Source organism: Haemaphysalis longicornis, unplaced genomic scaffold (assembly GCF_048455015.1).
Source record: "Haemaphysalis longicornis isolate Haplotype H1 unplaced genomic scaffold, Haemaphysalis longicornis Haplotype H1 scaffold_12, whole genome shotgun sequence".
Classification (NCBI taxonomy): Eukaryota; Metazoa; Arthropoda; class Arachnida; order Ixodida; family Ixodidae; genus Haemaphysalis; species Haemaphysalis longicornis.
Genome location: NW_027526225.1, coordinates 96829041 through 96901129, shown reverse-complemented (window position 1 = coordinate 96901129; position 72089 = coordinate 96829041). Strand labels below are relative to the sequence as shown.

The 72089-nt window shown below is 48.6% G+C and overlaps 1 protein-coding gene and 1 long non-coding RNA gene across 2 annotated transcripts; both read left to right on the top strand.

The window, feature by feature from the left end:
- The first annotated feature begins 270 nt into the window (after nt 1-270).
- On the top strand, nt 271-1679 carry LOC144163041 (uncharacterized). Its single transcript, XR_013320820.1, has 3 exons — nt 271-401; nt 489-611; nt 1101-1679. It is a non-coding gene; the product is annotated as an uncharacterized LOC144163041 (long non-coding RNA).
- A 29262-nt stretch (nt 1680-30941) lies between these two features.
- On the top strand, nt 30942-41511 carry LOC144163038 (uncharacterized). Its single transcript, XM_077693824.1, has 8 exons — nt 30942-31277; nt 32238-32375; nt 33353-33547; nt 34089-34386; nt 36300-36460; nt 38102-38362; nt 38702-39404; nt 41143-41511. Exons 1-8 carry the CDS (start codon nt 30957-30959, stop codon nt 41424-41426), a joined length of 2361 nt encoding a protein of 786 aa, XP_077549950.1. The 5' UTR covers nt 30942-30956; the 3' UTR covers nt 41427-41511.
- Nucleotides 41512-72089: the final 30578 nt, after the last annotated feature.

The following is a 72089-nucleotide window of genomic DNA, read 5'->3' as shown; positions in this document are numbered from 1 at the left end:
TAAAGCCACGAAAGTGTGTCTCTTGAGTGTTGCGTATTATACAGACGGTCACCCCTCCGCATGGAGCAATGACAGGTGAGCGTAAAAATGTTCAAATATTTTTATATTTAAAATTGTTTCGCCTGAAAACGTTACCAGGGCTCGTGCTGCAAAATAAATTTTAGCACAACTAATCAGGCATTGTACGAGATCTTGTAGTAATCCCTTCTTAAAGGGAAGCGTAAATTTATGCTTCGATATTTTTATACTGTTTTTATTTTCTATGAAATAGGGCGGACCGGGACTTAAAACAATGGAACAAGGAATGCATACTGCCATTTTCCTGGTTCTTGAAGGCGTGTGTTCACAAAAAGGAAACACATGAAAGCCGTTGTACGGGATGAAATCATTGCATTCTACATGTAAGTACGCACTCCCAGTTCTGGAACTTTGATGGTCCCTTTTTAGGTAGTTGCATTATACGTAATGGCTTCGGAACACCATTTCAGTGACAACTCGACCTGTAGGTGAAAACGACAGTAAGAACTTTTGGGAACACGTTGGCAAAACGTTCCTGGAAATGCACTCCGAGGAGGCCCTGCGAGGAACGCCTGCATCTTAATTTTAGTTGGGTGAGTTGGCATTTTATTTTTGTGGGACTCAATTTATGGTAGTGTTTATTGAAGCTGGCATTTTATTTTTGCGGGACTGAATTTGTGGTAGTTTTCTTTGTAGCAAAATCTTACTGTTAAAAATAAATCGTGAACTCCAATATTGGAAATACCTTCACATTCAGCCTGTTTCGGATGCTGCAACATGTGGACAAAAAAAACTGTTATTTTGCATTCAAGTTTTGCAAACATTTTGCTTTCACATTGAGAGTTGCTGCTGTGATAATACGGCACCACGGCCACGCCCAGCGCGGTTGCTTTCCAGAATTAGAGAACGGCCATTGACAGTCTGTGCTAATATTTTTTGTACATTGTTAGCATCATTCCCAGAAAAGAAACCAAGAAATCGCTGATATTTCAATCAATTACTGTGCTATAAAAGGGGTATCCTAAGCAACTCACTAATTTAACGCCATCGTCTAACAAAATTTTATTGTTCCTTCCTTAAAGGTACATGACGTGGTCCAGTTATTCTCGAGGTCCAGTTATTTTGAGAGAAGAAAATGGCAGCGTAAATATTGTCTGCAAGAAACAAGTCATGGATTTTCCGCCTGCGTTGTCACATCGAGATGTCATCCTCCTCGCCGTATATTTCATCTTAATCTCCTGAAACTTATGCGACTTTGGAGAGTTCTTGGGACTTTTGCAGAGAGTTCTTGGCCATTTAACAGTGGCCTGGTGTCATTTAAGTTGAAAGCTGTGTTGAAAGACTTGATGTGGTCACTCTACTTGGGGTTTTAAATTATTGTTAGACGTTGAAGCCTATTCGGAAAGATATGTCATGGTTAAAATGATTGGTAGATGCAAGCGGCATGTCAATTGCAAAAGTGAAGTCGCGCTTTCCTTTGCAATTTTTCATTATTTGCACAAAGCGCAGGCTGCCTTTGCAGCTACTCTGTTACTCTGTTAATGTAGTTAATGGCACTGCACTGTGACGTTTTTATTATTCAAGTGCAGCTCGAAATTTTTTTCCATGGCAGTGCTGCTGTTGATGGATGCAAACGTGAGAGTAATTATTTACACAGACGGTTTGGGGCTTAAAGGGACACTGAAGTGAATTTGTCAAGCTCCCGTTTTTGCTTGCACTGCGTAGACTGCCTCAAATTAGCACACTTTTCATCGTTTATCCAGTTGACAAATCGGTAATTATTTTACAAAGCGCGAAAGAAGAAAAACTACCATGCGCGGTTTGCGGTGGCCGCACCAACTAAGGCTGTGACGTTGAGAGGAGGGGCGCCGTGATTGGACGATGCCCAAGGTTAGCAATCACACAAGTTTCGGTTTCGGTTCTGTAAAACATAACCAATGGCTTTGTTGGATGGGCATTCTCAATATCTCAGTAATCATCGTACCGCGCTTCTGCCATGTTGTCGGCTGTAAAATGCACAAGATAAGCCTCCCAGGACGGCTTGTAGTCGTAGCATTCACTAGCCGAGACCTACGCAGTGCATGAACGCCCTCTGCCTACCCGCAGACGCCCAAATGTCATGCGCTTTTCCCCCATATTTGGAGCTTGCCTCCCTCATGCCTGTATCGTAAAAAGCGTGTTCGCACCAGGCCAAGGGTCTGTTCATTCTGGCCTGTGCCCACTGCCTGCAAGCAGTCGGTGCTTATGGCAACAGCACGCCAACGAGAACTCGCTAGCGCGCCAGTGCCAGCCTGCGCGCGTTTTGTGAACTAGTTCGTGTAGCCATGAACGTTGCGGCCCCAAAAAAGGTGAACTCAATATAGAAAACATCGGCGGAAAACAAAAAAGTTAACTTACAAAAAAAAAAAAGCACGTACCCGCGGGGATTCGAACTCGTGACTCGCAAAACATTTGCGATGAATTCCTATCGCCCCAGACCGCAAGGCCACGGAGCGGGACGCAAATGCCTTGCTAATATAGGGTATATATTGTACAACCTGTTTACACTTTTATTTAGTTTTCGCATTTCAAGCCGCTTAGGTGACTATTTGTTGTACTGCGATCGTGCAGTAAGCGTCGCCCGAGTTTCCACAGTAGCTCACGTCTAGCAATTGCATTTCGTAGACGGAAAAGCGTTCGCAGATGCGTAGTCGAGCTGCTGACCGCTGTGCTTGTTCGCCCACCGCAAAAAAGTGCTTCCCGCGCCCTAGTTTTACGCTGTACGGTAAAAATATCAGTTGATTTTATTTCCTTAGTACCTATATTGACTTCGCTGACTCTTCTCCCGCCTTCAAGAGGCCTTATATTTTCCTACTGGCGTACCAGTCAGCGAAGCGTCGCATGTGCAGCGCTTGTGTGAAGCGACCTTGACTTGGAGCTAGATACAGTGTACAAACAAACCAAGTAAAGAAAGGCACATTCTTCCATTCACAAACGTGTCCTGGCTTCGTTTCAACTAAGCGAACGAATTGCGACCAAGCAATTTTTTTTTAACCTCCTTGATTGCGACGACCCGCCGGCGGCCGGCGGACGAAACGCTGGGCCGACTGACTCTGTCAGCCGGGGAGCCGTGCAGCAGCGCAGCCGTGGCGCAGCCAATTGCCAGCTCATCCCCTCCTGACGTCACACGAAAACGCCACAGAAAATGGGCGAGCGTAAAGAGAGGAGGACAGCGTTTTCGAATTAGTTTTTCTACTAAATAAAATCGCGTAAACGCGCCTAGAGTGGTCGAAACATGGCCTGGGGACTCTGGACTACAATTTGCGCTAGTAATCCCGCAATGTTTACATATCACTTCAGTGTCCCTTTAATTAATCAATTTTTGTACTGTATCTTAGTTGACACCTAAGCCCTAAAAGAATGCGAAATATACATATTTGGCTTGAAAAAGTTGTTTACTTTGGACTAAGTTGCATTTCTTGCTTGTTAGAGGCAGTGCTTTGTTCACAAGCATACTGTCGTCATGATAGTAGGGTTTGTATAGCACGCAACTGTGAATTTTACCTCAGATAAATGTTCCGGCTGGAAAAATGCTTCCAAGTTCGCTTGGTAAAATTGGTCACCTGTATGTTTCAACGCTACCTGGCTTGGTTATTTGGGATGTCTGAATTGTTCTTGAGGGAAATAATAACGTCTTTAGAGTTAGGCTGCTTGTTAAATTTTGAAATGCGTAACATGCTCCGAGCTATCTGGTTTGTAAAATTTTGTAAGGTTCACACTGGGTGCTATGAGCTTTTTTTGGATAAGTTATTTTAAATAGCTAAAAACTGTCGGGGAAGCAACGCGGCTTCAGTGAAAGGCTTTTTCAGGGCGCGTATATAGTCGGTTTTGGCTACAGTTAGCTTGATATTACAGTTAGCTTGATATTGATATATGGTGTATGTTTTAGTTGTGCAATAGTGACACATGCTTCCGGTAAGTTTTTCTGTGCAAATGTTATATTGTTAGTATTAGCTGGGGTGTTCTTTTCCTACACTCTTGCAAGTCTTGTGATAATCCAACCGTGTATGGCTTGTATTTTTGGCTTTTCCCTGCAATTTAATAGCAAACTGCATATTTTGGAACCGGGATGCGTAAACATGGTATGGCAAGCGCTGTGGGTACTTCCGCATTTGCGGTACCTGATTTCATGTGATAACACAGCATATTTTATGCTCACTGTTGTGTAATGCTTTTTGAGTTAGTGCGAGGGTAGATGTACAAGTCTGTTTGCGACGCGGTTGCGCTTAAAGCCATCTTTATTACCCATGTTTTTTTAGCAAAAAAAGAATGGTAAATATTAGCGAAAATAGGAAAATGCCTCTTAGATCGTTTTGGCCACTTGATATCGTTGTGGTATTTGATCATGTACGCTGGTCATTTTCTGCCCAAGTGGAAACAGATGTCTCCGTATCTCAAACGTACGCAATAATACGAGCGAATAAAATTTGCTTAGTGTTTTGAAAAGCATTGTATCAGTGCTAATAGTTGGTTTGGTATGTATTTTAATGCGAGTCTTGTTTCTTTTACATGCAGCCAAAACCCAGAACAGGATGCGGCGGATGAAGCCAAAGTCTTTGTGTGCCGCTCCAGGTATCTCAGACCAACTTTTATTTAGAACTGTGCTCCGATAGGCAACTGTTGGGAACTGTCAGGGACCACACTGCTGCGGCGGTTTCTGTTTTCCAATTGTTGGTATCACTGTGGGCCATATGTCAAGGCTGCGTTAGAATGGTGCTTGCGGTTTCCTTCTGATACCAATGCATCTGCGAGCCTGGCAAATGACCTCAGTTTATACCAACAGAAAAGCAGATATATTGGAAAAGTGGAGTCCCATGGACAGCTTCTCAACGTCTATCGGAACACGTTTTATATAAACAGCTGGTCTGAAGGTACCTGGAACGGCGCACCGGATAAATCCATAATCATTTTACGTGGATCAGTGTTCCAGTAAATTACACTACCCGTTTATTTGGAACAGTGATCCGTATACTTTTATTTGGAACGCCGATCCAGATAATTTAGCTGCAAAAATATGTGGTGCACTGTTCCACTTAGATTTTCAGGGTATGTGGAACACGGTTCCAAATATATAAGTGGAACTTTTTTGCAAAAAAGTTCCAGTTACTAAGTGGATCTTATGTGGATCCAGATTAAGAGTGTGGTAAGGGGAGTATGGAAATTGGTAATGTTACCAGGAGAACTTTAGGAAATTAAGTTCTGCGTGTGAAACCAGAGACTTAAGCGGACGAGGAGGTAAATCAGAGGGCGGTAGTCAGACGGGCCCTAGGGGCCCACAGCGAAACTACGAACGAAGTGGTACAGGTGGAAATCGGCTGGTCGTCCCTTGAGGCAAGGGAGGCACAGAGCAAGATAAAGTTTGAGGAGCGACTTCGTGACATGGAGGATGAAAAATGGGCCGGGAAAGTGTTTGTGTACTTCTATCTGAGGAGTACGGACACGCGGTGGAGACGGAGTACCAGACACCTAACCAACAGGTACGGAAAGTTGGTCGGGAAAATTGGGGCATACACAATAGTTAATAAGCAGTTAATAAGGCAGCAGAGGCGCCGAAGTGGGCACGTAGAAAGGACGCGAAGAAAAACCTGGAGGCTTACAGGACAGAGAAACTATAAATCAGGAAAGAAGGTTTCTATGGCAATACGAGAGGCAGTGCTCTTCAAAGCACGGGAGGGGTGCCTGAGAACCCGGGCATACACGGGTATCTACAGGAAGCAGGACGAATCATGTGCATGCTGCGGCAGTGATCGGTAAACTATAGCTCTTATTGCTAGGGGCTTCACAGAAGTACGACCGCCGTGGGCCAGGGGGAGAGGACGTTGGCGGAGGATTTGGGATTTGGGGTAACGGGGAGCCTCAACTTCAGAGCCATATAGGTGGCGAAGAGGCGGCTAGAATGGTGGTGGAAGAAAAGTATAAGGTGTGGGTACGCAGGCGGAGTAATCATACGGAGGAAAATTAAACACAGCGGGGGGGGGAGGAAAAAAGGGGAGGGACCAATGGAAGTTTAGAACAGGCGGGAGGGGTTGAAGGGGGAGGCAAATCTATTGGCTTAGCTAGGAGTAAGGCAAGTAAGTGAAATAAGACAGGAAAGTCGGTGGCTCACAACCGACGCCCCGATTTAAAGGAAGAGTCACTAATCCTCATCATCACCATCATTGTCGCCCTCTGTTCAAAGCCCGGTGCCTATACGCGGCATGCGTAAACAAGAAACGGCTGCAGGTGAAATGACTGCGAAAAGTGAAGTTTGCCCAAAACGGGAAGAGCATCTGGCATTAGGCACACGTCGCGTAATCAAGGCAGTACTGAGCGTGAGAAAAACAGCCTGGACACAGACTGCAGTTGCTGCTGAAACACAAGTATACAGTTTCCGTCCCATCAAGCGGCCAATAAAGAGGCGAACTAGCGGATCACTCACGTCGCAGGTTTCGGTACGCTGCAGCCCACCAAAGGCATAGAAACTCAAGGAGCACACCTACATTTTAATGCGCGCAAAAACCGCCATTCATCAGGTATACACAGGGACAATGACGTAAAAGGTGCATCTTTTGGATGCGGTGTGTTTTTTGCCGTTTCGTAGATTTCAGCGCCATTAGCTTCTCACAAACAATCAACTTCGGTTCAACTTGGACGCACCACACACGTCAATCGCATTTTGACGGATTTTGGTGCACACGGCAATTGGCAAGAACTCAGATTCCATTCATCGAACGAAAACGACAGCACGGCGTGCACTCTTGATAGCAAAACACTGCACTTTACACAAGCGCTGACCGGCACTGCGGGTTGCTTCGACTCAAAGTGAGCATAATTTGAAAGCTGTTATCATCCCCGGAAGATCCAAGCGCGGCGTTGATAGCTCGGAGCCCATTAAGGAATTAAGGAGCGCACGAGAGCTAGGCCACGGTGCTTCGGATTGTGTGGTCTTCTCGCGTTAGCGACCATGTCGTGTTATATATATATATATATATATATATATATATATATATATATATATATATATATATATATATATATATATATTGATAAGCACGACAAGTGTAAATCCAAACTCTTGATAGAAAACGATAACACAGCCCACCACACTGCAGACGCCGGTGCTTTTCTTGCCCGTCCCGGCTCCACAAAAGGCTAGAACATTTGTAACAGACCAACGATAACGGCGAATTACACCGACTCACGACAGGCATGGTCTGTCGTAACTTCAGCAAGCGCTTGTCGTTTTGACAACACAATGAACTTGATTGATTATAGGGTTTAACGCGCCAACGCAACGGAGGCGATGAGGCGCGCCGTAGTGGAGGGCTCCGGATTAATTTTGACCACCTGGGGATCTTTATCGTGCGCCGAAATCTCGAACACACGGGCGTTTTTGCTTTTCGCCTCCATCAGAAAAGCGGCCGCCGCGGCCGGGAATCGAACCCGCGACCTCGTGCTCAGCAGCGCAACGCCTTAGCCACTGAGCCACCGCGGCGGGTAACACAATGAACTTGTGCGACGTACAGCGGCCTCGCAGCTCGCCGCCGTCATGTTGCCCCAATGTCGATGGGCGGAGCCAAGTCGTGTCGGATGCCCATGTCGGATGACTCCGTCGGTTGGCATCCAACATAGCGCGACACGCCTTTCGGGTGCGCCACCCGAGAGGGCCCGGCCGGGTGGTGTCGGACGATGTTGTGCGCTATCGGACGAAGACGAAAACAGGCTTCAGACTCCCCTATATGTGGGGGACGCTCGCAACAAGAGGCGCTAGAGCATCTACTCTGCTTCTGCACACACTGCGCGGCGCCAATAGCAAAGCTTCACCGTGCACTCCAGCGTTAAGTACTTCCCTGCGCCGGCTTGGAAGACCTTCTCTTCCCAAAGGGGCCTCCGGCCAACCAACAGGATGTCTTCGCCAATGATATCCATTACCTGACAACGACCGGCGTCATGCAGCGGCTGTAACCAGACCGCCTGAGTGACTGATGTACCCGGACTGACTTAGCCTTTTTAGATGCGAAGCCTCTCTTGCTCGGGGGGATATCCCGCGTCCGTGCCCCGTCCGCAGCGCCTCTGATGATGATTGTGGCAGGATGCTCCTAGGGATTGGCCAACCAAAGAATCCATCACGAGATAGCTTCGCGTTAAACCAGCGTCGTCATCTTCCCGTAGGGGAACCGCTGAAGAAGAAGAAGGAGAAGAAAACGAAGCTGCGAAGAGGAGGGCGTGTACGTTGCTCTCGCCCCGTCCGCAGCGCCTTTGATGATGATTGCGGCAGGATGCCCCTAGGGATTGGCGAACCAAAGAATCCATCACGAGATAGCTTCGCGTTCAACCACCGTCGTCATCTTCCCTTAGGGGAACCGCCGAATAAGAAGAAGAACAAAGACAAAGCTGCGTTGTTGTTGTTGATCCTGATTAATTATCAGGATCAACAACAACAACAACAACAAGCTGCGAAGAGGAGGGCGTATACATTGCTCTCAGCCGGTGCACCAATGTCAACAACCTTTACCTCACCAAAGCAGACGGAGACTACCGATTCTACCACAGAGACAACATCGACAAGAACATGATGGACGAGTTTCGGCGCCTCGAGAACCACCGCCTACTCACCGTAACACAACAGCACTTGCGTGCCTTTGCCACCGGTGTGGACCCGGACGCGGAATTCCCTCTGGCGCTAGTAAAAACCAGATCACTCAACGTAACGGCAACACAATGGAACCACACGGAACCGCCACGATGCTTCGCATCCTCATCAGGGTTCCCCACGGGAAGATGGTGTAATTTTCCGTTCAATCTGTTCCATTCATTTCCATTCATTCAATTTTTCAGTAGTGGGCTGTGCGGCACACTTAAGCAGGCGTACAAGGGATAGCAGCTATTTTGGCCTCAAAATGTCTCCTAGGTATGGGGAGGCAGAGCAAGTTTTCTTTCAAGCATGCTATGATGGCTACCATTATTACGCTACCATGCCCTAATGGCAGAAAAATTGATTTGTTTTGAGCACGACAAAGCAATAACTTAAAGCAGCCAGACACTAATTTATACCAGAGGCTTCTAGGGCAGTGCGTTGACCAATGCAGTGTGCAAAATGAAACCTTTATAGTAGCACTGTACAGAATACAGTATGGTGCCAAACGCACTTGAAAGAATCATGATAAATGTGCATGCCATACAAGTAGGCAAGTTGGAATTTAATGCCTGTTGAAGGCCGATGGCTGGCTCTCGTATCGGTATACAGATCTACGGAAAGACATCCGCTTCGGCGGCCCGCCAAAGCTACTCGATGGCGGATTCTCGACGTCGCCGTTCAAGCCCTCCACCTCGGGGTCAAAGTTCCTCAAAGTCGGCGTGGAGACGCCGCTGTTCGCCAGCAAAACGCCGCCAAAGTTCCTCGAAACGGGCCTCGAACCGCCGTTGTACGCCACCATCTCGCCAGCAAAATTTCTCGTGCGGTTCCTCTCTTCGACCCCGTACGTCGGAAGCGCCTCGGCAGCGTTCCTCGTTGGCGATCTCTGAAGGCCTTCCTGTGCACGCGGCCGCATACCCAGCATATTCAGGAAGGGGCAGCCGTTGCCACCCCGCCAGGAGCTGAGGGATTCCACCACCGCCTCGCAATCTTTATGAATGTTTTCCAGTTCGTTCTGCGCTTCGGATGATATCTGCCTAGTGACGCTTCCTTTGAACTCTACACATTTGCCTTTCTTCTTCCCAAGTCGACAGTCCGAAGAAGAACTGGAGGAAGATGAGGACTTTTTCTGCGCGGATTTGCCCTTGGCACGTCTTCGGTCGCGTGAAGGCGAACAGTTCGACGATGAAGACGACCTTTTAGTCTTAGATTTAAACCGTCGCTTCGACCGAGACTTATAGCTTTTGGAAGAATCAATCTTGCGTCGCCGAGGGGTGCGTGAACGTCGCGATTTGCCGTCCGAGGAAGAGCAACTCGAAGAGGACGACTCCTTCCGCCTCCTCGAGGGTTGTCTCCGTGGATCGTCCTTGCGTCGCCGAGGGGTGCGGGAACGTCCCGATTCGCATCCGGAGGATGAGGAAGACAAAGAGGAAGACTCCTTCCGCCTCCTCGAGGGATGTCTTTCTGGCGACGAGCTTCCCTTCGGGACGTCGTAGTCGTCCCGGAAGCGCCGAGTTGGCGAGCTTGTGCGCCAAGCTCTTCTGGATACACCGTCGTCCTCGCGGAAGTTTCGCAGGGACGTTGTCCTGCTCTCCTGTAGACTGCCGCCCCTGACCCGGCGTTCCTCTTCTTGATCAGTTTCATAGCCTGCGACTTCCCGGCGTACTTGCGGAAAGATTATGTCGGCGCAATGCTCATCTATGTCCTCCCGTATCTTGCGTAACAAGTCCGCCGCCCTTTTCTGAGACGGCTGCATTGACGCGGCCCTCCTCGGCTGCTCGTAGTGTCCTATGCCATATTCCGAATTCTCACCAGTAAAACCACGTCCTCCGTAATATCTCGCATTTGGCGCTGGACCATCGTAGCGAGCAGGCGAACGGTCGTAGCGATCAGCTGAACGGTCGTAGCGATCCGGTGAACGGTCATAGCGATCAGTCGGGCCATCGTAATCGGGAAGCAGTCGCACCGGCTTGTCGTCGAAGCCCCCTGGTGCGTTCATTGCCCTCTCAAAACTCCCACGCCTCCTCATGGCCGGCCCTGCGTAGCCACTGCCAAGCGGGAAAATTAATGCCTCGTAATTTCGGGGAACGTTGATGATCTCTTCTAAACGGTCTCTCATGTCCATCAGCCTTTTCACTTGAGGCCACATTTCGGCGAGCGCCGCAAACTTCAGCGCCCTGTCGTTGCCCGCGAACTCTTTAAACCTCTCCTGGCTAAGCTGCGCGGCCAAACTCATGCCTCTGGAGAGTTGTTCCGAGGCAATGCGGCTGTTGCGGCTGCTCATTGGCCTACCCGCGTCTTCGTAGCCTCCGTCCATCGGCCTACCCACTTCGTAGCCGCTAGACATGGGCGTGCCCCTGCCGTATCCGCAGGGTTGACCCGGCCCCACGCCCATTGCTATGTTGTACCCGCACCCCGGTCCGGGGACCATACCCGGTGCCATTTCCGGCGCAACGTTCTGCGTAGAGAACCTCTGCTCAGGCGGCACAGCGTACGCAGGCAGGCTCTCGATGTACATCTTGCCTCGTACAATGTTTGGCCCAACCTGTTGCTCGTACGCCTTGACCGCTGACACGTACTCCTTGGCAGACTCGGATGGCTCATCTCGAACAGTGGCTCTGGTGCCGGCCCCGTCCTGTTGCTGTTGCTGCTGTTCCTGCTGGCCACTCCCTGTCATCGTTGGCGCGGCTGGCGCAGCGTTGTCTTTTGGTGGCTGGACACGAAGGGCTTCAATAGGCGTCGGGGCCGACGCGGCAGGAGGAGGACCGCGAGGTTGCTGAGTTGGGGTTGCCGAAGACGGAGGTAGAAAACTGGGGTGCTGCAGATTTGGCGCGGCCGAGGCCGGGGGAAGCAGACCGGGGGGTGTCCGAGATGGCGTGAAAGAACCGGGGGGAGGAGCACCTGGTACACCTTCGGTAGGTGGGAACGCAGGCGGCGGGAGACCCAATCCTGGGGATTGCCCAGGTGGTGTGATGGGAACTGCCCTTGGCGAACCGTCGAAACGTGGGCCTGGAGGGCCTCCGGCCATCTTGGGCGGGCACGAGGCTCTCGACTTTGATTTTGAACGCTTCTAGGGGAAGATGCCTCGACACAGCTCGATCCGTTGCTGTTCAGCGAAATGGACCCGCAGCATGGATTGACCTGGAAGCGAAATGCAAGGCTTGTACATGTTCGAGCAAAGTTGTTTACTTATTACCATTGTTCGCTCTTTTCATATTTCTTTCAAAATCGGGCCGCTGTAATAGCAAGCATCACGAGCGCTCGCAATGTTGGCGTTTTTTTATTGCGCCTTTTTTACATGGCCCCAAAGAAATGGAAGCTACCTGCTTCATTTGACATATAGGTCTATACAAGATAGGAAACAGAAGTGACTTCATGCAGGCGGCCTCATGAACTACCGACTGCTGTCTAGGCAAGCCTCGGGAGAATGTCACAAGGTTGCTTGTAGAAAGGACCATGCATCGCTTGGTTGTGAGGACGAACGCCAATAGGGTAAAGGGGAAGCAGGTTGCCGAGCTCAATAATAAAACTGTAATCCTTATAATTAAATACACAATAAAATACCGGGTCGCGACTTTTGTGTAGGCATTAGAATCGCCAATTTTCGAAATCATTAAAAGGACGTTGTATTTATAATAATAAATGGCAATCTATGTGCCTGTCCCATTGTGGCTATTTCCGAAAGACGATATGCTTCTGCATGTCTCATTTATAACCAAGTCCTCTCTGTTATAAACCCTCGTTATAACCAAGTCATCGCGATAGCAAGTAAGCTTCGCGAAAAGCGATGTTCATTAAAAGCGGAGGTGATTTGCTGTGTAGCCAATGCAGCAGGGACCATTAAACACTTCGAACAGGGCGAGGTTTCGAATACAGCGGCTTCGTTATGCCGAGACTTTGCAGTACGTTCCTAATAGCATCGCCGTCGTCAGCACCATGGCCCGTGGCACACTACAGTTTTTTTTTTCATTTTTATTTATTTATTTATTTATTTATTTATTTATTTATTTATTTATTTATTTTTGTTTATTTATTTTTGTTTATTCAGAAATACTGCAGGACAATTCTCTGCCGCAGCCAGTAGGGGTATTACGGAATGTAATAAAATAATGAACAGCATTTTTTTACAAACAACTGAATGGTCAAAAGAGACTACGCTAGCACAACATTGTAAAAAATGCAAAGAATAGAAACAGCATGACAACGGGATAACATGATAACGACGGAAAAACTTAGACCAAAAGGGACAAAAAACACGACATGATAGAAGCACGCAAGGAAAAACAAAACACAGTATGCAACGCAATAGCATACTGATACTAGAAAAAATGCAAACACTAGCAATTGCAGTTTATACTTCCCACAAACAAGCATTCCACTTCTTTCGAAAAATTTTCGGCATTCACAAAGTTTGGTGGCGAATCAATCCTTTCGCTCAGTTTTCTAGTACAGAAACTGCATTTGTATGAATTAGTTTTGCCAACCCAACTCCTCATACGGGGTAACGGAACCTCACCATTTTCCCGCCTTCGAGGCGAACGAGAGAGCGTTGATACGGCGAGGAATGAGCTGGCACCTGTTCCCAAGACAGTCAGTGATTCAGGAGGAGGTGTTGGAGTGTGCGTGACACACCCGTCCCCGGTCTTCACATCTATGTTCCTCTAATTCCTTTAATGTGTCTCACGCCCCCATTTGAGTCGTCATGGTGACGTCATCGCTACCAACAAGACAAGGCCCTCATAACTGAATTTAAAGGGGCCATGCGGACCAAACACAAGTTCCGTTCACTCGAACGGTTGCCTCGTTAGAATCATACTGACACCAATTTCAACGCACACTTCGCTCAAATAAGCTATATAATTGGGAAAAAATGGAATGGCCATGCGATCCACTACCTCATTTCCCGCAACAGAACCTATGATATCATAAGTGCCCAGCTGTGCAATTGGCTGAGGCTGGCAAAAGCAAACGCAAATTAGGCAAGGCTTATAGGCTTACAAAACGAGCTTTTTGCGCCTAAATGTAATGCATATTCACTTTACAACAGTGAGAATGGCGCAGAAAACAATGAAAGTTACCAAAATACACGTAAACGTGGAAGTACCGATGCCCGCTGCCGTTGGTACGGGGCGCACTATGCTTGTTTTAGCTGAACTACAGTCCGTAGCTTTGGAAATCTCTTACACTGCACTGGCCGGTTGGCGTAATAGCGACGTTGTCTTCCGTGACCCTCTTTGTCGAGCATGCCTTACGTTTAACAAAACGATTGCTTTCTACCGTAACAAAAATAAGCCATGTGTAAATACGGCCAAAAACAAAGCGACGGCGGCCAACGGTCCATGGCTGACTCTAATGGCGCCATCTGGGAGGACAGACGGCAAGCAAGGCTGAAGAGCAGAATGACACAGTGGAGTTCGTTTTAATAGGTGCCGTTATGACTTTCTGCAGACGTATCGGAAACCCATGGTTTAGCGAGAGAATCAAAATTTTAACTTAAATTGATCAATTTCTCGGTGATTACACCATCATCTTCTGCCGGACAAGAGCTAGGGGCACTATAAAACACGGACAGTTTCAAACACGAAATCTTTCGAATAAAACAAACTTGTATTTTGCTTGCATGGCACCTTTAAGGCAGGTTGCTACAGCAGAAAAGCAGCCGCGTAGTTTTGCGCGCCACTACCACCGTTAGGGACCACGAAAAGAAAAACGAACAGTTAAACGGCGCTGGTATGTTACATAAAATATGGCTACAGTCGGAACACGGCACGTTCATATGGTACACAAAAGGATCCTGACACACGGCACACTTGACTCTGACGTGTGTGGATGCGATGTTTTATGGAAACGCAAGCAACCATTTCTTATAAGCTTGCACGCATTCACAACTTTGTCGAAGGTGTAAGCGCTAACCAAGAATGGTTCGCGTGTTATGCGCAGTCACGCACGTAAAAGGCTTCCTTATCTGACCAGAAGGCAATAGTCGATAGTGCAACCTCTTCCTTCATCTACATCGAAAGGCTTCCGAGCTTATTAATGCCGTTACAAACGAGAAGCAAGGAAATTCAATATATTACAATACATACAATCATACCTCGGCAAAGTTGGCGCGGCTCACTCAAACGCACTCACAATTTTTTTTTTCGAATCACCACTCACTCAAACTCAGACTCAATGCTGAGCAGCACATCTGCGCTCACTCAAACTCAAACTCACATTGAGCTCAAAACTCAGAACTCACTCGGACTCAAAACTCAAAATGTACTCAGAACTCAAACTGTACTCAAACTCAAAATGTAATCAAAACTCAAAATGTACTCAAACTCAAAATGTACTCACACTCAATTTGGACTCAAAACTCAAAATGTACTCAAAACTCAAAATGTACTCAAACTGAAAGTGTACTCAAAACTCAAAATGGACTCAAAACTCAAAATGTACTCAAACTCAAAATGAACTCAAAACTCAAAATGGACTCAAAACTCAAAATGTACTCAAACTCAAAGTGAACTGAAACTCAAAATGGACTCAAAACTCAAAATGTACTCAAACTCAAAATGTACTCAAAACTCAAAATGGACTCAAAACTCAAAATGTACTCAAACCTCAAAATGTACTCAAACTCAAAATGTACTCAAAACTCAAAATGTACCCAAAACTCAAAATGTACTCAAACTCAAAATGGACTCAAAACTCAAAATGTACTCAAAACTCAAAATGAACTCAGAACTCAAAATGGGCTGAGAACTCGAAATGAATTCAGAACTCACATGGCCTCACAGAGATTGAGCCAGTCAGAGAATGAGAGTGAGAGTTTGAGAGTGTGAGAGTGAGAGTGTGAGTGTGAGTGTGAGTGAGAGTGTGAGTGAGAGTGTGAGTGAGAGTGAGAGTGTGAGTGTGAGTGTGACTGAGTGAGAGTGAGAGTGAGAGTGTGAGTGTGAGTGAGTGAGAGTGAGAGTGAGAGCGGGAGTGGGAGTGAGAGTGAGAGTGAGAGTGGGAGTGAGAGTAGGAGTGGGAGTGAGAGTGAGAGTGAGAGTGAGAGTGGGAGTGGGAGTGGGAGTGAGTGTGAGTGAGAATGAGAGTGAGAGTGAGAGTGTGAGTGTGAGCGAGAGCGAGAGTGTGAGTGTGAGTGTGAGTGTGAGTGAGAGTGAGAGTGTGAGTGCGAGTGAGAGTGAGAGTGAGAGTGGTGAGAGTGAGAGTGAGAGTGAGAGTGAGAGTTTGAGTGTGAGTGAGAGTGAGAGTGTGAGTGTGAGTGAGAGTGAGAGTGAGAGTGAGAGTGTGAGTGTGAGTGAGAGTGAGAGTGAGAGTGAGAGTGTGAGTGAGAGTGAGAGTGAGAGTGAGAGTGAGAGTGTGAGTGTGAGTGAGAGTGAGAGTGTGAGTGTGAGTGTGAGTGTGAGAGTGAGAGTGTGAGTGTGAGAGTGAGAGTGTGAGTGTGAGTGTGAGTGTGAGTGAGTGTGAGAGTGTGAGTGTGAGTGAGAGTGTATAACTTTTGCGATATCCTCATAATTATAACCAGAAAGCATTTTCATATTTGTCCCACGTGACCCCCTCGACGAGACCTTTAATTTGATACCCCACACACCCTAGCAGGGTCATATGGAATTCATACCAGTCAAACTAACCATGACTCATGACTGTAACCAGGACGCATTATTTAGGTGTCCGACATGATTCCCCTAACTGGAACCTTCAATTTGACGCCCCACATGCTTCAGCGGCCTCACCTTGAATTTAACCCCATCTATGACTCATAATGACCATCTCATGATTCGAACTACGATGCCTTTTTTTTATTTGTACCACGTGATTCCCCTCTTCAAGACCGTAAATTTGATACCCTACACTCCCTAGCGGGGTCACTTCGAATTTTACCCCAATATAAGACTCGCCATGACAATCTAATGGTTATAACCAGGAAGCATTTTTGTATTTCTCCCACGTGATTCGGCTCATCAAGACCATTGATTTGATACCCATCACATCCTAGCGGAATCAATTTGAACGTTAAAGGGGTCCTGAAATGCCTTCCGCCGATGCATGGATGTACATGTAACCAAATAAAGCAATGTATTAGCAATCTCCTCCTGCAAGAATTTTGTTAAAGCGATGAGTATTAGCTGAGAAATCGTAAATCAAAAACCGCGAATTATCGTCGCGCCGTATTTCCTCCTCCTTTCAACTGTTTCTTCGCTGTTGGCCTCCCATCCCATGATGCTCCGCTCCTCAGCGGTGACGTACTTCCGCTATTGCGCTCCCACAGACTGCCGTCTGCTACGGGCCAGCTCTTTTGGCTTTTTCATCTCTGTAGACACCATGGACACAGGCTGGAAAAGCGAACGAATGACCTGGCCGCATGTGTGCGGCCTGGCCTTGCCCTTTCGCGGTGTGCGTAGCTGCAGGGCTGCAGTTGGTATCGGCGGCGAACTCGCAGCCGCGTGGGGAGAATCGTGCGCTCGTTCCCTTTGGTGCACCGCGCACTGTTTATCCAAAAAGCGCGGTCTCAGATGTGGCCCCGCTGGTGCCGGGTGTTATTTTGCGGTGGTTGTAATTCCTACTACCGGCGGCATGTGAAAAAAGACATTTTCAACCGACACAGAACCCGTGCAAAAAACGCGCCGGATCGGATCGCTTTATCAGCGGCGATGAACGTGAAGGCGAAGAGCAAACCAACGCTGCACTCGATCAGCGAGAACCCGTGTTCTGACAAGCTGCACCCATGTGTTGCATTCAACACTGACGGGAAAGCGTTTGTTTGCACTTGTTTGGATAGTCGTAAAATGTCCAAACACTCCGGCACTCCGCTAGCAGATGAGCCGGCGAGACATTTCGGAAAACATTTCACAGATGGCGCCGTATGCATTAGTGTGTCGCTACGCAAAACTGATGAGACGCTCTACTAAAACTCCCATCACAGTGTCACGTAGCGGGACGCAAAAATTTAGCGTTTAGCGTATGCAAAGGCCACAAACGCTGTACTGAAACTCTATTAGCAGCAAAATAGCGTGCGTATGTGAAACCGCTTGCGTTTACAAAGCTGCACGCCGAGCGCGTACGTTTCAAACCTAGTGACATCATTTAAATACACTGGCAAGCACAGTGTAATGTAGTCAGATATCAACCATATGCTCAGGCGACAAGCAAGAGCTTGTTTTATGTGGGGCGGAGATTGCGCATAAAGGCCAGTTCGCACTTGCGACGAAAGCGAGTGAGAGCGGCAGGAATTCCGTCGCTTTGTCGCGCGACGATCGTTTTTGTCGAATGGTCGGGACAAATTTTGGTTGCGCGACAGAATTCCCGTCGCTTTCGCTCGCTTTCGTCGCAAGCGGGAATGGAAAGTTCTGCCGCTGCCGTCTGCTACGCAGCTCGGAGGTAACCGCGCGATCTGCTCGGGCCGGATGAACGCGCACACTCCCGCACGGCAGCGCCCCAAGCGGCAGACGGCCGCGTACATCGCTCCCGGCACCCGCCTGGAGCCCGCCCTTGGCACACTAGCCAGTATATTTCAGGCACTATAATGGAGGAAAGATTTTTTGCTTCCGATGAACCTAGTTCTTTGCCCCTGTGTTTTTAAATACGTGAAGTGGTTAGCACGTCGTCCTCACGCAGCTTTGTATCGTCGTAGCATCGCTGATTGTCCGAACGAAGCTTGCAGCTAAGCCAATGCAGCGACCGAAGCTGTGTGTGTGTGTGTGTGCATCGCCTCCTGTGTGTTGTGGACGCGTTCGTTTCGCGATGAAATGCGACATTGTACTTCTGCGGGTGGATAGTGCTTCCCATGGTCTGGATTATCTTTCTCGAACGACGTACCACTCAACCTCGCATGGGGTATGTGCAGTGTGCCTGGCTAAAAGCCTTCTCGCTTGCGCGCCAGACTTGTGACTTGCTGCTCGTCCCCGCAAACCGGGTGTGAGGTGAGTGCCGAATTTACGACGGGCAGGAGGAGGCAACTCATCGTCTGTCAATCGCGGTTGAGACTTGCAACGCATGTTGTGACGTTGCGTTCGTTCGAAACGCATCTCTGGATTGTTTTGAAGTTGAATAAAATGTAGGCGTCAAACCCGGGCATTCGGCTCAGGGCGTTCTCTGCGTTTGCACCAAAGAAGTGCCACGGGACTTTCTTTATGGTACGTACTCACGTAAGATAAAATCCACGTCGTGTTATGGCCGTTTTGCATTCAATACAAACGGTTAAGCGTTTGTTTACACTTGTTTCGTTTGTCGTAAAATGTCCAAGCACTCCGGCACTCCGCTGGCAGATCAGCCGGCGAGCCGACGCTGAGCAGACGACTCATCTCTTTGCCGGAAGTGCGTGAAAAAGCCGCCCAATAGCAGGATGTCTAGCTCATGACGAACATCTGGGAATCGATGATGTAGACATGTGAAGATGGCGGCGTCCAAAAACACGAAGGAAAGGGTGAGAAAAAAGCGACAAACTTTGCAACAAAAGTGTGAGCTTTCCGCTGCGCGTAAAAGAGTAATACTTGGCACAGGTGACGTTGGCGACCCAATCTAGCGATTGCGCTAGTTCATTTAGTGTGCTCAAAATGCCTTTCAAGGCCCCTTTAAACCAATCAATGACTAACCATGACTATCTCATGATATAGCCCTACCACATTTTTGTCCCACGTGATTTTCCTTATCGGAACCTTCAATTTGATACCCCGGACACCCAGTGGCATCATTGTGAATTTTAACCTAATTTATGACGCATTTTGACTATGTCATGATAATAATCAGGAAGCCCGTGATTACCCTCATCGAGACCTTTACTTTGATACGCCCTAGCGTCATGAACCTGAATTTTAACCGAATCTTTGATTTACCATGACTACGTCATGATATATCCATATCTCATGTTTGTCCCGAATGATTCCCCACATCGAGACCTTGAATTTGATTCCCCACATGCCCTCGCAGCGTCATTTTGAATTTTAACCCAATCTATGACTCATTATGACTGCCTGATGACTACAATCAGGAAGCATTTTTTTTTATTTCCCCCGCGTGATTCCGTTAATCCGGACCTTTCATTTGATACCTTACACGCCTTAGCCTCATCAGTTTCACTTTTCACCCAATCTAATGCGGTCATTATTCTGTCTTAAGGGGCGCTGCCCAGTCAATTCAGGTAATTCATTTGAAACAGTAGAAAGGACAGCCCCCGCCCCCATTTCCCCCCGGCTCTCACCTCTTCCTTTGTGACCCCTAGTATATCAAGCCGTTAACAGTAGCAGGCGAACAACCAGCACGCCAGCGCCGCCGTGTGCTTTCCCACCACCCTTTCCCACGCTCTTAGTGGATCCGTCAGGAGGAAAAGTTAAGACAACCCTTTTTTATGACCTCACCAGTCAATTATCACTCACGCGCCCAGCCGCGAAAATTAGGTATACAGCAAGTGCTTATGGCCATAAAAATTCAACAAGAAACTAACAAAAATCAGACACCACCTCCCTCCCAACCGATCATGCAGATCGCGATTGGTGCCATACCCGCAGGTAACTTGAATTCCGAGCCCACAGTGACGCATGAAACTTAACAGCCAACCATAGCTGCCTGCTAGGCTACTCATATGTACTCAAACTCTAAATGGACTTAAAACTCCTATTTACTCAGAACTAAAAATGTACTCAAAACTCAATATGTAATCAAACTCAAAATGTGCTCAAACTCAAAATGTACTCAGAACTCAAAATGGACTCAAACTCAAAATGAACTCAAAATGGACTCAAACTCAAAATGTACTCAGAACTCAAAATGGACTCAAACTCAAAATGGACTCAAACTCAAAATGTACTCAGAACTCAAAATGAGCTCAAACTCAGAACTCAAAATGAGCTCAAACTCAAAATGGACTCAAACTCAAAATGTACTCAGAACTCAAAATGGACTCAAACTCAAAGGGTACTCAGAACTCAAAATGGACTCAAACTCAAAATGTACTCAGAACTCAAAATGGACTCAAACTCAAATTGTACTCGGAACTCAAAATGGACTCAAACTCAAAATGTACTCAGAACTCAAAATGAACTCAAACTCAAAATGTACTCAGAACTCAAAATGGACTCAAACTCAAAATGTACTCAGAACTCAAAATGGACTCAAACTCAAAATGTACTCAGAACTCAAAATGGACTCAAACTCAATCGGACTCAAACTCAGTCGTGATCACTCGGCTCAAACTCACTCAAGCTCAAACTCACCATGCCACGCTATCCTCGCGCTCACTCAAACTCAAACTCACGCGTGAGTTTGAGTTTGAGTCCAAATGAGTCTGAGTGAGTGGACTCATGAGTGAGTTTGCCGACCTCTGCATACAATACAATAGGGCTGCTGCCATCGACCACGGAACTCCGAAGTGGGCGTCAAATTTCCCCGTCAAACATGCCTAACAGCACAGACCCTGCTCCAAGCACTGCCTATTTCTTCCTTCTCTGTAGCGATAAAGGCGACTGAGACGTTCATGCATTTCTCGAAGACCACGTATGAACGCGACGCAGCCGGGCAGGGACATTCACTATGGAAGCGGTGCGACCGAATACGCTGGCCACGAACTCGCCTTGTCTCCCATGAAGCTGACAAGCTGAAAGTGCGAGATCAGTGGGGCGAACAGAAGACTCTTTGGGACTCCGACCAGCCCGTTTCCACCCACACGCACAGTGGATGTATGCCGCCTCGGAAATAAAACAACAACAACAAAAAACAGACGGGAGCTGTTGGGCTATTGGATGCAGTTACCTGGCGAGGGCATTACTAAATAATGATGCTCTCTAGCACCCCGTTCAAAATTGACAAGAGAAAAACGCCGGGTAAGAGACTCACCCTTGCAGTCGGGCAATTTTGCAGCGTCGCGATCCCGGAGGGGGACTAGGGGAGGCGGGGACTCATTGGACGGCCCGCGACTTCCGCTCCTGCGTCCTCGGGATCGATGTCGTGCCGATGAAAACGAGGAACCTCCCAGTCGCCGCCGCCGAGGAACGAGGTGGCACGCGCTTAACCCGCGCGACCCTCGCTTCGGCCTCGTCTTCTGTGCTCGAGGCCCATCCGCGAGCCAGTCGGATAGTCAACGCTGCCGTTAAAACGTCGTGTCTCTGCACCTTGTTAAGGACGTCATGTATACAAAACACAACTTCGTTGCCCTGGGAACATAGAACTAACCCCCTGACAACTCACTCAGCTCATATCGAGTCACACAAGACGCTTTCTAAAGCGGGAAAACGCTATAAATAATAAAAATGGAGGAAGCTCACACTAACACGTAAGACGTGAAGGTACCGAAGCTGTACGCAACCTTCACGACCATCTCGACGGCTTAAAGGGACACTGAAGTGAATTTGTCAAGCTTCCGGTTTTGCTTGCACTGCGTAGACTGGCTCAAATTACCACACCTTTGATCGTTTATCCCGTTGATAAGTCGGTAATTATTTTATAAAGCGGGAAAGAAGAAAAGCTACCACGCGTGGTCTGTGGCGGTCGCACCAACTAAAGGCTGTGACGTCGGGAGGAGGTGGCACCGCGATTGGACGATGTCCACGGTTAGCATTCAAACAAGTTTCGGTTTCGGTTCTGTAGAACAACATGCTTGACATCCGACGGCAACGTTGGATGGGCATTCTCGATATCTCAGTAATCGTCGCACCGCGCTTCTGCCATGTTCTTGGCTGTAATATGCCTAAGATAAGCCTCCCAGGTCGGCTTGGCATCGTAGAAATCACTAGTCGAGGCCTTCGAAGTGGATGAACGCCCTCCGTGTCACCGCAGACGTTCAAATTCCATGCGCTTTTCCCGCAGATTTGGAGCTTGCCTCACTCATGCCTGTATCGTAAAAAGCGTGTTCCCACCAGGCCAAGGGTGTGCTGATTCTGGTCTGTGCCCACTGCCCGCAAGCAGTCGGTGCTTGTTGCAACAGCACGCCAACGAGAACTGGCTAGCGCGTCAGTGTCAGTCTGCGCGCGTTGCGCGAACTCGCTCGTGGAGCAGAGAACGTTATGGGACAAAAACGGTGAACTCAGGTTAGAAAACATCGGCCGCAAACGAAAAAATGAACTTACAAAAAAAAAAGCATGCAACCTCGGGGATTGGAACTTGCGACTTGCAAAACAAAAGCCCTAGTGCTTCAGACCACTCGGCCACGAGCCGGCCCTGACCAAATCGGATAAGTGACGTATATAATGTACAACCAGTTTACACTTTTATTTAGTTTTAGCATTTCAAGTACTTTAGGTAAGGTGGCTAAAATGGGCTAGAATTCTAGCCAGAATTCTGGCTAGACTTCTAGCTAGAATTCTGGCTATAATTCTAGCCACCCTACTTTAGGTGACTATTTGTTGTATAGCGCTCGTGCAGTAAACGTCCCCCAAATTTCCAGAATATCTCATGTCTAGCAATTTCCTTTCTTAGATGGAAAAGCGTTCGCAGATGTGTGGTCGTGCTGCTGACCGCTGTGCTTGTTCACCCAGCGCAAAAAAGTGCTTCCAGCTCTCTAGTTTTGCGCTGTACGGTAAAAGTTTCAGTTGATTTTATTTCCTTAGTACAAACTAACAAAGTACAGAAACGTATATTCTTCTATTCACAAACGTGTTGTGGCTTAGTTTCAACTGAGCGAGCGAATTGAGACGACCCGTCGGCGGCCGGCGGACTAAACGCTGGGCCGACTGACTCGGTCGGAAGGTCGGCGAGCCGTGCAGTAGCGCAGCCAATTGCCAACTCATTTCCTCTTGACGTCACATGAAATCGCCACAGAAAATGGATGAGGGTGCAGATAGGAGGAGAGAATTTTCGAATTGATTTTTCTACTAAATAAATTCGTGTAAACGCGCTCAGAGTGGTCGAAACATGGCCTATGGACTCTGGACTACAAGTAACCGCAGCCTGGTTATAAATAGCATGTAACAACAATAAAAGCTCTCTTTTCCGTGGGTACGAGGTGGCGTCTGCATCTCTCTGCCACGTATGGTGACTCGGTGGGCTTGAGATACAACATAATGGCGACGAGGTAACCCTTTTCGGCTGCGGGCGGAACGCCCCGTCAGCACTCAAGTACGGCATACTGCAATCTTCTTCAATGGCACTGACGCCGCCACCGCTGCCGTTTCTACCGACACCGGGTAAGCCCGCCATACCATGGACGCAATGGCGTCGATTTGATTTGGAGGTGAGAGCAGGCTCTTTGATTTGGAGGTGAGTGTCCTCAGTGGACAAGAGGGGGCGAAAGCAAAAAGCCGACTTGTAAAAGAATTAGACGACAATGGGTGCGAACGCTGCTGAAGGAGACCACCGACGACGATCAGGCCACGGACGCCAAGCGAAAGTGCAGGGTCCGTCCGGACGCTGAACACCGCGTTTCGGAAAAAGCGAGACGTACACGTGGCTGCAATCCCGCTGAGGGCTTCCCCGTCGCGAAGGCGAGGTTTGAGCGGGAGGAGTCTGTGGCCAACCAACAACCCAAAACATGCACCCCTCTGTCAAACGACGACGATGGTTGAACTCGAATCTTTCTAGTTACGAATTCTTTGGTTGTCGTCTCAATTTTCCAAGCGGCTTCGACCATGTCGATATAAAGCCCAATAAAGATAAAATAAATGTCAATATGGAGCCAGCGGATAGACACCAACTTCATAACGCGAGGGACCATGGTTCGATTCCGGCCACGGTGAAGCGTTTTTAAAGACGATATTCTTTCTTGAGTTAATTGAACACAGCAATTTTGGTCTGTCGGCATGTCTATGTGTGACTCGATTCAGCCACCCGGCCAAAGTGAAACAAAATCAGTGCAATAGTCTTACATACTCACAGCCAAATCCTAACGTCTAAGTCCGGTGTCTATGTTCATACTTGTCAACATCGTTGAACAAGATCAAGACATTACGCAAATGTAAGGCAGAGTATCAACCCATAAGTGATATTTGCAGTGTTCCTTTATTAAAGCATTCTGGATGCTTGGTTTTCAAATGATATTCTACGTCTCCTGCAGAAAACCGTCGCCTGATGTTTCCCGGGCTCCTTGCGGCATTTGAGGCAACAGCAACGGCAACAGCAACGAAAGGTTCCACTAGATGGATTCCACGTTCCGCTTGGAACGAACGTGGAGTACGGCAACGTAGTTCTATAAAGGTGGAAGTAGGGAGCATCGATTCACGCGCGTCTCCGCCGTACTGTAGCGCTAGCATCGAAACCCGACCTCTAGCAGTGGAACGTGGTAAATTTAAACCGACTTGAGCAAACCTTTAGAGTGTTTACCTTGGGAGGAGCGCAATGAAAAAAGGAACGGCATTATAGGTGAGCCGGAAAACATAGGCATTTACATGCCAAATGTCGACAAAGAACGTCTTTTGTCGACACTTACAAAGAAAGCAGCGGTCGAAAGTTACTCTTACATTTATCTTGGTAGTCTCATAATTCAATAGTCTGTTTTTGTTTTTGTTTATGTCTGGCACGTGCAGTACGCAGTGAACTTCTAAAAACCACGTTTTGCGCTTCGTTTTTTTTTTTTGTTGTTGTTGATGTTGTTGATTAAATTTTTTTTCTTGTATTGTCAACATGTTTTTGCTCGAAAATTACGGTACCTATCTTCTTGACATCCTTACCTTTTTGCTCAAAGTTTTAGCCATTTTTATTACGCATCCTGTATCATTTGTAAACTGCATTCTACTTTGTTTTTGATGCGATATGCTGACTTATGTATTCTGTTTTGCTACATTGTTTCTTTGTGCATTCTACTTTGTTTTTGAAGCGATAAGCTGGTTTATGTATTTTATTTTGCTGCACTGTTTCCTTGTTGTTACTAATTTTTACGCATTACTCCCGTATCTTCGAGACAAACGTGTACTTTTCCTTTTTCTGCCCCCCTTACTCAATGCCCTACACAGTGGACCTGTAAGCTACTCGTAAATAAATGAATAAGTGGCCAATTTTTTCTTTCACTTCGCCGTTTTCTCGTCACAGACGCCATTAGTGGGAACACTAACACTTCGCTTTAAAAAGATCCGCTGCTCATTAACCTTCACAGAATGAAGTGGCCCTGAATGTCTTTCTCACGTTTTCAGGGCCAATCCCCCTTAGTGGGCGTGAGCGTGTGTCATGTGATTACCCCCACGTGCTCACTCCTCGTGCCCAGGCCTGGACAGAACCAAGCAGCCCTCCGCTGCTCGGCAAGGGTCAGAAAAAATTTCCCGGTGGACCAGCGTGCGACGTCTCATGACCGTGGGCAGACCCTCCGTCAGCCGGGGTTGAAGAGCCACTCCATTGCGTAGTCCGGGGTGGGTCGCTAGATTTAAAAGAGGTGAGTTCCTTTCACGGCATCCTTACCATTGGCTGGGAGGTGGTAGTGCCTAAGCCACACTGCCAGCAGACGCTCGCAGCCCGCTGTACAGGGCGCCATCCATGCGGTTTGCTGGATCTATCGCTACAGAGTGGATGAGGCGGCCTGTAAAAATTAGGGCAAATCGTCGTTCGATACGGGGGAAGAGCAACCTGCGCGGCCCCGAATCGTCACTGCCGAGTTCGCCGTAACGCACACCAACAGTGCGCCTCATAATCTGACCATAGTAGAAATTCAGCTCAATGAACAAGACACAAAGGAGGACAACCAGGACGGGTGCTGACCCTCAGCTACAAATTTATTCATTAAGACTATTTATGCATTCAGCGAACTCGCACTCTGCGCATGAGTACAGCGTACTAGAAGAGAGAGGTGTATCGTTCGGGGCCGATTAGGGGGGTCCATTTTGCGATGGAAATTTCTGCTGAGGAACTCTTGTTGTACGCAGCGCCCCTGGCGGCCGCTGCTTACCACTTCGTTACAGAAGCCTTTTCGTTAAATTAATCCTTTATTATTACCCTTAATAGTATTTTCTGTATTTCATGACATAATTGTCTGTAACACTTGTCAAACAATTGTTTAGTTTGATTTAAAAACTTAGATGGCGCTGGCTGCAGCAGGAGTTATTTGGGGAACGCCTGCGCTCCATACAATTTTTTTCATCGCAAAAAAGACCCGCGCTCTCCATTGGTTTTTCTCCCGCACGACACATCTGTACCTTTTAGTAGCATGAGCTAGACTATAGGGAAAACAAAAACATCGAAGGTAATTTTTAACAGATAAGAGCATGATCTTACGGGCAGCTCATGGGGGTTTCTATGGCCGTAAGGACTTTTGCAAGAAACCAATTTCTGCTGCTCTAAGGGCAAAGAAGGGCTTACTGACACACACACATCCTTCATTCTGGTGGTATGAAAGGCCTCTACGACTTCTCAGTATCTTTGTGATCCATGGCGTCACAGCACCTTCGTGTCATGAAGTAGAGGCTGGCAGCCACACTCCTGGTAGTGCGAAATCAGACGGGAGCGCTCCGACTTGCCTAACATCATTTTCTTTCCAATTAATGTTCGTCTGTTTGTCAGCCTTTGTTTCATGTCCATTGGGCCGAATTTATACCATGAATATGTACCAACTTGCTCAGCTAGACACCTTTTTGACCATCTTTCGTTTAGCTTGTACCATGATACCCGGATCCCACATCCTTCTCTTATTGCACGAGTATAGAACATAAGCTTGCGAACCGCTGTAGCAAGCGTTGACAAACCACATTTTTTGCGGAGTGTGCTGCACGTTGGAATCTTGCGACCAATATTAATGCCACTACTGGGCCACATTTCTGATGTAGCAAGGACATGGTATTTGTTGTATCCGCCGCGCAACATACGTGGCAGAGAGATGCAGACGCTACCATCGTACCCACGGAAGAGAGAGCTTTTATTCTTGTTTCACGATATTTTTAACCGGGCTTGCGGTTACTGATGATGATGCTGAAAATTGGCCACCTTAGCATTGTGCGCCACCTGGTGGCATGAAAATAACTACATCACACAACACAACATCTCCTCCTCCCAAAAAGGGGCAGCCCACCGTCGCACAACACAACATCCCCTCCTCCCAAAACGGGGCTTGCACAGTCACTGCATTGTCTCATAAGTCATATTCAGCCAGCCACGCAGGCTTGCGTCGATCTCTGGTGGATCGCCGTGGAACCGCACTTTCAGCACTTGTCTCAGTCCCTCCCGACACGTTCCTTGGTACACTCATGTCCGTTACATCAACACTCGGCACAGCAGTACTTGCAGTTGAAGTTGGAACTGCCGTTCTGTCGGTGCTGGCCGGGGTAGTAAGTGGCTGGAACATCTGGGCACTCGGGGGCTGTGCTGCGGTGGAGCCGGGAGTCCCAGGGGAAACGCAGGTTGCCTCTGTCGCAGGATTCCAGGCTGCAGCGCAGCACAGCCCCCGAGTGCCCAGATGTTCCAGCCACTTACTACCCCGGCCAGCACCGACAGAACGGCAGTTCCAACTTCAACTGCAAGTACTGCTGTGCCGAGTGTTGATGTAACGGACATGAGTGTACCAAGGAACGTGTCGGGAGGGACTGAGACAAGTGCTGAAAGTGCGGTTCCACGGTATGGCGGGCTTTCCCGGTGTCGGTAGAAACGGCGGCGGCGGCGTCAATGCCATTGAAGAAGATTGCAGTATACCGTACTTGAGTAGTGACGTGGCGTTCCGCCCGCAGCCGAAAAGGGTTACCCCGTCTTGGCGACGAGTTGGTCGCGTATGAACTCGGGCTTGCGGTTGCTGATGATGATGCTGAAAATTGGCCACCTTAGCATTGTGCGCCACCTGGTGGCATGAAAAGAACTACATCACACAACACAACAGTATTAGTACCATGTTTTGTGGGGGAGGGGCGAAGAGTTAAGTGCGTGTCTAAGGTGTTTCGTCTAGTATCTTGGTGCCTTCCCCCGAAAGAAAAATGTGACGTTTTAAGTGCGAATGCACTTTATAAGCGACCCCAAACCATCCACCGCCGGCGGCGGCGTCCGCAGTGCTCCTCTATAGTTAAAAAAGAAACAGCATCCGGCGCCAGGTTTCGATCCGAGGACTTTGCGGCCGCAGCGCGACGCTCTACCGACCAAGCCACGGACGCGACGCTGATATCAGAGTTAGTGACGCGCCTTATATCTTTAACGCATTCAAACTACGTCGTCAGCGGCGTGCGTTGGCGACTCAGCGGCGTTATAGCGGCTTGATAACTGCGTGGTGTACACGTGATACTACAAACCCGATGGAAGAGATGGAAGAGAAGGCGGCGAGGCGGTGGGCTGCGGGGGCCGAGCGCAAGCGCCGCAAGCGGGCCGACAACCGTGCATTCGCACTTTCACATTCTCCCCCTCGGGGAAATGCGGGAGAATTTTTGAACAGCCCAATTACGTGTTCGATAAATTATTTTCCTATTCTTCGCTTGGAAATTACATTGTTTCTGAAATTTGTATGAAAATTAAGAGTTGTTGCCAAGCTAGCTACTTTGATCGGAAACAATTTGATCGGACGCTGAACACCGCGATTCGGAAAAAGCGAGACGTACGCGTGGCTACAATCCCGCTGAGGGCTTCCCCGTCGCGAGGTTTGAGCGGGAGGAGTCTGTGGCCAACCAAGAACCCAAAACATGCACCCCTCTGTCAAACGACGACGATGGTTGAACGCGAATCTTTCTATACTCAGTGACAACTTAAGAACGGCACCGAAAGTTGCCGCTGTGCCTTATCACCGTAGCCGGATGTTTCTCCGCGCGGCGCAAGTAGGGCGTTACTGGGAATATTTTGAATATGGCGTGAGCCGTTCTCGTGATTTTTTGGACTTAATATGCTTATAAACGACTCCAGTGACGACAAACAAACTGCGTGAGACAAGGCAGACGATATCACGCATTCATAGAAAACCCTTTTCAAAACGCGCGCGCACTGACGTCACGGGTCCGGCGCTTTGGCGGAGTGATACACTACATGAGGTGGAGCCGTTCTTGAGTTGTAACCGACTATAGTTACGAAATTCCATATAGCGAAATTCCATTGTAGCCGCGAGTTGCAGTTTCATTTAGGGAATAATCAAGGTGCTACTCACGGCTCGAATCGGGCGACGTTCGGGGCGCAAATCGGATGTCGCTCGGGGTGCAACTTGGATGTCATTTCGAGTCCCTGTACTCCACACCCTCGCCACCATCCACGGAGATGAGATGCTGCCATTTTTATTCACCGGAGCCAAACAGCAGTTAGTTTTAGTTTTTCCCTGCTGGGATGACCTTGTCTTGATATCCGGGGCAGCCGTCTCTTTGATTTCTCAGCAAGGAATCAACAAGAACGCCCACTTAAAAGCGAACTTCACTCGTCTAACTTGCGCAACCAACTACTAAACGTGTGGAATAGCATTCAGGTGACAGTCGTAACATTTTGTGGCCCACAAGTAGCTTAAAACTTACGTCAGATATTCTTCGAATTGCTAAAACATTTGCTTCAAACGTCTTCGACAGAGTGGCATGCACTGACGTGCTATCACAGCAGATTTCGTGGAAGAGTGGGGGCAGTGCGCAATGTTTCTTCTTTTTTGCGTTTCGCGAGTCAAATGGTTGCTGTGCATTCGTTTATCACTGCTTCTGGGGGTAGAAGCACGACGAAGCTAGCTCCGTATGAATTCCACGTGCGCAGAAAGGCTTGTGTTCCCATCATGAGCAACATGTTGGCCTTCCGTCGCGTCAGCATCAGGAAATCTGATCGACAAGCATTGGCGTGCGCCGAAATACCTTACACACGGCATTGAGACCGTCTTCCACGCTTCCATGCTAAGGCAGGCATCCTTCTGACCTCTCTCCTTCTTTTACGCGCACACTACTCCTATACACCGGCATTGAACTAGCGTAGTAATCCGACCCCTCCACCAAAACCCGAACCGTACTTTGGAACTACATACGAACGAAATTGAAGTACAACGGGACCGTCCTTCCCGAGGGTTTACCTCTCAGAAGAATTCCCTGGTACTATTCACTAATGGCGCTAAAAATGCCTTGGGAAGGTTTTCGCTGCAGCCAAGCATGTATGCTATTCTGTGACAATACATTTAAATAGGTCCCAATAGCCCGTCCAAATAATTGCGGGTGAATATGAAGGATGAGAACGAAACCATACCACACCATCTCGAACGACCGCTCCCAGCGAAACACTTCCCATAAATTATTGCTTCATAATTTCGACAAACGACCCTGGAACCGTTCACAAAGGTGCCGCTACTCTAAACACTGCGGTAGACGGCACATTAATCCTGGAGCAATCCTAAAGAAAAACACTCTCAGTGCACCGCTCCGACTTACTTTCGGTATTCCTTTTACTAACCGCTCTCTTAACCGTGCCTGTTCGGGCGGTGCCTGTAGAGTGAACAAGAATAAGTATTATAGTTCACTATAGTGCCTGTATGAAAGCCGAGATTTTGCATCACTGTTGCCATGCTTGTAAAACGTTTCCGCTGTCCTTGACTCGGTGCTTGTTTTTTCTAACCACTCAAAGGAAGGAGGTCACCGAGGAGGTGGAGGAGCTCGTCCCCGAGTACGTCCCCGAGTACCTTTACGAGTCCTTCAACGGCACCCTGGTCAAGCACTTCCTCAACGTCACCTTCAAGGCCAAGGACGCCGGAAGCGTGAAGAAATTCGCCAAGGTCGACCTCGCCTACTTCCACACCCTCAACCAGACCGTGTACAAGTACTTCCTGGATGTCAAGACTGAGACTAAGCCCGTGGTAAGTCGACAGGCGCGGCTACACTCTTGCTTTTTGTGTGTCGCTACGACAAAACAATCCGGAGCCATTCCGCTCCGTGAAGGCGGTGACCACCGAAGCTTTCTGCCTCACAACATAGACGCGACACAGAATGTGCGCGAAAGGCATTAGCAAATTTTATTACTCTGGAGAGGGGGTCGCGGTTGTCTCTAAGAAAGAGTTTTGCGTCTCGGGCACGATACATACCCAAAAATATTGCCGTGGTTGAACGCGGTTAAACCAAGTTTGTCGAATAAAAGGTCGATTTTCGTGCTAGAGCGCGCAGCGACGCACAACTGCACGGCAATAAAAACACACGCTGCTCGGCGCAGTGACGCTGCGGGACGAACTTGTGGTAAAGTCTGATGTAGCCAGCGCCTTGTATCATTTTCTGATTTTACGCGCTATTACTGTTCATCTATGCCTCTCTTCGCGACCCTGCCGCTGGAACTAACGAGTGATGAAACGCTTTCACTGAGGAAGCCGCAGCTGTCGCCACGAATTGGTTCTGGCGGTGGCCGAAGCGTGGCCGGTGGCGCATCCGTCAGCGCGGAGAACGAGGCGCTTGCTTGAAGGTCAGACGGACGCTACCAGGCGCTTCATAAGCTTCGCATAAAAGCGTTGCTTCGCCCTCGTAAAACAACTTTTTCTTGGCGCTCTTTGCCCTAAGTCGGCCTTGCGCCATAAGAACCCAATCATCATCATCAGTTTCTATGGCTCTGCAGCCTGGTCGCGCATTGTGGTAAACTTGAGACTGCGCATAAAGCAAGCTTTCGACCCCAATAATACTGTGCGAAAATATTATGCCTTCCGTTGAATAACTAGAGCAGTCACCACTGAAAGAACTGCGATGCGCCACAAAGCTGCACGCGGTCCGAATGGTTGAAAGAGAGTATCGTTGTACAGATTAAGCGCTGATGAAGTGCACTTTTCTTGTTACAGGTGTCTGCTTACCTTAACGTGAGCTACCCCGTGCGCCCGAGCCCCTTCTGGTACATCCCCTCTTACCTGGGCAACGACCTGATGAATGCCACCCTCTACGTTACCTACGGACAGGAGCAGGTTCCTTTCGTCGTCTACGTAAGTACATCCTTGCGGTCTCGCCCCATCATTCTTTCCGGCTTATTCGCGCGTTTTCGCCAATCTGCATCCTATGGTACATTACGGATATGAAAAGCAGCATACCATATTTTCGCGCGTGTAACCGCCCCTGCATATAACCCGCGCCCCCACTTTCCGCCGGCTAATAAAAAAATATATCCCGGTGTTTTGCCTGCCTATTTTATACATAAAACAATGGACCAAAGCTACAACTCAAGCAACATTACTCATTAATTTATGCAAAAAAAACTTACCTAGCTGACTACGTAACTAGAGAACTTACCGCATACATTTTTTATATTGGTATATTGTTGAGCTGTGTGTGCAAAATAAGCACTGTCAACGGGATAACAGTGGCTCAGTTGCTATAACTGCTTTAGGGGCATCACAGCCCATCGCGCATTGCGGTGAAGCTGCACCAAAGGAAATACCTCGCATATAATCCGCACCTCGATTTCACCCCTAAAATTTTCGCATTTTTGGTACGGGTTATATGCGCGACAATACGGTAACTCAAAACTCTGGATTAGGGAGCTATCCGATTAACTATACAAGATTATACAAGAGCGATTATACAACATATTCGATCATACGAGAGAGATTTTTCGAGTGTCGACGTTTTTTTAATTCATCCCTCACAAAAGGCAGTGTGGTTAAGAAGCTTGGTTTAAAATTCCACTTCCCATTAGTTGCACCATTGTCGTCCAACCTTTTCCGCTGTCGCTGACTCACTATGATCCCTCTCCTCCGGATGGGAGAGCAGTTCCTCCGTTGTCTTCTTTTCTCCCATCTTCAATTATCGTCAACAACCTAGCCAGGTCCCTCTTGTGCCCAGAGTAACTCTGCTTGTGCTTGCTGGGCAACTAAGTCTGCCTTTTCGGCCCTTGGGTAAATATTGATGGCTAGCGACGAAATTGATGGCTTTGAGCGACGGCTTACGCGTATTCTCTTCGCAGTACAACGCCACCAAGACCGAGGAACAGCTCCTGGGCCTGCACGCGTACGACGAGACCCCTCTGCTGCACTGGTTCGTTCCTCAGTGTCTTGCCGACCAGCACGCCGGCAACACCGTCAGCTTCGCCTGCTACCTGGCGACCATCTACGACGCCCACCTCAACCGCCAGGTTCTCTCCTTCAAGCTGCCCCAGCAGGTACGACGAGCCCTACCCCTACTCTCCCCCTTTTCCTCGTTCAAACACGTACGGTCACAATCCCAATTCAAAAAGAATGCACCAGAAGTCGGCCTTTCGCGCCGTGGAAGAGCGCTATGTCACTAACAAAGGAAATAAGCATACACGAATATTATTTGGGCTATTCACCGCGGGTCTATCTCGTCATACGTGGCACGAGATAAAAGGGACAAACAGCCGAACCGCACATTAGCCGAACCAGTGAGGAGAACAGTTAACTAAAAGGCCGCAGCTGCGTTACGCCAGCTGTATGCGCACAACGCTGAAGCTCCCGTTCACTCCACGACATCGCGGAGCGAGAGGTCAGCCCGCATTAATTCCATTCCGTGCAGAGCAGTCAACCTGCGTCCTTATGAACACCACGGAGGCTACAGACCTGATTACTTAATTTACCGTCCGCCCTTTATCTCAGCCGACCGGCTCATTTATAAACCGGTTATTCCATTGTAGAGGTGCAACCCGCAACGAGCAGTTCACAAACCATTCCTTCTCTCCCCTTCAGCTGAGCCCCAAGGTCAAGAGCTTCGCCCTCAAGGCCCTGTCCCTGCTCAAGTTCAAGCTGTACCCGTACGTGTCCTTCTACGCCCTGCCTTTGAGCGAGACCGAGGACTACGAGGTGGTGGTCAGGCTGAACAAGACTGAGGTCAACCCCTACACCACCCTGGCCTTCGGCGAGCTCGTCCTCCCCGGTGAGAAGGTCGTCGTCGACAAGCTCGAGGTGTCCAAGTACGTCGTGCCCAACCTTCTTCTCTCCGCCTTCGACCGCCTCAAGCACTCGCTCCTCGACGACTACCCGTACCGTGAGTGCACTTACGCTTTTACCACCTCCCTGTGCCGTCCACATCACCCACGGCTCGTGCTTATATGCGAGGTTATGCGCACGCCTGCGGTTTGCTTACCGTCCCCTAACCCACTATCCTCCGCCACCAGAGCTTGATTTCGCGCAACAGCACAATGCGCGGAGCAGGAGTTGACTCCTCTACACGTACTCTACCTTCTACTCTACGTTTAGTCTGTGTTTACTCTACCTTCTCCTCTACGTTTACTCTAAGTTTACTCTATGTTCTACTCTACGTCTACTCTACGTTTAATCTACCTTCTACTCTACTCTAGTCATCTACCTTCGCCCTATCCTACAACACATTGTCCACAGACTGCCACTCTGTGATTCTGTCATTGTCGTGAATGACATTTCATTTAGACTGAATTTGAGAGCTCCACAGATCAGCTTGATTTCGCGCAACAGCACAATACGCTCAGCTTGATTTCGCGCAACAGCGCAATACGCGGAGCAGGAGTTGGTGGTGTCGGGGCACCTTGAAAGCGAGAGTATGAAGCTTACTCCTCAACGGTTACTCTACCTTCTACTCTACATTTACTCTAGGTTTATTCTACCTTCTACCCTACTCTACTCATCAACCTTCGCCCTATCATACAACACATTGTCCACAGACTGCCACTTTGTGATTCTCTCATGCTCATGAATGACATTTCATTTAGATTGAATTTGAGAGCTCCACAGGTCAGCCGACCGTACTCCCCACACCTGCTAGGGTTACACCTTCCGGGTACTTCCTCGGCTACGTCGTAGCTCACCTGTCAAGTAAAATTTAAAAAAAAATGTGTGTACTCGGCCTTCGCCAAAAACGCGGGGCTTGACCAAGTAACTAAACAGAAAACCTAGATAAGCTAAGAACGGCCATATAATAATGTGAAAAGCTTCACACTAAGTGATGGGAAGTGAGCAGCATCGATTAGAAAATGGTCTAGTGAGGACGAGGTTCTGGCTCAGGCTATAAGGAAGAATTTCATTGCGACCAAAAACAGAATGCAGGAAGATAGCGCCATCAATCGCGTAATTTTCGGACTGAAATCATTCTAAGAAGTAGGAGCCGATGTTTGCTCCTTCGTACTAGTCGGCGCCCCCTGGCGGCCGCTCAGCTAAATTTCGCTTACACGAGACACTTTCGACTCAATATTGAACAGGCCATTTTCCCCCCTTGTACACTATTTGACATGCGCGAGGACATCAAGCGCGTCATATGGGAATGTGCGCAGTATTCTGCATTTAGAACGCTCCTCTTAATGTCCTTGGGCCATTCGATCTCTGAAATGTTGAAACTAAGTGACGCGTTAGGTCCCTGGTCAGATTCTAAACGGGCACCCCACGCGAAAAAAGCTCTATTGACTTTTCAGCGAAGTATAGGACTTAATCAGTGTTTCTAAACAAATTTACGCAAGCATGCACATCATTGCCATCATAGTCATCACGATCATATATCAGTCATTTTTTATACCTCTGGGGTAGCATGCTGGGCGCCTTTGCCAGGATAACCTTGGTGGTGGTAAGTTAACAGGGAAGAGAAAAGAACAGGGGGTATTGTTGAACTCAACGGGGAGTTCACCCTCCTACAACCCAATCCAGGGAAGGGAAGGGGGGTTAAAAGGATAGGAAGAGAGAGAGAGGGAAGAAGGCGGTGAGTGGGGGACAGTTTATATCGTGTTCGTCTCGTCCAAGGCTCGACGGCTACAAACGCTGCACTAGTCCTGTCACAACCAGGAAGTTGAGGAGGTGCTGGAAGACCTCCCGTCGGAAGGCGTCCGGACCCTTTTGGAACAGGAAGACTTCCAGCTTGTGGCTTGGTGCACCGAGTCGCTGGAGGGCTGCCCGGAGTTCCTTGCCAGTGCCATTAAAGACGACTCTCTCTCGCAGAGCCCTGCAGCGTTGGCAAGTACTACGTGCGCACCTACGACAACGTGAGCTTCCCCCTGGCCGTGAAGCCCAACTGCGAGTACCTGGCCACCAGCGACTGTAGCAACAAGCACGACTTCGCCGTCGTCGTCAAGCCTCTGGACCTCACTGTCGGAACCAAGGTATGGAACCGCATGTCCACAAGTTCCAGCAGAGGAGTTGGCCTGGGGCGACATCCTCCGTTTGCCCGCTTAAAAATGTCCATTTAGCGCCCGTTTCAGTCGTGACGTAAGTGAACTTGCGAGGCTTCTAGCCAATGACGTACGCAGAAACAGACGCCGCGCCTTGCTTGTGCTGCGTCACCCCCGACTGTCTGCTTTTAGCCATTGAGGGCTCGCTGGGAACGAACACTTTGAAACGGGCGTGACATGGATTAAAAGTGAGAATTCCGCCCGTGGTCTGAGTTGTTACCATAGAAAAAACAGGGATTACGGCTCTGTGCTTCGTCGTACCTTACGGTGATTCCAACGGTGTCTGTGCTACGCCCTAGGTGCCGCAGCACTGCTTCAGGTGTGATGGGGAGGCGTAGAGTTTATATGCACAAGGTGCATTGACTGAACGGAAATGAATAGCAGATGGCGCTGGCTCTCTATTAATTTTGCATTATATGCAAGGTCCCTTATGCCGCGAATGAGCAGGGCTTAAAGGAGCCATGAAGAGAAAATACAACTTGGTTTAATTTGAGAGAACTAGGATTCAGTATCTCACTCAGCTCCATTACAGCCCCGAAAGATGTTTTTTAACGAAAAAAAAGCAAGAAGTATTGAAAAACTTTCAAATTGTGCGCCACAGTGACGTGTTATGAGCAAGAATGACGTCATACGGGCCAACAATAAAACGTAATTTTCAGTGCGTTAACTGCACGTTAGCATTCAACTGATGCGGTCAAATGAAACTAGAGGCCCCATTACAGACGTTCAGTCATGTGTCGTCACGACAGGTCAGTTAGGCGGCCGCCAGTCGCACAAACAAGGTTCCGTGACGTCATAGAAAAGTTGCGGGAAATTGGCTAGGGGGTCGCTACTGCTTCACACGTTTTCTTTATTATCTCCGTTATTTGTTCGAAGATTGCGATGATATTGATATCATTGTTATCGGGACTAAGCAGTCTTTCTAATAAACCCAACTTGTATTTTGTCTTCATGGGTCCTATAAGGGGGGGGGGGATACTAACGTGTGCACGGAACATGTGGACAAAACTTGGTAAAACAATGGAAATGACCATCAAAAACATAGTGACCTTCAGTGTTGTAAGGGCATTTTTTGTTAGCACAATCGAATACATTATTGCAGCTAACAGATATTAAATGCGTCATTGTTTGCCCCCGTACGTTGATCATGATGTTCGTAAAAAATAGAAGCATGTTACGACCTTAGATGTTTGCCGAAAACGAAGTGCTTTTGTCCGCGCCCTATTCAGGCCATCTAGAACGGTTTTTCTGTAGGAAGATATGGTTGAAGCTATAGCATTTCAAGCTCCTTGTGAGGGAAAATAACTCAAACAACAACTAAGGTTGATAAGCAATCGATTAACCCCATATTTAAAGCACCCAGCGACAACAAGTTCCTCTAGTGACAAGTGCAGTTAGAAATACTACCTCACTGTTTAGGTCTCTGCTCTACTTAGGTGTCATTCTGACAGGATGGCTTAGACTGAGGCGCGGTATTCATGATACAAGAAAGCAGGCCTCACTTACGGCACTTGGTCATGGGTCAACAGGAGCGTTTCTGACGTCCTATGTGCATCGTGCTGCCCTCTGCAGAGTCTCCGCGTCCAGCTTGGTGAAACCGTGGTGGAGCTGCCGCCTCCCGACCTTTACAAGGCCGAGGTTATGGTCACCGTGAACGGCACCCTGTTCGTGGCCAATGCCACCCAGGACCTCGTCCTGACCTACAAGTGGGACCGCAAACTCCTCCTTACGGTGTACCCCACCAGCGGACCCCACGACCCGCCAGTTGTCGAGCTCACCAACACGCTCAAGACCTTCAAGCTCCTGTTCGACGGTGTCAACTTCTTCGTCTGGGTCAGTTTCTTCATCCACGCCCCCGGCTATTGTTCTTTACTAAAACGTAACCCTTGTTAGTGCGGTTCGACAGCAGGCAGGAGATGCTATTAATGATTCGAACTCTCTTATGCTGGCAATCTCAATTTCCCTTTCAGTAAAAGAAAGAAAAGAAGAAAGAACCAAATACGAAGTGTCGATTTTCAATATGTAAGGCGAGGCTGGACGCCTACCGGTGGTATCGGTTTCTGTATTGAATACTTAAGTAGCATATTGCTACTATTACCTCAGTCGTGGCGGCTACGTATTCGCGTTCTGCGACAGACCGGCAATACAATTTTTTCAACCTTTCTCCCACAGGTGAACCCCCTGTACCAGGGCAAGACCTGCGGTCTCTGCAGCAACTTTGACAACGAGCCTTACTACGAGTTTGTGACTCCTGCCAACAAGGTTGTGCACAACTTCACCGAGTTCGTGGCCAGCTACGGCTTTGGCCTTCCCGAGTGCAGGGTTCCCCTTGTCACGCTGCCTTACCCTCTCCGCTACCTCGAGGAGCTGAGGTACCCCGCGCCGGGCTACAAGGCTGAGGGATATTACCCTAAGGAGCGCAAGCACTCAACAGTGTACCCTAGCGAGGAGGAGTACCCGAGCGAGCCCAAGTATACGCGCGAGTACCCCAGCCAGCACCACTACCCCAGCCACCACCAGTACCCCAGCCACCACCAGTACCCTAGCCACCACCAGTACCCCAGCCAGCACCAATACCCCAGCCACCACCAGTACCCTAGCCACCACCAATACCCCAGCCACCACCAGTACCCCAGCCACCACCAATACCCCAGCCACCACCAGTACCCCAGCCAGCACCAGTACCCCAGCCACCACCAGTACCCTAGCCACCACCAGTACCCCAGCCACCACCAGTACCCCAGCCACCACCAGTACCCCAGCCACCACCAGTACCCTAGCCACCACCAGTACCCCAGCCAGCACCAGTACCCCAGCCACCACCAGTATCCCAGCGAGCATCGCTACCCGTACGAGTCCTTCCTCCACTTTGAAGGTAAACCATCATTTTTTACCGAGACACTGAGATCGCGGCGCCTTCACTGCTGGGCACTGCCTATACTAAATACAAATTCCTTCCAATTACTGTCTCACTTCTGGCAAGTGTTTGCCTACCCAGTGTATGAGTAAACCCGAACGCCTACCTTAACGCCTTTTAAAGCAATTCAAGGTCAAGTTATAATTCACTGAGGCTTACAACCGTAAACATACTGTTCAGGGTTATACGCCGGGGATCAGGAGATAAACAAGGCAATACAGCTAATGTTTCGTCAACAAATTAAGCTAAGGTTTTGTCCACAAATGCAGCTTATGGAATGAAACAGTGGCTTGTTACATATCATGTGGTCATTAGCTGAGAATTAATTGAATGGTAGCTACGATAAATTTTACAATTCAAAACAGCGAAGAAAATTACGGATGTTCATTATTTTATGTAAAACAACATCTATTTCTTCTCGGGTACTAAAATCTCGCAGCATGAAGCATGTTAGGCTCACAGACACCAAACAATTTATTTAGCAACAAATGAAGCTTGTGCTTTTACACAAGCGTTTTATTTCGAATCTAGGTAGTAGCTTCTGACACCACGTGCCAAGAAATGCAGGGACTTGACCCCGACAATTAGACGAAGCACTACGCTATCCTGACTTTCTACCAAAGTAGGTTGCCTTAGCGTAAGCGGACGCCATTAAACTATCTTTACAACCGCAACACTACTACACCCAAACTGTCAAGCCTTGCTATCTTTCAGTTGAAAACATTCTCACATCTTTACTGAATATTTGCTGTATCTCTGCCTAGATATCACTATATTTACCAAACCTTACATAAAGATCAGGACAAAATAGCCATTCGGTAAACCGAATTGCTTCTTTGGTCAAATCTTACTGTGGCATACATCGCTTGGAAGATGGCGTAACAAAATAAGCAATGCAAGAAAGTGCTCGCAAAGGTAGAACAACAAGGTTTGCTCTAGGCTTCTACTGATCCGACAAATTATTAAATTCGATTTGAACCGGAGAAAACCAAAACTAAAGATTCTGTGGAAGCACTTTTATCCCAGACCTCTCACATTGGGTAATATATAGTAGGTGGAGCTGTCTTGCACTTGTATTACCGAGACTCGTGCAGCCGTATTTTCGCCCTCCGGAATAAAAAAGTTGTTCTCAACCTTCACGCAGTTAGTTCTTCCAAGTCCTGATCATGCGAAGGAAAGTTTGACATCCACCTCAATGCAGCCATACGGCTACAGAGGAAAGCTATACAGCTTTCTGAGAAACTTCGCAGTTGAAAAATTCACCCTGGTCCAGGATTCTAACCTGGGACCACCGTTTAACCGAAGCAGTCGCTCTACCAACTGAGCTAACCAGGAGGCTAGTCCTTTGTAGCGCGAGAGCAAATTGATCAACAACTCGAAGTGATGGGCAGGTGTTAATCGACCAGACGTAGGGGAAATCCCCAAGGTGGAGTAAGTTTCTGCGTAGGACAAGGACAATTTTTTCTTCAACCGCAAAGTTTATCAGAACGCTCTATAGCGTTCCTTTGTAGCCGTATTGCTGCATTGACGTGGATGTCAAACTTTCCTTCGCAGAAACTTACTCTACCTTGGGGATTTCCCCTAAATCTGGTCGATTAAGTCCTGTTCATGTTGAAATGCACTACTGCCTTCAGAAATGTCTGTCTTGGTAACGAGAGTGAAGCGGTGACGTGTCGTCGTGCCGTTGTGTGCGCAGAGAGCAAGTGCTTCCAGAACCGCACCATCCTGCGCGACCGCAAGGGCGAGGTCTGCTTCAGCGTCTTCCCCGTGCCCACGTGCAAGAGCGAGTGCCGCAAGACCCAGGGCAGCTCCCAGCTGACCGTGGGCTTCACCTGCCTGAACCGCAAGCACCCCGAGCTCAAGGAATGGACCCGCAAGGTCCGCGAGCTCGGCACCCTCGGCGTCCTTCCGTCCACTTACCCGGTCACGCTTGAGGAGAAGGTGCGCGTGCCCGAGAAGTGCGAGCCCGTCGAAATCTGAGCCCCCAACCCTCTGCTAGAATAAGAAACGAGGCCCCAGAAGGCCTCACGCCCTCTTGTTGAATAAACACCTTACAACAATTTTACCTGCTGTGTTGTTTTGCTGAAAAAGACTCTGATTCCACTGTCGTAGGAAACGGTGAAACACGAAAGTGAAATGTGCCGCATAATCTGCAGCTGACCATGATTTGCGGGTCGGCGCCTGTCTTGTGAATGTGCTTGCAGAGTGACGTCCTGCTGGCGGGTCGCTTCGGCAAAGGTGTACTGGCGTCATTTCCATGACGGATATTACGTCAGGGAAACCTTGGTGTATCCCGGTGTAAAACACTTTCGTGTTAAAATATAAAACCCGAAAACGAACAACCCTAAGTATAACATACTCTTTAGTACTAAGGGTTGCTTCCCCGCAAGAAGACGCTGTGTGCAGGGGTGCACCCTCTACAGGCCGCTTGCTTCATTGTACTGGCGTCCTTTCCGAGACGGATATGACGTTTGTCAAATCCTGGTGTATCCAGGAATAACACACTTTCATGTTAAAAACTTACTAATTTGAGCTAAATGATCTGGCAGTGGTCCCTGATTCCAGGAGAGCATGTGACAACTGTGCTGTCTTAGCCCTGGAAACCAGAGATATCTGGGCATCCAAGCTAGATCCATTACTTTACAACGACCGGCGTCATACAGCGGCTGTAACCGGACCACCTGAGTGACTGATGTACCCGGACTGTCTTTGCCTTTTTTTTTATTCTTGACCAGTTCTCTATATTACTCTGCTCTATAATTTCAGTCCCCTCTACTTCCCCTTCCCCGCATTAGGTTGTATAGACGGCTATAACACTGCGCTGTACGAACCCGCTTTCTCCACAATTTTTAATCATGTCATCCCTCCGCCAAGTTCCTGGGTCTTCTACAGAACTCAATCCTAAAACCACAAGTTCTTGCCCCTGTTCCGCAGCCCCGCATCTCAGTTTCCATCCGCTTAGCCTGGTGGTCTGCAGATTTTTCATTAATTCCCAGCAATGCGCATAAAGTTTTCCGTAGTGGGCTGTACGGCCCAATTAAACAGGTGTACATGGAAAGGCAGCTATTTTGGCCACAAAATGCCTGCTTGTTATGGGGATACAGAACAAGTTTCCTTGCAAGGATGCTATGGTAGCTACCGTTGTTACACTAGCATGCCCGAATGGCAGAAAAATTGACTGGGTTTACGTGGCACAATACAATGATTTAAAGCAGCCAGACACTAATTGGTACCAGAGTTTTCTAGGGCAGTGCATTGACCAATGCAAGAGGCGAAATGAACTCACCGTGAAGTGAAGTACAGTTAAGCCTGTATATAATGAAGTTGACAAAACTTTGCATTTTTTTTCGTTGCATTCAGGTCTTCGTTACACGCAGGTTTCGATTTAAGGCTCGCGGGAATGAAGCGGAAACGAAACGACTATGCTAGGCATCAGTGATGCTGAACTCACCCTCGTTCAAGGATATATTTCACACTGAAAAACGGCGTCCTACACAGTCCCTGAATTCACTAACGTAACTAAGCATCACTTTTGCTTTTTGATACTATTCTCGGTCCCTTAAAAGCGTTTCGAGAACCAAACGGATGCTGAACGGGTGCCTTTCAATGGATGCTAACTAGGACACTGTACCGGGCGGTAACGTTCTTCTTTCTCGCAGGCGGAGACGGCATTTCAAATTGCGAGCTTGTCTTGAAAAAGCAAATATATTTATGTTCAGGCAGCAGAATCATCCACGAACCCATAGCACATATATGAAGGGACAAACGCGACTACACGCCGACAGGCAGGCATAGCACCTGACCGACACCGCAATCACACGTGGAAACGCACGAGAGATTGCGGTGAGGGCAAAATTCCCTAAATTAGTCCATTTCGCCAGTTGATATTTATAAAAAGGGCAACAAACCTTGAGTCATCAGCGTAGCGAATTCGTTGTATCCAGGGTAACCATCGCAAATCCTCCTTAACATACAGCTCGCAAACACATAGGCTTCAATGAAGGTGGAAATTGGCAATTGAAAAACTCCGTTAAATCCAGGACTTCGTTACATAGAGGTTCGTTCCATCCAGGTTTACGTGTAGCAGCATTGTACAGAATACAGCATGGTACCAAACGCACTTGAAAGAGGTTACGATAAATATGCAAGCAATTCAAGTAGGCAAGTTGGAATTTTTTAATCCTTGTTGAATGCCTCTGGCTGGCTTTTGTATCTGTACACACATCCACGGAAAGACATCCGCTGCGCCGGCCTGCCAAAGCTTCTCGATGGCGGAGTGTGGACGACGTCGTCGAAGCCTTCCCCCTCGGGGCTAAAGTTCCTCAATGTCGGCGTGGAGACGCCGCTGTTCGCCACCAACCCACCGCCTAAGTTCCTCGACGCCGACCTCGAGAGGCCGTTGTACGCCCCCATCTCGCCGTTCAAATTTCGCGCGCGGCGCCTCTCTTCGACCCCGTACGTCGGAAGCGCCTCGGTGGCATTCCTCGTTGGCGGTCTCTGAAGGCCTTCCAATTCACGCGGCCGTATACCCAGCATGTTGAGGAAAGGGCAGCCATTTCCACCCCGTCTGGAGCTGAGGGATTCCACCACCACCTCGACGCGTTTACGAATGTTTTCCAGTTCGTTCTGTGCTTCGGATGACATCCGCCCGGTGACGCTTCGTTTGAACTCAACCCCTTTGCCTTTTTTCTTCCCTCGTCGACCGTCCGAAGAAGAACTGGAGGAAGATGAGGCCTTTTTCTTCGCGGATTTGTCCTTGCCACGTCTTCTGCCGCGTGACGAGGAAGAGTTCGAAGACGAAGACGACCTTTTAGTCTTAGATTTAGACCGTCTCTTCGACCGAGACTTAAAGCTTTTGGTAGAATCATCCTTGCGTCGCCGAGGGGTGCGCGAACGTCGCGATTTGCCGTCCGAGGATGAAGACGAAGAAGATGACTCCTTCCGCCTCCTCGAGGGATCTCGCTGTGGCGACGAGCTTCCCTTCGGGTCGTCGTAGTCATCCCGGAAGCGCCGATTTGGCGAGCGTGTGAGCCAAGCTTTTCTGGATACACCCTCATCCTCGCGGAAGTTTTGCAGGGACGTTGTCCAACTCTCCGGTAGATTGCCGCCCGTGACCGTACGTTCCTTTTTTTCACCAGTTTCATAGCCGGCAACTTCACCGTATGTTTGTGGAAACATTCTCTCTGCGCAATGCTCATCGATATCCTCCCGTATCTTGCGTAACAGGTCCGACGCCCTTTTCTGCGGCAGCTTTGACACGGCCCTCCTCGGCTGCTCATAGTCTTCCCTTACGCGTTGCCAATTCTCACCAAAGTAAGCACGTCCTCCGTAATGCCTCGCGTTTGGCGGTGGACCATCGTAGCGATCAGGCGAACGGTCGTAGCGATCCCCTGAGCGGTCATAGCGATCTGGTGTACGGTCGTAGCGAAGTATCGGCCCACCGTAATCGGGAGGATGTCGCATCGGCTTGCGGTATCCAGGCGTGGGCTGCCTTTCGAAGCCCCCTGGAACGTTCACTGATCTTTCAAAACTACCACGCCTCCAAATAGGCGGCCCGGCGTACCCGCGGCCGGACGGAACCATTAATTCCTCGTAATTTGGGGGAACGTTGATACTATCTTCTAAGCGGCCTCCCATGTTCATCAGCCTTTTCTTTTGAGGCCACGTTTGGGCGAGCTCCACAAACGTCAGCGCTGTGTCCATTTCCGCGAACTCTCTAAACATCTCTCGGTGTTCAGTGGCAATGGGCTGGCCGTTGCAGCCAATCATTGGCCTACCGGCGTCTTCGTAGCCTCCGTCCATCGGCCTACCCGCTTCGTAGCCGCTAGACATGGGTATGCCCCTGCCGTATCCGCAGGGTTGACCCGGCCCCACCCCCATTGCTCTGTTGTACCCGCACCCCGGTCCGGGGACCATACCCGGTGCCATTTCCGGCGCAACGTTCTGCCTAGAGAACCTCTGCTCAGGCGGCACAGTATACGCAGGCAGGCTCTCGATGTACATCTTGCCTCGTACAATGTTTGGCCCAACCTGTTGCTCGTACGCCTTGACCGCTGACAGGTACTCCTTGGCAGACTCGGATGGCTCATCTCGCACAGTGGCTCTGGTGTCGGCCCCGTCCTGTTGCAGTTGCTGCTGCTGCTTGCTGCTCCCTGTCATCGCTGGCGCGGCTGGCGCAGCGTTCTCTTGTGGTGGCTGGACACGAAGGGCTTCAAAAGACGTCGAGGACGACGACGCAAGAGGAGGACCGCGAGGTTGCTGAGTTGGCGTTGCCGAAGACGGGGGTAGAAAACTTGGGTGCTGCTGATTTGGCGCGGCCGATGCCGGGGGAAGCAGACCGGGGGGTGTCCGAGATGGCGTGAAAGAATCTGGGGGAGGAGCACCAGGTACACCTTCGGTAGGTGGGAACGCAGGTGGCGGGAGACCCAATCCTGGGGACTGCCCAGGTGCTGTGATGGGAACTGGCTTTTGCGAACCGTAGAAAGGTGGCCCTTGAGGAGCTTCGGCCATTTTTCACAGGCAAGAGGCTCCAGACTTTGATTTTGAACGCTTCTAGGGGAAGATGCCTCGACACAGCTCGATCCGTTGCCGTTCGGCGAGGGAGACCCGCAGCGTGGATTGACCTGGAAGCGAAAGTAAAAGCTTGTACATGGTCGAGCAAGTTGTTTACTTATTAACTTTAATCGCTCTTTTCATATTTCGTCCTAAATTCAAACCACTGTGTTAGCAAGCAGTACGAGTTCTGGTAATTGTCGCGTTGTTTTGTTGACCTTTTTGTTACAAGGACCCAAAAAATGGAAGCTACCTCCTCAAGTTGACATCTAGGTCTAAAGAAATACAAGATAGGAAACAAGTGACTGCACGCACGTGGCCTCATGTAGGTTTGAAACAATCATGAACATGCAAGTCTTGGCACAAAAGTCAAATGGTTGCTTTAGACAGGACCATGTGTCACTTGCTTATGAGAAAGAACGCCAAGAGGGTAAGTAGGGAAGGACATTGCCGGGCTCACTCATAAAACTGCAATCCTTACCATTGAATACACAATGAAATGCCTAACCGTGACTCCTGTGTAGGCATTAAAATTTCAATTTTCGAAATCATTAAAAGGACGCTGTATTTATTATAATCAATGCCCGCCTATATGCTTGTTCCATTGCGACTGTTTCCGAAAGACGATAGCCTTTTAGTCTTCTGCCGCCACTGCTGCGCAAAACACCTCCCTCTCTTCCCCTCCAAACCAACGGGCCCTTCGATTCCCCTAGAGATTTTGCCATTGTTATTGCTATTCCGATTTTAAAATTTAATTCAATTTTCCCGCGCTCGCACGACTTGCGCAACATCCGCTTGGAGAATGCGAAACTCCTCCCTTCTTCACAGCCGGGACAGAGCGGCGGCGCGCGCCGCTTTTGCCACGCAGCAACGAAAAGCTTAGGAGAGGCCCCGGCGGTCACCGGCGCATTGAGAGAAGTGTGGAGAAAGTCACGTGGTTTTTCCGCGGTCATTTGGGGTCACGCTCATTGGGCGTCCCAGCAGCGCCGCCGAATGCCGGCCCACCGAGGCCTTACGTCACTGCGCGGCCCAGCAGGTAGCCAATGGTTGGCAGGAGGAGACGAAGCAGATGAAGTGGAGCGAGCGATGGCGGAGAAGGTACCGTGTGCGTGCAAAACAAGCAGAAAGGGGCGACCTCCAAACATGGCTTTCGCGGCTGCAGTAGAAGTGACGTCAAGACCTCTCCCAAGCTTGTCTTTCATCCACAATTTTAACATAGCGGCTCCGCTGCGCTATGCATTGTGGGTTCCGGGACGCGACTACGCAAGTGCGGCCGGGCACTACGTCTATATACGACACCCACATCAGAACGAATGCTTGCACACGCCGAGGCGGAGACCGGAACGAATGCGCACATGCCCGTTCCGGTGCCGGTACCCGCCGCCGTTAGCGTAGCGCACGCTAGCCGCTAAGCTATGCCTCGATAGCGACACAGCTGCTCCCCACCACACCACAGGCAGGCAATACGCAGGAGTTTCGTGCCATGCACTGCGCCCCTGTCAATTGTGTTTCTCTTCGTCCGAAGCTTCGCTGGGTAATCCGCCACCGTATGATGGTTCAGCTTAAATGCATGTCTCGTTATAACCACGTCCTCCCGGTTATAATCCCTCGTTATAACCAAGTCGTCGGGATATAAAGTAAGCTTCGTTATAAGCGATGTTCGTCAAAAGCGGAGGGTATTTGCTGTGTACCCATTGGAGTAATGATCGTGAAACACTCCGAACAGAGCGAGGCTTCTAATGAAACGGTTTCAGTATGAGATGCGCTCGCAGTACATGCCTCAGGGCATCGCCGTCGTGACCACCATGGCCGGCTCTACATTACAGGTATCTATTACAGTAATCCCTCGTTATAAAGAAGTCAGCGGGACGGCCAAAAATTTCGCTATAAGTAGTGGTTCGATATAAGCAACAACTCTAGAAAATTTAAAGCATTTGAGCTTTAATTGCGCCACAGCTGCGATGAATCAGAGCACAATCTATTCAGTGAAGCAAAACTTTATTCAGGTGCAAAAAAGGGAGGGAACTTTGGCCGTTTCAAGTTCGTGCTGGGCGCGAAGGTGTTGTGTGAGTGGAGGTGTTGTGTGAGTGACACGCCCGTCCATGGTCTTCACGTCTATGTTCCTGCCATTCTTTTAATGTGTTTCACGTCCCCATTATTGACTCGTCATGGTGATGTTATCGTTCAGGTCTGTCACTACCAACAAGACAAGGCACTCAGAACTGATTTTAAGGGGTCCATGCAGACCAAACACAAGTTTCGTTCACTCGAACGGTTGCCTCATTAGAATCTTACAGATACCACTTTTAACGCATACTTCGCTCAAATAAGCTACATAATTAGGAAAAAAGGGAATGGCCACGTGACACACTGGCTCATTTCCCGCAACAGAACCTATGATATCATGAGTGTCCAGCTGTGCAATTGGCTGAGGCTGGCAAAAGAAAACGCAAATTAGGCAGTGCTTATAGGCTTACCAAACGAGCTATTTGCGCCTAAATGGAATGCATATTCACTTTACAACAGTAATAATGGTGCAGTAAACAATGAAAGTTACCAAAATACACGCAAAGATAGAAGTACCGATGCCCACTTCCGTTGGTACTCGGCTTGTTGATACTCGTTGGTACTCGTCGGTAACCGTTGGTACTCGTTGGTACTATGCTTGTTTTAGCTGAACATCAGTCCGTCGGTTTGGAGTTGTCTTACACTGCACTGGCCGGTTGCCGGAAGCGACGGTGTCTTACGTGACCCCCTTAGTCCAGCATGCCTTAAGTTTCGCGAAAGGATTACTTTCTACCGTAACAAAAACAAGGCAGGTGTGAATACGGCCAAAACCAAAGCGGCAGTGGCCAATGGTCCATGACTGACTTTATTGGCGCCATCTGGGAGGACTGACGGCAAGCAAGGCTGAAGGGCCGAATGACGCAGTGGAGTTCGTTTTAATAGCGGCGTGATGACTTCTTTGCACACGTATGGGAAACCCATGGTTTGGCGACAGTATCAAAATTTTAACTTAAATCGATCAATTTTTCAGTGATTACAGCCTCATCTGCTGCCGGACAAGCCCTGGCGGCAGTATAAAACACGAAATCTTTCGAATAACACAAACTTGTATTTTGTCTGCATTTAAGGCAGGTTGTTACAACAGAATAGCAGCCGGGTATATTTGCGCGCCCCTACCAACGTTAGCGACCCCCAACACTCGGAACGCGACACATTCATATGGTTCACAAGAGGATCCTGACCCACGGCATAGTCGCCTCTGACGTGTGTGGATGCGATGTTTAATGGAAACGCAAGCAATCATTTCTTATAAGGTTGCTCAGGTTCACAACTTTGTCGAAGGTATTAGCGCTAACCAAGCTGCGGTTCGCATGTTAGCTGCAGTCAGGCACGTAAAATGATTCCTTATCCGACCAGAATGCAATAAGCGATGACTGACTTTATACGCACGACGTCGTGAAGTCTGGCGGAAGCCACTGCACGCACGACGTGAATGACGCGTCAACGCTGCACCGGCGCCGCGCCGTTGCTCCGGCTGTACCAATCGCCCTGATAGAGCGTTTTGCCGACTTCCCAAGCCGCTGTATCGCCGTTTTCCGACGCACCACGTCTTTGGTGGCCTCTAGCCACCATACCACGGGGCGCGAAGCCAATGGTTCAAATGAAAGCCGTACAAGGCTCCTCGAAATGGCTTTTCGTCAAACACGTTGATTACGTTGACCGATAGCCTAAACAATGCGACAAATTGTTCTACTCATGCGCGTTAGTTGCAACAAATTAAAAAAAAACCAAGTGAGACGCACCCCTACTTCATTCTGTTCTTAAACGTTGATTGATAGTAGGGTTTAACGCGCCGACGCTATGCAGGCGATCAGGCGCGCCTAGTGAAGGGCTCCGGATTAATTTTGACCACCTGGAGACCTTTAACGTGCGCTGAAATATCGTACACACAGGTGTTTTTTGCTTTTCGCCCCCATCAGAAAAGCGCCCACCGCGGCCGGGAATCGAACCCGCGACCTCGTGCTCAGCAGCGCAACGCCTTAGCCACTGAGCCACCGCGGCGGGTTATTCTTAAACGTATTTCGGTGTCCACATGCAAGACAATTTTCACCATTTCTAAATGAATACCCACGACATGTAATTTCAAGCACATCCACATGTGTTGAACAATGATAACAGCTTTCATGTTTGCTTTGGGCATTAGCCATTCACGTACACTTTTAAAAGTTAGAAACCAAATGTCCACAGAACATTCCAAGAAGCATGCTTTATGCATACGTCGTGAAGGAACGTCCTTCATGTGCCAAGGGTTCACGAGCCTGACCCCCCTCAACGAAATGACGGCGACAGGCCATAAACAGAAATAACCAGTTTATTCCCGACAATAAACCAAGGCTGCGTCTAATCTCACGGCAGCCGTGAGAATTACCTCCCGGAAATTCTCACGGCAGTTTCCATAAAAGCTGGCTGGCCCGTAATTGGCTGAATATTATTATGTCCCAACGTAACCTAACGTAACATAACCTGACCGAACCTTACGTAACCTAATTGAACGCGTCATAACCTACCCAAATCCTGCCAAACTGCAACAAACCTAATCTAACCCAGCCCAACGACACAGAACAACCTGTAATGAACATAATTCAACCAATTCTAGAAGTTCTGTGCGTCGATCTCTTGATATAGTAAAAACCAGAGTAAAAACAGCACTAACAAAATCACGATGACAAAAAATTCCGAAAGCTAAAAAAAAAAAAAAAACCCAACGTCGGACTCGAACCTAACTTCTCGTTTAAATCCGAGCGCTACACCACAGCGCTGCAGGGGCAGCTGCAGGCAAGGCATTTTAGGGAGATATTTATCAGGTTGAATCTCCGCGTAGCGTGCTTAGCCAATAAGAAGCGACTGCCGTGAGAAATTTCTGCCGGTAATTCTACCGGTTGCCGGGATAATAGACACTACCATAAACCAACGGCATGCGTCGCGCCTCCCTTCCCCGAGCTGACAGCCCCCAAGCAGAGTTTCCTGTTCCTGTTATGCCCACATATTCCGAAATTCTAAGCTACTACAAAGCAACCCGAATTAAATTCCCACATCCTCATCCCAAGTTGCAAAGACAGGATCAAACAGCACTCCGCTCAATCCAAACGAACACCTTCCCTCACCTCTCCCGTCTACACAAACTGTACCCAACCCAATACCCGAAGCTGTGCCCCAAGTGCAACCAAGTAGCCACCCTCTACCATACGGCAGCAGGGTGCCACAAAATTCACAAACACCCTCTAACAGAGGAGCAGTGGAGTGAGGCACTGTGTAGCGCCGACTAAGACGAGCAGTGCCGAACGATCGCCAGAGCAGCCACCGGCGCCCTGGAGACTGGAGCCCTGGACTAGGGGCACCCACCACGTCCAACTACCAACAAACGTCCAACAAACATAATAAAGTTATTTCTCTCTCTCTAGAAGCATCAGCGTGAACGGTAAGTCATGCGAGCAACCGCGACACTCAACAACAAACTGCACCGATCGTGCAGAAAATAATGGGGCGCTTTCATTAACACTCACAGCGATGTCCGAGTCTATTGGCCGATTCTGTTGTCGCGTTTGCGTACTTCAGTTTCTTTTGCAGTCGTTCAAGTCCTACACATAGCCGGGAATTGACGACGTACACTGTTTTTGTAGCTTTAACTACGAAAAGGGCGTCGCGTTGTTCTGGAGCTGAAATTCTCTAAAGGCGCGATCGAAATCGTGCTAAGCAACTAAATCGTGCCCCAACTTCGAATGCCATGCCGCCTCCGTCGAAGCACAGAACAGGGCGGGTTCCCCAAGCCGCCTAGGGGCTTGGGGAACCCGCCAACCCGTATGACGAGGGTGCTCTCAGTTTTGAGCAACTGCCGCATTGGCGCCTCAGTCGCGTCGTGCGTACAATGGCTCCCGCCAGACCCCACGACGTCGTGCGTATGAAGTCATTCATAAGCAATAGCGCAAACTCTACCCCCGTCTACATCGAAAGGCTTCCGAGCTAACCGAGCTGATTAATATCGTTACAAGCGACAAGCAAGGCAATCCAATTGATTACAAAGTATAAAATACAATAGGGCGCGAGCTGCAATTATCGACCACGGAAGTCCGAAGCGCGCGACAAATTTCCCGTCCAACATTCCTAACAGCACAGACCTTGCTCTAAGCACTGCCGATTTGTTCCTTCTCTGTAGCAATTTAGGCGACTTTGACGTTGACGCAGTTCTCGAAGACCTCGTGTGAACTCGACGATCCCGGGCAGGGACATAGCCTACCGAAGCGGTGCGACCGAGTACGCTGACCACAAATTCGCATTGTCTTCCATGAAGCTGACAGAAGCTAAAAGCGCGAGATCAATGCGGCCAACAGAATACTCTTACGGACTCTGACTTGCCCATTTCCACCCACACTGGCTGCAGATGTACACCGCCTCGAAAAAAACACTCGAGAGCCGTTGCGCACCTGGGCGAGCTTGCCTGACGAGGGCATTACTTAATAATGACGATCATTAGCACCCCGTTCAATTTGACAGGGCCTCGCGAAAAATGCAGAATAAGAGTCACTCACTCTTGCGGTCGGGCAATTTTGCTGCGTCCAGATCCCGGAGGGGGACTAGAGGAGCCGAGGACTCATTGGATGGCCCGCGACTTCCGCTCCTTCGTCCTCAGGAATCGATGTCGTGCCGATGAAAACGAGGAACCTCCCGGTCGCTGGTGCGAGAACAAGGTGGCACGCGCTGAACCCGCGCGACCGTCGCTTCGACCTCGTCTTCTACCCTTGAGTTCATTCCCGAGACAGTCAAAGAGTCAGGGCTGGCGTTAAAAACCTCTTGTCTCTGTACCAAGACAAAACACATATCCATCGTGCCGGTCAGCCTTTTTCCATGGATGTGTGAGCACATTTTATAGTATGACCGCTCCGCATTTTGTTTTTCCCGCCTTCTCCTTTTGTGCTAGGAGAGTGGCCTCTCTGATTTATTAAATGGTATTATAAAGCACATTGTAAGGACCTTCGCGTTTATTGTGAAAATTTGGAGGTTAAGGGCTGCGCTCTATGCTTAACTGACGATAGTGTTTGTTTGGCCTTGTTCAGCAAGGGTAAGTAGTGTCTGGTACTACAGTGTGTACGACATCCGGCTCATGATCAGTGCCTGCACAAGTTTTGTCATTTTTTCTGTAATTGCTGCACTTCTCCCTGTACAGGCGTTTCACAATGTGGGCTAAACGGACAAAGATTTCCCGTATTTCGTCGATTGTCAGATCCGCGCTTTCGTTTCCCTGTAGGGCCAACCCGAGGATTTTTACGTGACTTTTTTGCGAGGCTCACATGCTGGGAGATTGTTCGGGAAATTTTAATTTACCTTGGACATCATGAACAGCTGCTGGCCGAGATAAGACTACTGTACGACCGTGCCACCCAAGCGGGTCATGACATTGCCTTTCAGTGGCTTCCCAGTCATTGCGGCCTTGTCGGAAACGAAAGTGCGGACGCTGCCGCACGCTTGGCACACCAAAAAACGGAGACCACATCTATTCCGTTATCCAGGACGGACGCCGTTAGAACGCTCCGCAAACTTGCTCGGGAGACTACGCTATCCAAATGGACCACCCAAGAGTTCACGAGCGCTCGTATTCATGCCCTGGACCCCCATCTCCAGCGCCCCACGATCTGATGCAACCATTCTTTGTGGTCTCTGGCTTGGAGTCGCATTCACAAATGCTTACTCCTATTTGATTGGAATGACAGCCAGTGAGGCGTGCGAAGTGACACACCAGAGACCATACGACATGTCCTCTGCGATTGTCCACGGTTTTCATCCGAACGCAGCCAGCTCTCTGCGACTCTACGAAAGTTAGACTCTCGGCGCCCGTTCTCTGAGGAGACAATCCTGGGCCACTGGCCTTCTCCGTCGTCTGCGGACAAGGCGACAAAAGCGCTCCTGTGTTTTCTCAAAACGACGGAATTGCACAAAAGACTGTAGCGCAAAAGACTATCCGCTATGAACTCAGTGTACTTGTTTGTCTATAGTGTCCTACCGCTAGGCTCACCACACTGCGCTATGTCTGTTCCTTTCCCCTTCTTTTTCTATTTCCCTCTTTTTCCTCATTGTTCCCCTTTCCCCTGTGCAGGATAGCATACTAGGTCGTAGCCTGGTTAAAATTCTTGCCTTTCCTTTACTTTTTCTCTCTCACTCTTTAATTTACCGCGTAGCGCCATTCATTGTTTGCCAGGCAAGAGCTTGCGACAGTGACACGACCGCAAAGCTGTTTTAACCTATTTCAAGAATCGCGCAATCCGACGCCCGACACTCGGTTTATTTAATTATTGGGGCACATCTTCGTTTCTTTCTGATTACGGTGTAGGCTTTCCTTATTTTTCGAGAGCCTGGTATTCATCTTGTGCCACCGGTTTCAGCTAGGTCACAGAATGTTGGCGTCGGCCTCAATTTAGTTCGTCGGAGAGGCGCTTTGGTGGTGCCGTAAGTTGCGGGGACGGCACACGAACAGTCCGCGGCATCTTAGCCTTCAACCCAGCGTCCCGCCTAATTGTGGTCGTAGCGCCAAATCCTCCCCTGGCGAGCCTGGGCGGGCAAAAGTGAGTTGTAATTGCCATAGCAACGTTACCGCCATCTTGAGCTTGGAGGCGTACTAATTGTCATGGCAACACAGCGAGGAGGCGCAAAATGGGGGGGGGGGGAGGGGGGCTGATGCTTTCCTCCCCCCGCTTCTTCCCGCCGCTCCGCTGCCGGCCCCGCTAGCCCCGCGCCGCCCGCTAGGCCTCGCCGAGACCGGCGCGCCTCTATGCAGGCGTACGTAGGCAGCTGGGACAGTAAGACGGCAGCAGAAATCACACAACTCTTTATTCATGTTACGAAAATACGACCGAGCACAAACGCAACGTGCCGTGATAAGCACTGATGTTCGACACGGCATAGCACAAGTTGACATCGAACACGGTACACGTAGTTGTACAGTTCACGACACCGCGCTATCGTTCAGATTAAATTCACGCTTTACGAACGAGTGTCTCACCTTTTGCTAACACGAAGCAAAATCACTTCTTGCTGCGCTTCCTCCCTGTGCATGGGGCATATAACCGCTCTTCTGTGGTCTTCAGAACGCTGTCACGATATTTCCGCTATGCTACGACTCGCACGCGAGCTCCGCGGCTTCTCTCGCGCACCGGCACCGCCGTTGCTCCGGCAGCTGCAGCGACCGTTACCACCTGCCCTTCAGGAGAGGAATTAACCAACTTCTTGGGCGGGTGAGGAGCATCGCTAGGCGGATGTGACGTCACGTTTGCTCGCAGCGTTCCCGCGCGGTATGTTTACATTTTTCCGAGTGCTGCTGCTGCCTACACGGCGTACGTGCCGTAGCGATTCAAGTAGTCGCGTTCGACGGTCAACGCAATAATTCATAAACTGGCGATGGTTGTCGCCCTCTCAGTCGTCGTTCAACAGCTCCAGCGTCTTCTGGCACAACAGCTTTGCAGTTATCTGTTACCATCGGCCGACCAGGTGAGTGTTTTTTGGCGGGTTTGCAATCAGTTCGCATATCTCCTACTGCAAAGCGTGCTTTCTGCTTGCGGCAGTTATATTAGCGACGTTTACGAAATTGTTAACGGCGCGTTCTCACCGTCTTGCATTATTGTTGCTGTTTATGCTGCTCTGTTCGCGTCTGTCGGCGATCGCAAGCTGTTGGCGGTTTGTTGCACGGCGCGGGAACCCGTCTCGCCCGTGGCGCTTCTTTGTCTCTTCTTCAATGTGGCGTTATTAACATCGCTTGTTATCCTTGGGCTAACCTATCTTAATGTTGTAACGAAAATGAACTTGCTGTGCGAACTGAGCGTGACAGAACGCTGTTGGCAAGGTTTTCGTGTGCGCGTGTGGTTCGTGAGGGCGTTGTAACACGCTGCTTTGGCCTCTTGCACCTCTTTCCTGCATCTAGTACTCTTGCTTGCCAGGGGTGCCTGCCAAGGGATGGTTACTTCGTTATGTGTTTTCATATTTAATAGTGAACCACTCAGCGTTCTATAACTGATGCAAATGCAGGCGGAACGACCCCGATAACAACGCAGGGCAGGGGCAGTGCTTGTGTGGTCTTCTCTGTCGTTTGCCCTTCTTTTCAGTCGTCGTAGATTATTTACTGTTGCGTGAACGTTGTTTGATTCTTCACGTTTCATTTTTCTCTTGCAGCATCTCCTGACTGCAGTCACGGTGCCCCTAGCCTGCGTGCAGCACTTATCCTGCCATTCTAGTGGGAACTGATGTTCGCAGGCCACTTGTCACGACCTAACGGGTTCCCGCCCTTGCCTGGCTTATAATTGATGGTATACTTCAGATACACTGCTGCGTTCTGTCTCTGCATACATTTAAAGCGAGTGTTTACACTAACACAGCAGTGGATAACCATGAAGACAGCAGCGTGTGTACTGGAAATGCCAGTGAAAACAAAACCAAACGATCTACAGATCTATGCCAGCTTGACCATTACAAATCTTTCAGCGAGTGTCAAAGCAATGGACAGCTGGGGATATCTCGTGCGCTAAATTGTGTTCTTCTTTCTGTTTGTTTTCTATTTGCTGGTATAAATTTACGAATTGATAGTATGAGTAAAGTAGACAGAGAACAAAGTGATTGCGTTGCTCTTAGAAATGCCTTACACGAAATAAAACTGCTTCCTGCGAGTTCGCACTGCTCAGTGCGGGGAAAAAAGGTTCCGTATAACAAATAATTTGGTGCACCCAAACCCATCTGTGATGAACATATGTCATGCATGGATTATTTAAGGGCATGTTATTAGCTTTGGCAAAACAAGAAAGTGACCTCTTGTGCAGAAAACTAGTTTAGTTGTAATTTTAGCTCTTATCTGTCCAGTGTCAACAGGAATAGTAGCCTTGATGTGCGACTTTGCGGACACGTTCCTGTCACCTTCCTTCAATGTCACCACGGTGGTGAAGACTCCTGGGCAGTCGAAATCGCATGATGACAGGCAGTTATATTCTACCACGAGAAGCACCCTCCACAAGCCATGAGGCCTTGCTCTGTTTTCAGCTGGGGCTCCTTTCGTTGCCAAGTGCCTTGGTCTTTTGGGGTAAAGCTCCCAAAACAGGGTGGTCTTGTCCCTGTTGGAATTGTCATGTTGATCATACTTTTCACCCACAGCTTTCCAGTTCATTTCACTTTTCTAACCCAATTCTAATGTTATTAGTGTAGGGAAATCTGGTGTCCAGCAGCTTGCGTTTCAAAGGGAATAGATGTAGCAACTACATCAAGCACTAGCTGATTCTGATGCTTAGTGGACTTTGCTGTGAGCCGTCCAAAGCACCACAAGGGGAAGCAGTGCTGGTCTTATGTAGTGTACTACTTTGGAGCTGCAAAATTACAATGCACCTTTTATTACAATGCACCTTTTTTACCTCAATTTTTTATGCTGCAGTGGAAATCATGCGAATACATGTTTGTAAATGTCCATTCCACCAACAAATTCACGGCATGCCTTGACAGTAGGCGCAGTTTTATGCATCTAGATAATCACCTGTACCCATTTATCAACAGGCCTGCAATTTGCACATGGTCGGATTTAAGCACCCTAAATGTGGCAAGTGTAACTGACCGTAACACACAATCTTGAAAACTCTACCTTATCAACGCGAAAGCAATAAGTGGCCCATTGACTAAGAAGCCACTATCCGCTGTCTGTACTAGCACAACAGCTCCTAAACCGGCCGGCAGTGCAAAGAGAGCAAAGAGTGGATTGAGTTCAAAACTTTGGGAAGAGTTCAAACCACATGGGAATCAAACCCAGGACATCCCTAGTGCAAGTCCAGCACCGCATCCTTGACACCACTATAGCTCAGTGGGTCTAGCTGACTAAAGGTGGACCCAGGGAGCGCATTATGACCTTAAACTGAAAAAAAGTCCACAGGTACAAGCAACCCGACATACAATGAGTTTTAAATTTCTTGGCAATTCATTAGGCCAGCACATAGCCGTAACATCCCCACTCAAATGAATTGGCCAGTCACGATGATAGCTGCTGTCAGAAGCTCATGGCTGTTTCACCAATTCCCGTTTGTCTTAAAACAATGCTGCTTAAATTACACACTGGCCAACTGCACCTCGAGTATATTTTACGCTCCTAGCATTCTGCAGTAGCCTTGTTTAGTGTTAAAGAACTACGTATTTGATCACATGTGAAGACTGCGATTTCTGTTAGAGCATTTTGTGCTTTCAACCTGAATTGGTTGACGCTCGTCAATTCAACACTGGCTGCAAACTTTTATTGTGGTGTAATAAACATAAAACCTGGATAGAGTAAAAATACTGAAGAGTAAATTATGCTAGGCTTATACATTGCACAGCGTAGCTGTAAACATCAAAATTCAACTTTTTAGGTTTCACGAGGAAAAGCTCAGCATAACTTGGGCCAGCTATGAAGGGTAACTGCAGTGTAGGGCTATAGGTTAAGTCAGGCCACCTATAAATCTTTGACATGCTTCAAAATCTTGGCACACAGGCATTTTTTTTTTGTTCTACCTAAACCAATGCTTTGGACTTTGGCGAAATGTTTTGTACGGGTTAAACTGCACAATGCAATTGCAAATAAAATTGAACAAACGTTTGTTGTGTCCATTCGAGAATCCAGTGCTTGCCTGATATCGAAAATTGCATCCAGCAATCGATTCAAGAAATGTACTTGTATGTCCAAGAGACAAGCTCAAATAAAAAGTTACCCTACTCCAACTGCATTCCTTGCATATTTATTTATTTGAAAATATTTAGCACGAAAACAACAGAATGGTACCAACAGGCAGTGCTGTCACTTTTCGTGCTCTCTCTCTCGTGCTGTGTTGTTTTTCCAGTTTATTAATTTTAAAAATATGCCACATTTGCCATTTTAGTTGGTTTTATTTGTTTTGATGTTATGCTGTGTTGCCAACGAAACTTTGTAAATGTCTTCCTAAGAAAAAAATAAGAATACCTAGCATTTGTAAGTGTATGCTTCTTGATGGATAGCAACTTTCACTATATGAAAGTGAAGCCAAGAAAACACCAAAGTCATCACAAACACTGAAGAATGTTTATTGACATGGCATCACATCACTTGCTGGACAAGCAACAAGGCACCATAATGCTGCTCACACAAGAGTGCGAAGTATGCGCCGTGGCTAAAACCACTTGATAAAAATACAAGCAGGCGCTTATCTGCCCCAAGGTGACCCTGAATGAAAATGTGACATGCGCAACACTGGAAATCAACAAAAGTTATTGGGTCAGGCATAAGTGAAAAGTGCGGGCAAAAGTCGAGGGCACTTTCATGTGTTGGATGACGAGACTGCTGGCACAAGACAGGAAGGATCGAAGGGTGCTAACTCAGTATTGTACGGTTACAAATACGTGCAGATTGCTACTCACTGGACCAAAAGTGCTTGAAGACCCTGATTTTAAAGCAAAACTTTCTATGTCTCACCAGTGGAATATGCCATGCCAAAAAGGCATTACAGAAAAGCCAACTTTCTCTGACAATGATAATGATCGTGGGTAAAGAAGTGCAGAAAAAAAAACGCTTCCTGCAGTCAGAAACAAATCAGGACCCTCGCGGTGTGAAACCAACATCTATTCCGTGACACCATTGCAACATGGTCGAAGTAGTTTGAATCTGGATAGCGGTGCATCGAGATGCAAAATTAGACAAAAATAGTGCACCTCACATTCTAATGACGACGACAGTTTGAACGCGAAGCTTTCATCGAGCAAAATCAAGCGGCGAAGTTTCAAAGCCACTGCAATCAAAAGTCCAAACAGCATGCAAGTAAGTGATAGCTGAAACAGGCAACGTCCAAGCTCAGATGACAATCTAGCAAGAAATCCCTCGCGAGAAAACTGAGTTAAACTGAAAGACAATTTCTCCTAGACACCCTTCCCACTAACTTACAACCAAATTCCTTAAATGATCTCTTGCGTCCCTCCTACCCACCTAATTTAGCGGAGGCAGTGTGGGACACACTCCTGCATTTCATATACCGACCCACTATTTTTCCCTTGCTGTTTCCCACCCATACCCGTCGTGAACTTTAACTAATCGCTACTTCTAAGGGGGTCTGATGCACTAGCAAGAGGCTCCCGGGTGTTTTTTTTTAACAGTTCAAGAAACGTTAAAAAAAAGCCATTATTGTCGTAAGACAAAACCGTGCACGTTTTTTTTCCTTGCAATTAATTACAGCAACTAATGAACACATGACAGAACAAGCAACAGAGAGCAATGATGAAACTGACAACCACAGATTTGCACATAACTGTGGAGAGGAACTCTCTGGATAGGAGACTGAGCAATAGAAGAGCACAGCAGCTGCGGCTGAACCTTCCCACGCAGCTGAACAGAGACGAAGAATACGGCAAATGGACAAAATTAAGGGTTGGGAGTCTTAGTAGCCACTGTACTTTCTTATCAACCAGGCGTGTGGCTGGATGGTATAGATGAACAGCAACGTGGGAGCTAGAGGACTGCTTGCTGGCGACACTACTACCACCCAGTAGTCTGTACTCCACAGTACACAGTAGGAGGAAACAAACTGGAAGTGGGACTGCGAATTGCCATGATGTTACAAATGAAAAAAGTGCTGCGTGGCTGTCACAAGTCAAGGTCAATCACCCTTAAGGGGAGGTGCCAAAGCCCCTTAGAGAGAGGATGAAGACATGACATTTGAATCTAGTGGCTAAAAATGAACCATTCATGTAGCACCCCACCATAAAAGGGGATTGATCTTCACTCATTTCCTGAAATAAAGTTTAAAAGCAGTTCATCCAGGGCAGTTGCCACCAGCACCCTAGAGTAGTATGGTGGAAACACACCACAATCTTTGCTTTTGGGGGGTCTTTTACCGGGCTGTCTACCAAAAAACTCAAATTCTTTTTTTCTAAGTGGGCACCTGGTCTTAAACAAAAAAAAACATGGTTTTTACAGTTAGGACGATAAAAATTGGGTGATGCATGTGGTTTTTCATTGAAATTGTAGATATGAAGTTTGTTTGTGTGTAAAACAACTACATTAAACTTTATTTGGCTTTTATGTTTGATTTTTTGACAGCCTTTGTAAAAAAACTGTTTGAGGGATGCAGCTGAACAAGGTACCGGTGAACTGTGCACAAATCAAGGACTGACTGCCATAAGACTAACATTATCATTATATATGGTCTGTAGCAGAAGTGACAGCTGTTTGAAGTTTGGGCCTGGACGGCAACACCAGTTTTCCTGGTTCCCATTTTCTAGGCCCAAACTTCACATGGCTGTAACTTCTGCTACAGACCAGATGGAGTGATAATGCTAGTATTATTGCACTCCTTGACTTGTGCACAGTTAACTGGTACTTTATTCAGCTGCGCCCCTCCAGCAGTTTTTTTATAAAGGCTGTCTTGAGTCCAACTGAGTAAAGCGTATTCCGATTTTTATCATGCTAAGGGTCATATTCCGAATGCTCCCCATGAGCACAAACGAGTTGCAGTGAATGAATGAAGATAGCACGGAATTCTTTTATCAACACGTAAATGCCTAAGACTAGTTCACATACTTGAGCAAATCACAAGCACGGCATAAACTTAATGCGGTTGCCCAGCAGTTGGGCAACACGCCACTATTTAAACTAAATGCATATGCTACTCAATAGTTTCCCTCCAGCTTAGAGACTGCCTTTTCCATGTATTTTCTAGTTCATAAATATACCATAGAATGTTTGGCTGCAGCAGCTCTCATAAATTACAAAAGGACAAGAATAAGATGGGCATTGCTTCCACAGATGATCCCTTTGTATCATTCCCGACATGAAATAGCCAAGTGAATCTTTGGACCTTGGTAACAAACTGTTTCAAAGCACAGTGCAAACCGTGATGAACAAACAGCATTGCGTCAGGTGCATAGCCTGCGACACTGTGCAGCTGAAAAAAATATCTGTCTTTCTGCTTCATTTTCCTGTGTCTACATATGCAAAGTACCTTTATTAACAATAAAAGCAGGGCGGTAGGAGGGGTGTAAAACGTTTAAAGAGCTTACGGCAAAATAATGTGACACGCTTTTTTTAAACATTATGTATGAGCTGCCTCACGTAAGAGGCATTTCTTACAACATTCTTAGCCCTGTATGGCTTTCTCTCACAGCTTAGATGTCGTGCGAAAAAGGCAACTTAGTCTAACAGCTCAAGGCGAGGTAGGTGCACCTTCTCCCGTTTGCACTCAAGAGTTTACATGAGAAGGCATTAAGTAATTGCATCATAATCGAGTAAACTGAGGTCACTTCGCACTATGAGGCACAGGGCAGTGTGGTAGACCTCTCACTCAAGGATATTTAGCGTAAACCAAGACATTGTGTACACAAGGTTATTTTTTTTTGGCTTTATAAATTCAATGCAGCCCCGGCAGCCAAGAATCGAACCCAAGACATTGTACATCCCTGCAGCCATAGGAAACCATGTGAGATCTGAGCAATCTGGCACCTGAGAAATCTCATTACGATGAATAAAGCTACCGTGCAATATTACTTAGTGTTTACAAAAACCAAGGATAGACAGCATAGGGGCACTAGATACATCCTTGCTTACACAAAACTCAAAAGTAAAATTAAAAAAAAAAATATATATATATGACGCGGCCATCCGAGGCACGGTATATCTATGGTGTTGACTAACACCATGTACTGTGCCCTGGCCGACGACGTAATTTATGTTCCTGCCTCCACTGGAAGCTGGAAAGCACTGTAAACGGCCCTGCGGTCAGCCATAACCCATTACACGCCCAAGACTACAGTGCAAACGTTGTCGTGACGGAAACCACGTACGGTGCTGTTTGCACGAAGGTCACGCCAGCCCACCTCATAGATTGTGCTATATCGGTAGTGCATATAACAATTTCTGGTGGGACTTCACTAGGTGGTACATATAGCATCATCGATAAATTTTCAACAGTAAAAAAATGAAGGTAGTAATTAAGCAGTGCATGAGCTATGCCGACCTCTTCATTGTTTCCCTAGCTACTGAAAGACTTGTATTTGAAAATGTCAGGCTGGAATGGATGCATAGACCAGGTTGGTTTTTTGACATTGGCATAAATAACTAAACTTGATTTTTAGTACACACGCTGCTGTCTTCATGGCTATCAACTACCGTGTTACCGTAAACCCTCGCTTGAAATGTACACGGAGTGAGAACGCACTGGTGGATCTAAAGTATACCATCAAATAGAAGCCAGGAAAAGTCGGGAACCCGTTTGGTTGTGACAAGTGGCCTGCACTAGAATGGCAGGATGAGTGCTGCAGGCAGGCTAGGGGCACCGTGACTGCAGTCAGGAGATGCTGCAAGAGAAATAAATGGAACATGAGGAATGAAGCACCGTTGAAGCAGCAGTAAATGAACAATATAGGATGACTAAAAAAAGGGCAAACCAAAGCGAAGACCACACAAGCAGTGCTCTTGCCCGCCCTGCGTTATCCGGGTCGTTCCCGCTGAATTTCCATCGGTTATTGAACGCCGATTGATGAGATGAAAACACATAACGACGTAAGCATTCCTTGGCAGGCACTCCTGACAGCGAAAGTGCTGGATGCAGCAACGAGTGCAACAGGCTAAAGTAGCGTGTTACAACGCCCTCACGAACCACACGCACACACGAAAACCTTGCCAACAGGGACCTGTCACGCTCCTAACTTCACCAACAGATCGTACTGCAAGTTCATTTTCGTTACAATATTAAGATCGGTTAGCACAAGGCACGTTGTCTAGAAAAAGCGACGAGGAAAACAAGTGATGTTAATGACGCCACATTAAAGAGACAATGAAACGTCATGGGCGATACGGGTTTGCAATGCGAGCGAGTTTCCGCGCCGTGCAACAAACCGTCAACAGCTCGCGATCGCCGACAGACGCGAACGAGCAGCATAAACAGCGACAATAATGCAAGACGGGGAGAACGCGCCGTTAAGAATTTCGTAAACATCGCTAATATAACTGCCGCGAGCAGAAAGCAAGCTTTGCAGTAGGAGATATGCGAACTGATTGCAAACCCGCCAAAAAACACTCACCTGGTCGGCCGATGGTGGACAGTTGAACGCCCACAGATAACTGCAAAGCTGTAGTGCCAGAAGACGCTGGAGCTGTTGAACGACGACTGACAGGGCGACAACCATCGCCAGTTTATGAATTCTTGCGTCGACCGCATAAGTCGAACGCGACTACTTGAATCGCTACGGCACGTTCGCCGTGTAGGCAGCACTCGGAAAAATGTAAACATACCGCGCGGGAACGCTGCGAGCAAACGTGACGTCACATCCGCCTAGCGATGCTCCTCACCCGCCCAGAAGGTTGGTTAATTCCTCTCCTGAAGGGCAGGTACCGTTACCCCGCTGTCGCGCATGCGCGCCTTAAGTCGCGCCGGGAAGAGGTAGAGTGGGAAAAACAGTGAGAGAAGGAGGAGTGTTTTGCTTGCCCCGCGCCGCTGCGACTTGGAGCGCGTAAATCAAAGAGGAACTAGCAAAAAGTCACCTCGGACTGACACGAACGTGTCTGCTCAGCATGCGACTGCACTCAGCGCCTATAACTAACTTCGGTGCGCAGGCTCAGTGCCTGCTGAAATCGCCTATCTTTACTTTTGCCTCGTTCGTAGTATCGTTGATTTCCTTTCCAGATTCTAATCGGCGCTGCTCGGCGTTTCTGATACCGGCGCACAGAAGTATCTAGCAGCCTCAGTTTTTAGCACCGACGATGTACTTCCATGGACGCTTGATAAGCACGGCTGATAGCGGATGGCTAGGAGGCACGGCAAAATCGAAAAATGAGCCTAATAACGCTAGCGCGTTAAAACACAGGCAGGTGGTGGAACAACGGGTTTCAGGAATAATGTATGCAGATGACATACTGTTGATGGTGGGCAAACGGATAGGTATGCAGGCATGATGGATATATGCGATGAAGAAGCGACGCACCTTGGCCTATCCTTTAGCAGAAAAAAATCGCGGATCATGGTTTTAACGACGACGCGGAGCACAAAACCGTATCACTGACAGAAGTAGAAATATCACGGTTGAAAGAGTATAAATATTTAGCCGTATGATTTAACGATAGTGAAGATAACACGCATTTGCGAAGGGAAAACGGAACGCGGCTATAATGAAGCATAGAGCCCTCTGGGGCTGCACCAATTACGAGGTGGTAAGGGGAGTCTGGAAATTGGTCATGTTACCAGGAGAACTTTAGAAAATTAGGTTCTGTGTGTGAAACCAGAGACTTAAGCGGACGTGGAGGTAAATCAGAGGGCGGTAGGCAGACGGGCCGTACGGACCCACAGAAAAACTACGAACGAAGTGGTACAGGTGGAAATCGGCCGGTCATCCCTTGAGGCAAGGGAGGCACAGAGCAAGATAAAGTTTGAGGAGCGACTTCGTGACATGGAGGACGAAAAATGGGCCGGGAAAGTGTTTGTGTACTTCTATCTGAGGAGTATGGACACGCGGTGGAGACGGAGGACCAGACACCTAACCAACAGGTACGGAAAGTTGGTCGGGGAAAGTGGGGGCATACACAATAGTTAATAAGCAGGTCAAGGCAGCAGAGGCGCCGAAGTGGGCACGTAGAAAGGACGCGAAGAAAAACCTGGAGGCTTACAGGACAGAGAAACTACAAATCAGGAAAGAAGGTTTCTATGGCAATGCGAGAGGCAGTGCTCTTCAAAGCACGGGAGGGGTGCCTGAGAACCCGGGCATACACGGGTATCTACAGGAAGCAGGACGAAACATGTGCATGCTGCGGCAGTGATCGGTAAACTATAGCTCTTGTTGCTAGGGACTTCACAGAAGTATGACCGCCGCGGGCCAGGGGGAGAGGACGTTGGCAAAGGATTTGGGATTTGGGGTGACGGGGAGCCTCCACTTCAGAGCCATATAGGTGGCGAAGAGGCGGCTAGAATGGTGGTGGAAGAAAAGTAGAAAAGGGGTGGGTACGCAGGCGGAATAATCATACGGAGGAACATTAAACACAGTGGGAGGGGGGGGGGGGAGGGGAGGGAGCAATGGAAGTTTAAAACAGGCGGGAGGGGTTGAAGGGGAAGGCAAATCTATTGGGTTAGCTAGGAGTAAGGCAAGTAAGTGAAATAAGACAGGCAAGTCGGTTGCTCACAACCGACGCCCCGATTTAAAGGTGGAGTCACTAATCCTCCTCATCACCATCAATGTCGCCCTCTGTTCAAAGCCCGGTGCCTACACGCGGCATGCGTAATCAAGAAACGGCTGCAGGTGAAATGAGTGCGAAAAGTGAAGTTTGCCCAAAACGGGAAGAGCATCTGGCATTAGGCACACGTCGCGTAATCAAGGCAGTACTGAGCGTGAGAAAAGCAGCCTGGACACAGACTGAAGTTGCTGCTGAAATACAAGTATACAGTTTCCGTCCCATCACGCGGCCACCAAACAGGCGAACTAGCGGATCACTCACGTCGCAGGTTTCGGTACGCTGCAGCCCACCAAAGGCATGGAAACACTAGGAGCACACCTACATTTGAATGCGCGCAAAAACTGCCATTCATCAGGTATACGCACGGACAATGACCTAAAAGGTGCATCTTTTGGATGCGATGAGTTTTTTGCCGTTTCGTAGATTTCAGCGCCATTAGCTTCTCACAAACAATCAACTTCGGTTTAACTTGGACGCACCACACACGTCAATCGCATTTTGACGGATTTTGGTGCACACGGCAATTGGCAAGAACTCAGATTCCATTCATCGAACGAAAACGACAGCACGGCGTGCACTCTTGATAGCAAAACACTGCACTTTACACACGCGCTGACCGGCACTGCGCGTTGCTTCGACTCAAAGTGAGCATAATTTGAAAGCTGTTATCATCCCCGGAAGATCCAAGCGTGGCGTTGATAGCTCGGAGCCCATTAAAGGGGTCCTGAAATACCTTCCGCCGATGCGTGGATGTACATGTAACCAAATAAAGCAATGTATTAGCAATCTCCTCCTGCAAGAATTTTGTTGAAGCGATGAGTATTAGCTGAGAAATCGTAAATCAAAAACCGCGCATTATCGTCGCGCCGCGTTTCCTCCTCCTTTCAACTTACTCTCCGCTGTTGACGGCGAGCGAGCCTTCCCTCTTATGATGCTGCGCTCCTCCGCGGTGACGTACTTCCGCTATTGCGCTGCTCACACAGCCGTCTGCTACGGGCAAGCTTTGTTGACACCATGAATCCCGCACTCCGTTCAAGGCTGGAAAAGCGAACGAAAAATCTGGTCCCATGTGTGCGGCGGCCTGGCCTTGCCCTTTCGCGGTGTACGTTGCTGCAGAACTTTGCTATCGGCGGCGAACTCGCAGCCGCACGGGGAGGATCCTGCGCTCGCTCCCTTGGATGCACAGCGCACTGTTTATCCAAAAAGCGCCGTATCAGATGTGGCCCCGCTGGTGCCGGGTCTTATTTTGTGGCGGTGGTAATTCCTGCCGGCGGCATGTGAAAAATACATTTTAAACCGATACAGAACCCGTGCACAAAAAGCCAGTTCAGCTTGGGGCGACGCGTGGTGGAGAGCGGCAACGTTAGCAAAACATGCTCCGCCGCGGCTCTGAGCTTTCTAGCGCTGGAGCGAGCACCATTTCTTTGACAATATCAAACATCGGTTGCCCTGGCAACAAGGCACAAACCGCTCTGGAAGTCAGTTACGGTTGCATGATCCCGGTTCAGCTTGGCGCCCCACCTCGCGGCATATGGGCACTGCAGGCATACTACTCACTCCCATTTGGAAGTGCGAGATGCGTTTGGCATTACAGGAGGCGATGGTGTGTGTGTTGTGGACGCCTTTGTTTCGCGATGAAATGCGACGTTGTGCTTCTGCGGGTGGATAGTGCTTCCCATGGTCTGGAGTATCTTTCTCAAGCTGCGTACGACTCAACCTCGCATGGGGTATGTGCAGTGTGCGTGGCTAAAAGCCATCTCGGCTTGTGCGCCAGAGTTAAGTGACTTGCTGTTCGTCCCCGCAAACCGCGCGCGAGGTGAGTGCCGAATTTACGGGGGCAGGAGGAGGCAACCCATCGTCTGTCAATCGCGGTTCGGACTTGCAACGCATGTTGTGACGTTGTGTTCGTTCGAAACGCATCTCTGGATTGTTTGGAAGTTGAATAAAATGTATGCGTCAAACCCGGGCATTCGGCTCAGGGCGTTCTCTGCGATTGCAAGAAAGAAGTGCCACGGGGCTTCAACGCTTTCTTTATGGAACGTACTCAAGTAAGAGAATATCCATGTCGTCTTATGGCCCTGTTGCATTCAATACAAACGGTTAAGCGTTTGTTTACACTTGTTTCGTTTGTCGTAAAATGTCCAAGCACTCCGGCACTCCGCTGGCAGATCAGCCGGCGAGCCGACGCTGAGCAGACGACTCATCTCATTGCCGGAAGTGCGTGAAAAAGCCGCCCAATAGCAGGATGTCTAGCTCATGACGAACATCTGGGAATTGATGACGTAGACATGTGAAGATGGCGGCGTCCAAAAACACGAAGGGAAGGGTGAGAAAAAAGCGACAAACTTCGCAACAAAAGTGTGAGCTTTCCGCTGCGCGTAAAAGAGTAATACTTGGCACAGATGATGTTGACGACCCAATCTAACGATTGCGCTAGTCAATTTAGTGTGCTCAAAACGCCTTTCAGGGCCCCTTTAAGGAGCGCACGAGAGCTAGGCCACGGTGCTTCGGATTGTGTGGTCTTCTCGCGCTAGCGACCATGTCGTGTTATATATATATATATATATATATATATATATATATATATATATATATATATATATATATATATATATATATATATATATATATATATATATATATATATATATACACAAAGTAGAAGTACGCTCTTATATATATAAGGATAACCTTATAGATAGAACACCGAATAGATAAGGATTCGGTGTTCATTGTGGGATTGTCCCTGAGGAAGGAAGTTCCACTTCGAAACTGTCGGACTAATTTATTAAACAAGTTAACCGCAAAGTTGTTCTTATCTTTTACCTGACCGTTTCTTCTGGCCCGTTGCAAAACTCATTAAAATCTATATATATATATATATATATATATATATATATATATAGGGAGTAGTAGAACTTTGAAGATGGTAGAGAACACAAGAGAAGAAAAACTTCGAACAAGGTAAAAGCACGATTGTGGCCTACGTTTCAGCAAAGAGAACTTGCTTTCCTCAGGCAAGCAGGGCCCTGAGGAAAGCAAGTTCTCTTTGCTGAAACGTAGGCCACAATCGTGCTTTTACCTTGTTCGAAGTTTTTCTTCTCTTATATATATATATATATATATATCTATATATATATATATATATATATATATATATATATATATATATATATATATATATATATATATTGATAAGCACGACGAGTGTCAATCCAAACTCTTGATAGAAAACGATAACACAGCCCACCACACTGCAGACGCCGGTGCTTTTCTTGCCCGTCCCGGCTCCACAAAAGGCATGAACATTTGTAACAGACCAACGATAACGGCGTATTACACCGACTCACGACAGGCATGGTCTGTCGTAACTTCAGCAAGCGCTTGTCGTTTTGACAACACAATGAACTTGTGCGACGTACAGCGGCCTCGCAGCTCGTCGCCGTCATGTTGCCCCAATGTCGATGGGCAGAGCCAAGTCGTGTCGGATGCCCATATCGGATGACTCCGTCGGTTGGCATCCAACATAGCGCGACACGCCTTTCGGGTGCGCCACCCGAGAGGGCCCGGCCGGGTGGTGTCGGACGATGTTGTGCGCTATCGGACGAAGACGAAAACAGGCTTCAGACTCCCCTATATGTGGGGGACGCTCGCAACCAGAGGCGCTAGAGCATCTACTCTGCTTCTGCACACACTGCGCGGCGCCAAGAGCAAAGCTTCACCGTGCACTCCAGCGTTAAGTACTTCCCTGCGCCGGCTTGGAAGACCTTCTCTTCCCAAAAGGGCCTCCGGCCAACCAACAGGATGTCTTCGCCAATGATATCCATTACCTGACAACGACCGGCGTCATGCAGCGGCTGTAACCAGACCGCCTGAGTGACTGATGTACCCGGACTGACTTAGCCTTTTTAGATGCGAAGCCTCTCTTCCTCGGGGGGATGTCCCGCGTCTGTGCACCGTCCGCAGCGCCTCTGATGATGATTGTGACAGGATGCTCCTAGGGATTGGCCAACCAAAGAATCCATCACGAGATAGCTTCGCGTTCAACCACCGTCGTCACCTTCCCGTAGGGGAACCACTGAAGAAGGAGAAGAAAACGAAGCTGCGAGGAGGGCGTGTACGTTGCTCTCGCCCCGTCCGCAGCGCCTTTGATGATGATTGCGGCAGGATGCCTCTAGGGATTGGCGAACCAAAGAATCCATCTCGAGATAGCTTCGCGTTCAACCACCGTCGTCATCTTCCCGTAGGGGAACCGATGAAGAAGAAGAAGGAAGAGAAGACAAAGCTGCGAAGAGGAGGGCGTGTACGTTGCTCGCAGCCGGTGCACCAACGTCAACAACCTTTACATCACCAACGCTGACGGAGACTACCGATTCTACCACAGAGACGGCAACATCGACAAGAACATGGTGGACGAGTTTCGGCGCCTCGAGAACCACCGCCTACTCACCGTAACACAACAGTACTTAGCGTGCATTTGCCCCCGGTGTGGACCCGGACACGGAATTCCCTCTGGCGCTAGTAAACACCAGATCACTCAACATCACGGCAACACAATGGAACCACACGGAACCGCCACGATGCTTCGCATCCTCATCAGGGTTCCCCACGGGAAGATGGTGTAATTTTCCGTTCAATCTGTTCCATTCATTTCCATTCATTCAATTTTTCAGTAGTGGGCTGTACGGCACACTTTAGCAGGCGTACAAGGGATAGCAGCTATTTTGGCCTCAAAATGTCGTCTAGGTATGGGGAGGCAGAGCAAGTTTTCTTTCAAGCATGCTATGATGGCTACCATTATTACGCTACCGTGCCCTAATGGCAGAAAAATTGATTGGTTTTGAGCGCGACAAAGCAATAACTTAAAGCAGCCAGACACTAATTTATACCAGAGGCTTCTAGGGCAGTGCGTTGACCAATGCAGTGTGCAAAATGAAACGTTTATAGTAGCACTGTACAGAATACAGTATGGTGCCAAACGCACTTGAAAGAATCATGATAAATGTGCATGCCATACAAGTAGGCAAGTTGGAATTTAATGCCTGTTGAAGGCCGATGGCTGGCTCTCGTATCGGTACACAGATCTACGGAAAGACATCCGCTGCGGCGGCCCGCCAAAGCTACTCGATGGCGGATTCTCGACGTCGCCGTTGAAGCCCTCCACCTCGGGGTCAAAGTTCCTCAAAGTCGGCGTGGAGACGCCGCTGTTCGCCAGCAAAACGCCGCCAAAGTTCCTCGAAACGGGCCTCGAACCGCCGTTGTACGCCACCATCTCGCCAGCAAAATTTCTCGTGCGGTTCCTCTCTTCGACCCCGTACGTCGGAAGCGCCTCGGCAGCGTTCCTCGTTGGCGATCTCTGAAGGCCTTCCCGTGCACGCGGCCGCATACCCAGCATATTCAGGAAGGGGCAGCCGTTGCCACCCCGCCAGGAGCTGAGGGATTCCACCACCGCCTCGCAATCTTTATGAATGTTGTCCAGTTCGTTCTGCGCTTCGGATGATATCTGCCTAGTGACGCTTCCTTTGAACTCTACACATTTGCCTTTTTTCTTCCCAAGTCGACAGTCCGAAGAGGAACTGGAGGAAGATGAGGACTTTTTCTGCGCGGATTTGCCCTTGGCACGTCTTCGGCCGCGTGAAGGCGAAGAGTTCGACGATGAAGACCACCTTTTAGTCTTAGATTTAAACCGTCGCTTCGACCGAGACTTATAGCTTTTGGAAGAATCAATCTTGCGTCGCCGAGGGGTGCGTGAACGTCGCGATTTGCCGTCCGAGGAAGAGCAACTCGAAGAGGACGACTCCTTCCGCCTCCTCGAGGGTTGTCTCCGTGGATCGTCCTTGCGTCGCCGAGGGGTGCGG

Coding starts and splice junctions, on each gene's coding strand:
- LOC144163038 (XM_077693824.1), top strand. CDS start 30,957: ATGAAAGCCGAGATTTTGCATCACTGTTGCCATGCTTGTAAAACGTTT. Junction 31,278..32,237: donor AGACTGAGACTAAGCCCGTG/GTAAGTCGACAG, acceptor TTCTTGTTACAG/GTGTCTGCTTACCTTAACGT. Junction 32,376..33,352: donor AGGTTCCTTTCGTCGTCTAC/GTAAGTACATCC, acceptor TTCTCTTCGCAG/TACAACGCCACCAAGACCGA.